Raw genomic sequence first — 72089 nt, forward strand, 5'->3', positions numbered from 1 at the left:
GAAGTTAAAAGATTTCCTCAAAGTCACATAGGTAGCTAGTATTTAAAGTGTGATTTGAACTCAGTTCTTCTGACTCTAGATGCAATGCATCAAATCTTAAGGCAAAGGAATGAAGCTCTAATAGCAGAATTTTAGGCATAGTTCTGGGAGAAAGGAAGATTTTTCTTTTTGGGGTGCAGAGCAGCTTTCCGAGAATGCCTGAAAGAGTGAATAAGTGAATAAAAAAGCATTTATTAAGGGCCTATTATTTCCCAAATATTAATCAATAGGGATACAAATATACAAAGCAAACACTGTCCTCACTGTAAAGGAGAGGGAGATATTTTAATATGGGAGATAGGAAAGAAAGGGGAGTGATGCAGGGAGGGGCACTTTGTCCTCAAGATGGTGAAGAAGTTGGAGGAGGCAAGGTAGCAGATTGATATGCCCCATCCAGGAACAACAGCAGATTTGATTTGATGATGGTTCCTAGTTTCAGAACTAGGTATAAGAGGTAGTGTGGAGGAAAAAAAAGAGTATCTGAGAATGAGAGTGAAGTGAAGCTGTGGTTTTTCCTGAAATAGTGATCTAGAGGGGTAGTCACCAATCAGGGGTCCATGAACCTCAGGACAGAAATTTATTCCAGGATAGAAGGAAGTTGGTTAGGAGGAGAAGGAGCTGGAAGAAGAAAAGACAGAAGAATTATGACTATAGCAGCTTCCACCTGAAGAGGAGTTCTCCAGCCTTTGGACTGGCCATCGGAAAATTCACACTTCCAGGTGTGGGACTGAAAGCCAATCTTTTTGCTTTTAGTCATATGAAACTGCCAGGATATTGGCAGATAGGCTGCTGAGAGCCAAGCTGGCTCCTCATGTCACCCCATCTATCAGCGGGCACTGAGCCATCAGGAGGACAAGAAAAATGCATGAGTAGGGCATGTGAGGCACTGCTTGCTTAGTACTGAGGCAATGGAAAGCCATGACCCTAGGTGGCACCAAAGGAATCAGCTGGCAGTCTGACTTTGGCAGGTTTCCAGCCAGTAAAAATGATGAATGAATAGATGGGTGGATGAATAAATGGATGGATGAACGGATGTATGGACAAATGGTTGGATGAATAAATGAATGAATGGATGGATGGACAAAAGAATGGATGGATGGATGAATAGAGGGACAAATGGATAAATGGATGAATGAATGGATGGATGGACAAAAGAATGGATAGATGAATGAATGAATGAATGAATAAGTGGATGGATGGATGGATCAATGGATGAATGAACAGATGGGTGCATGGATAAATTAATAGATGAGTATGGATAGATGAATAAATGGATGGATAAATGAATAGGTGGATGAATGAATGGATGGATGGATAGACAAATGGTTGGATGAATAAATGGATGGATGAATGAATGGATGGATAGATGAATGGACAGATGGATGCATGGATAAATTAATAGATGGATATAGATGGATGAATGCATGGACGAATAAATGGATGGATAAATGAATAGGTGGATGAATGAATGGTTGAATAGATGGACACATGAATGGATAGATAGGTGAATGGATGGGTGGAAAGATGAATGGATGAAAAAGCATCTATTAAGCACAATGACTGGGCTGCACACCTATGGGAGGAACCAGTAGCCAGGGAAGGATCTGGGGAGACAAGTGAGATTGAGAGAGAAATTAATTTGGCAGGTAAGTCATAGCTACTAAGTCTCAGTCAAGCCTTGAGGCTATGACTTCTGACATCATGTGAATTAAGTTTCTGAGAAACACTTTGAGCATCATGATGAGGGATGGGCGGGGAGGGGTTTGGTTAAGGCAACTTCTTGGGGGCCTCCAAATCAGCTTGCAAAAATGTTCTCCTCATTAGACTGACCTTGCTGGAAGGCATAACACTAAAAACTTGGGTCACCTTAAGCAAGACTTTCCAGATCTGTGGCTCAGTTTCCCCATCTGTAAAAAGGCAGGATTGGACTAGATTGTCTCTAAGGATCACCCCTGTCCCTCATCAAGCCTGGCATTCTATGAATTTGTGTACTGCAGTTCAGCTTGTGATTCGGCTGCATGAGCTCATTTTCTCAGGAAATCAACTGAGGATGAGTAAAGGAACACGGGAGAAACCCAGGATAAAAATAACGATGTTATGGATGTTCATGAGAGGAATTTACATTTATAGCAATTTACAATTATTAAAGCACTTTTGTATATATCCCCTAGTTGTTTGTGACAGGGAATCTGTGGATGGGGGGAAGTTGCACAAGTATTATAATTAGCATTTTGCAGATGAGGAAACTGAGGTTCAGTGAAAGGTAGGGGGAAGTGACTTACCCAAAGTCACACAGCTAGTCAGTGACAAAGCCTGGATTTGAACCTCCGTTGAATCCCCACCAGTAAAGCAGGTTCAGTCAGAACTGTAAAGCACACAAACCACTTTAATACAGTTTGAAGGAAGTTTTGGACACACTCAGTACATTAGAGGTGCACAGCCTTGCATTACTCTCTAGACCAGGACTCTTCCCTCTATGTTAGCTAGTGACAGATGGATCCAGAAAAAGGTCACGTTTTTCCTTCAAGACAAAGGTCTGGTTCTCACAGATGGGCAGAGGAGTTGACTATGAGTCAAACTTGCTGCTTCTCTCTGCCAAGTTCAGGGTCTGCACAGAGATATTATCCAGTGAGAGACTACTGGTAAGCCCTTTACAAACCCAAAATACTATACGTTTAAATGTATATAAATGCTGGCTATTATTGTCTGCTTAGGTTTCCTTATCTATAAAATGGGCATAATAATAGCACCTACATCCCAGGACTGTTTGAGGATATAATGAGATAATATTTGTAAATATTATAAAATTGTTTATTACATAAATGCTAGTTACTATTTTATTATTAATTATTGTTATACCAAATAAAATGAGACTCAGAGACTGCTGGATCTGGAAGGAATTCCAGACAAGTGAGTGATGAGGGATAATCCCTAACAGAAGACCCCAGGGCCTGGGTAACTTCCCACAAAAGCAAAGTAAAATGAAATAGTGCTGGACCTGGAGTCAGGAGAACTGTGGGTCTGTCCCAGTTCTGACATTTATTAGCTGTTTAACTGTGGGTGAGTAATTTCCTCTCCTTGGATTTCAGATTTCTTCTCTGTAAAATGACAGTAATAACAAAACTAAATTGCAGATCTGAACTTGCAGGATTGCTGTGAAAAACGCACTTTAACAAACCATGCCCTAAAATATGAGCTATTAATTCATTTGTTCATTTTTCTTTCCTTCCATCTATCCTTCCTTTCAACTTTCTTTCTTTTTCATTTTTTCTTTCCTCCTTTCCTTCTTTCTTCTCCCTCTTTCCCTTTCTTCCTCACTCCCCTTCCTTCCATCATTCATCTCTTTCTCTCCATCTCTGTCTCTCTGTCTTTGTGTCTCTCTTTCTCTCTCCCCCTTTCCAATCCTGACGTATGTTAGGATATTCATCCCTATATCCATTTTATCAAGAAATAGTGGTCCAGAGAGGTGGTCCATGGGCCCCAAGGCAGAAGTTTATTCAGGGATAGAAGACAATTGGTTAGACTCTCTGTCTCTCTCCTGTACCCACAGTTTCTGCTTCTGAAAACTCCCCATCCCTGTTGATAGCTTGGTTGACTTTTCTGAATTGCCTTTTCCTCCTTTTAATTTTTTTTTTCCTGTTACCAGGGATGTTTTGCTGGTTAGAGGAGAGAGGGATATATTTGGAATTAAAGGTGATGTAAAAATCAAAGATATTAACATTAAAAAAAAAAAAGCCAAAGTCTCAAATCTTTTCACCCCAAGGACCCCTCCTCTTTCCTTCCCCTGCCTACAGGTGTTGCATCAGAGCTTCCAATCTCTTGTTTTCCTCACCTGCTCCTCTTAGAATTCCCGGGTCCCCTGAGGCTTTGCTCTGAAGCTTTTCAGGCTCCCTCTCCCACCTCGGTCAATAACCTCCCACCTATTTTGTACACAGCTGTATGTACCTGGATATGGACTTGTCTGTCATTCTGCCCCTCCCTTCCAATTAGATTGGAGGCTTCCAAAAGGCAGAGAGGATGCCATCTTTTTGTCTATCTCCCTGGCACCTGGCACAGAGGAGATGCTTAATAAACTCAAGTTGTTTCTCCTTCTGGGGCTCACATTGGCCAGTTACACAATCACATTTTAAAAGTCAACATTCAGTAGTCAGGCAGCATAACAAAGTATAAAGTAGCCTCAAACGTGGACAGAGTCAGAAGCCTTGGGTTCAAATCCTGATGTGTATGTTTACAAATGACTTCTCTTTGAGCCTCAGTTTTCTCATCTGAAAAATGGGAATAATAATCACCCCCCTGTAACACGGGGGTTCTTAATCTTTTTCAATCTGTCCTGGACTCCTTTGGCAATCTATGAATCCCTCCTCAGAATAATATTTTTGAACATATAAAATAAGTTACAAAGGATTACAAAGGAAACAATACTGAAATGGTTATTAAAATGTATATTTTTTAAAAAGCAGTTTACAGATCTCAGCTTTACTCCTCAGAATAATGTCTTTTAAACATATAAATTACATAAGATTACAAAGGAAAACTATATTAGATACAGTTATTAAAATATATTTTAAGTACAGTTATTAAAATATATAAATATTTTTAAAAAGCAAGTTTAGAGACCCCAGCTTTACCCCTTCTCAGAATAACGTTTTTTAAAATATAAATTAAAAAGATTACAAAGGAAAACTATATTGAAATACAGTTATTAGAATATCTTTCAAGTATATATTAAATATATAATAATATTTATATGTTATATTTATAATATTATATTTTTAAAAAAGCAAGTTCAGAGACTCTAGCTTTATTCCTTCTCAGAATAAATTTAATAATAACTATATAAAATAAATTATATAAGATTACAAAGGAACCTATACTGAAATACAGCTATTTAAAATGTATATGTATTTGGAAAGTAAGACCCCCTTTAAGAACCTGGTCCTGAAAGGTCTCCCTCATGGATCTGTTATGAATAACAATGCTCTATGCAGGGAATGTGCTTTGTAAACCTTTGAGCCCTGCATAGGGTCAGCATGCATTATTCCGTCTACATAGCCTGCCCTCTGATGTCCCAGGGCTGCTTTCTCTTATATCATTAGCACATTCAGAAATGGCAAATGACCATCTCTATAACTCCTGCTTCGGTCTGGGGTTTCTAAATCCTCAGAGGTTTGGGGAAGGTCTTTCGTATGTTTGTTTTTGCTGTGTGGGGGAAGCTGCTTTTGCCTTCAGATATTTCCTGCACTTGGTCTATGACTGATGCCTACAATTTCTCCCTTGGTGTTGTGTTTCTTTCCCTTAAAACTAATCCTCTATTAAAGAAGAAAAGCCTCTGGGGGAGGTCATAAAAATAACCCTCATGGTGCTATCTTCCACCACCCTCCACCTCTCACCATCATCTCTACTGAAAACAGTTAAGTAAGTGCACTAAGTTTGATGCTGCATCCTGTACCCACAGCCCCTCACCTCTCTACTGAGTAAAAGGGAAGTATCCTTTATTCTTTAGAACCAAGACAGTCCACTGCAATTAGTCTGAATTCAGCTGCCTTTTAGTATTGTTGAGAAGGTTAAGTGTTACAACATAAAGAGTGCTAGATTTGGGAAGTTCTGAGTTCAAATCCTACGTCATCTGCTTATGAACTGTGTAACCCTGGGCAAGTAACTTAACCCTTACCTCTCATCCTCCATTTCCTCATTTCTAAAATAAGGATAATAATAGCACTTACATCTCAAGTCCTTGTGAAAAATCAAATGAGACAATATGCGTGAAGTATTTTGCAAATCTTAAATCAATATAGAAATGTTGGCTATTAATATTGTTTGCACAGCTAGGTAGTGCAGAGTGGATAGAGTGCTGAGGTTGGAGATTTCAAATATGGCCCCAGACACTTATTAGCTGTGTGATCTTGGGCAAATCACTAAACCCCATTTGCCTCAGTTTTCTCATCTGTAAAATGAGCTGGAGAAGGACATGGCAAACCACTCCAGTATTTTTGCCAAGAAAACCCCAAATGGGGTCATGAAGAATCAGACAGGATTGAACAACGTCATTGATGTCTATCCTTATCATTTTACAAATGAAGAAACCAAGGCTCTAAGGTGTTAACTAATTTTCTCAGGGTCACACAGCCAAGTGTCTGAGGTGGCCCAGATCTCCAATGCTCTGTGGTCCATTAGCCTTTAGTTCATTAAGCTGCTGCTAGTCACTAACTAATTAAGAGAGGCTACCGAGTCCCAACATTGTCATGGGAATTAGCTTACTAGCTCCTTTCCACCATGCAGCTAGTATGTGGGGTTCAGAGGGGGAGAAAGCCTGGATGCTTGAGGCAGGTGGGGTCCCTGCAGGGATAAATGTGCTGAGGAGAGATGAGGCAGGAGATGGCAGACAATCCATTCGACCATTGGCAATGAGGTCAGGTACTGGCCAGCCCATGCCAATGTTGGTTAAAGCCCAGTGACTCTCCTGCCCTGAGTCAGACCACCCCAGAGCTGTCAGGATAAAGATCCCCAGGCACCCACTGCCAAGAAACCACCAGAGTGGAAAGAGATGGAGGAGCCAAACAGAATGGGGGTGGGGGAATAGGAGGGAGGGCTGCTCCTCTGATGGTTCAGGAAACTGTTTAACTTGCTGCATATGTCCCAGGTTCCATATGCTTCCTGCTCCCCATATTCCCTCCCTCATGTGGGCTTGCATGATGTAAAATTCTCAGATTATATGATTGTAAGAATCATAGAATTTAGAGCTAAAAGGGACCTTTTACATCAACTAGTCCTAGACTCACTATTTTACACATCAAAGAAACTGAACTTCAGAGGAGTTGTCCTTTGTTAGTAAGGGACAAAGGTAGAATTTGAACCTAAGTGCTTGGATTTCAGTCAGTAATCTTTCCTCTATAAGAACGTTACTTTTTTCTAGGATCCTAAAATCCTAAGATTCTATGATACACTGAGTGAGCATCTCTTACCGGATCCCTGGAACCTCCAGGGAAGACACAACATTTCACCACAATCGAGTGGCTTTGCTGATTTGAAAAAAAAATGAGGCAAAACAACACAAAACAAAACTCACCAACAAATCACCAGCCTTCACACATGATTGAAGTTGTGTTGCCTCCACTTAGGGGAGCTTTAGCCCTAGGCCCCAGAGCGCTTTCTTACACCCACATTTAATGTCCCAGCAGGGCCAAGCCTAAAGTCCTAATGAATAAACAAACCCTTAGAGTTTGTACTTTTTATCTTCTATGAGTTTTTCTATTTCTTGTCTCGTTTGACCCTCAAACCCCACTCCACCCCCTGGGGGTGGGGGATGTAAGCAGGCAGAGTGGGCATCAGAGCTGTGATGAGGGCTTTATGCACCTGGGACCATTTAAAAAGGGATCATTTAATCCTAGACCTGGAAAAGACCTCAGAATCTATCGAGTCTAATCTCATTTTACAGATGAGGAAACTGGGACCCAACTCGGTTCTGACTTGATGATGTAGAGACTAAGTTATAGCATCATAAATTTAGAGCTGGGAAGGGTCTAAGAGATTATCTAGACCAACACCCCCTATTTTACAGAGGCCCAGAGAAAACAAGTCACTTGGAGGGATTTGAACCAGGGTCTTTTGACACTAGACCCAGCTGTAACAGTCCATGGTTCCATGACCACGTCACTAGCTTGAGTCATTGGGGGACCACTCCCCACCCCTACTAGTTTTCTTTCAGGGTCCCCTTTCAGTCTTCAATCCCCTGGAAGCTAGAGTGGGGAGGGGGTGGGGAGGTTGTCCTGACTACCAAAGTTTCTAAGTCAATCCAAAGTTCCTACAGCTGTGTGATGGAGAATGACATCCAAGAACCAGGGGAACTGGTTTCCATGGCAACTGGAATATTTAAGTCAAATTCCGTGGGTCTCAGATACAGAGAGATCACCCGTAGCAAGTCAAATAAACTCGATAAACTTGCCAGGTATTTCTGCTTGCTGCCAGTTCCCCAGCCACGTTTATCTGGGAGACACCCCCCTTTGGCCACCCCCGGGACTAAGTATAACCCTGTCTCATCATCTCCTGAGTAGATGGATGTGCTGCTGTTCTCTGCCATGACAAGGAAAATCTGCAGGATACATCTGGCCCTTCTCTGGGTGAAAGATTGCAGCCTGGCCCAGTGAAAAGAGCTCTGGCGTCTGGGGCCAGAGGAGCTGAGTTCAAATCCTGCCTCTGAGGCTTCATCTCTGATCAAGTCCTTTGACCTCAGGGCCTCAACATTTTCATCTGTAAAATTGGGATGAGATGGGAATCTTTGAGGTTCCTTCTGGTTCTAGGCTCTCGACATTGTCCTGGGATATTTTACCTTGTATTCCAATTATTTATGGGCATGTCAGGTCCCCTGATTATAAACTCCTCAAGAGAAGGTTTGATCACCATTTTTCACCTTTATATCCCTAGCACACAGCTCATACCATGTTTAATTAGTGTTTTTTTTAAATTACTTAATGCAGTGGGATGAGGGAAGACTTCCTAGAGAAAGTGACATATGAATTGGGTTTTATGGAAAGGGTAGGAATTCCTCTGGCCAGGGTGGAGGAATTCTTGTATTGGAAAAAACTTGGGCAAAGGCTTGGAGAATGGAAATTGCATCATGAGTATAGAACATGAGGAAAAGTGCAGTTTAGCCAAAGAGTAGACTATATGAACTGAACAGACCACCTCCATGTGACCTTGGGCAAAGAACTTAGCCTCTCTGGGGATTAGCTTCCTAAACTCTGAAGAGGAAAGACTGAATTCAGTGACTTCTGCTGTAACTGGATGAGCTATGATTTTATGAAGGGAAGAGTATGGGAAAAATTAGAAAGTGAGGGTGGTACCAGATGGCAACACAGAGACATTTAAATATGCCCTATGGGCAATAGGAGGCCACCAACATTTGAGCAAAGGGAGGATGTAACGATATCCACCAAGGTTGAATTGAATTGATATAAGGGGTGAGGGAAAGGGAGGAGTCAGTGAAAATATCAAGGTTTGGGGATTGGGTGAATGGTAGTGCCATTGGCAGAAGGTCAAGGAGGACCTGAGTTTGGGACATGTTGTATTTAGGACACCAGCAGGACAGCCAGGTAGAAATGTCTGACAGGAGACCAGAGACTGGAAGCTTGGAGGAGAAGTCCAGGCTGGAGAAATAGATTTTGGAGTTTTGAGCATGAAGGCAGGAGATGACACATGGGAACGGAGTAGAGAGAGAAGAGAGAAGAGGCCTAGGAAAAAGATTGGAGGGAACATTTCCATCTACCTACCATCTCCAGGCTTTTGTATCAGGTGTGTCCCATGCCTGGAACATTCTCCCTTCCTTCTCTACCTACTGGTTTCCTTCAAGGCTCAGTTTGATGAATAAGAGAAAGAGCAAATGGCTCACCAGAGTGAGGTCCTGGTGGATGCAGGAGGAGGTGGGATCAGGGACAAAGATATAAAGATTATTCTTCTCATACTCTTACCTTATTTCTGACTTATTGTTTTGTTCTTCATTCTTGAAGAGGACCATGGCATCAGGAAGATGATGGCATGACTTTGGAGTGAATTGGATTTAAGTGAGGAAGAACTGTGCAAGGTCACCAGCCTCACTTTCTCCTCTAGAGTCATCTAGGTCCAGTGACCAGATATAAATTAGGATGACTGGAAATGGCCGCAAGGTGCAGTGGGAGACTTGGCCTTTTTAAGTTAAGGTCTTTCCAAGTTCTCACTTTGACTGAGGCAACACCCATTCAGTGATTAAGAGTGCTTGTTGTATGTCCTTCATTCTAGAAGAGGAGTGAGTGAATTAGATTTAAGTGAAGGAAGGCTGTGCAAAGTCACCAGTCTCACTTTCTCCTTCATTTCTATGACTTAAGGGAAGAAGGACATGATGGGTGATGATCTTGGGAAGACTGGAGGAGTGTTGAAAAGGGAATTGATGCAAGTCTCATTGGATGCTCTTAACCTCTTTTGTTATGATAGGGGCTCAAAGTGGGAACTTGAGAGAAGAAAACTTTTGGGGCAGTCACTGTGGGGAATGAAATGGTAAGAGGGAAGTAGAAAGCTTTTGGAGCAGCACAGGGAGCCCAATGAAGGGTAGATATTCATTCAACAAGCATTTATTAAATGCCTACTGTGTGCCAGGCACCAGAGATACAAAGAAAAAAATGTTATTCTGTTTATTCATTGGGCATCAGTTGACATGAGTCATCCTATGTTTCTCTGAATTTCTCAAATGTGTTGATCATTTTGGCATCTTTCCTTTACATCCAGGAACCGCAATTTGTTCAGTCTTTCGCCAGTCAATGGGCATCCATTTTCTCTCTAGCTTTTTGTTGTTGTTGCTACCACAAAAAAGAACTACTAGGAATATTTTATATGGGACCTTTCAAGCTGTCTTAGACTTCCTTGGAGTATATGCCAAGTAGTGATATTGCTGGGTCAAAAGGTATGAGTGATTTTTCTCCTTCTTCTGCATCCCTCTCTGTAAAGCGAGGTGGCCAGATTAAATGATCTCTCAAGTGTCAGCCACCTTAAATATGATTCCATGATTCTTTCCCTCCCCCCCACCTATGCTTTTGCATTTTTTTCTACTCAGAAGCAGAGATGTAGCTTTAGGTATATTTAGAGATGTGATCTGAGAAGTCTGGTGTTTCCAGAACCAGCCAGTAGCTGCTTGAGTTAACTCCCCTCCACCTCAACTCCACTTCATCTATGGAGAGAGAAGGAGAGAATACCTAGAGAGACAGATCTGAAGATAAATAGCTTTACTTAACAGAAATCAGAAGACACTTGACTCGCTCTGGGATTGTCTGAGAATTCACTTGGGGTTGGATCCCTTTTCACCCAGGTGGTCCCTCAAGGGTAAGGGAGGCAAGATGGCCCCACACCAAGCTGTATTTGAGACACCCTACCCATTAGGCATTTTCATTCTCCTTTCTACCTCGCCATCCTCTTCCTATGTCCTTTGTACCAACAAAGTCCACCAAATGCATTAACCCTCCATTGTAAATCAGCCTTTGTGTGCAAAGGGAGGGAAGAGGGAAAATAATAGCTTTCTCCCACTACTTGCTCCCCCGAAGAACTGAGCCAGGACATACAGAGTACCACTTACGTCAGCATTCCAAGAGTCATGATTTCCTCCCTTACAGCTTCTTCCTCCATTAATACAGATCTCTGTGTCTTAGTGGGCAATCTATTTTTAAAAAGTAAATATTTATTGCTCTCTTTTGTTTTTACATCTCCTACGTTTTCCATTTTAAGTCTCCCAGAGAATCATCCCTTATAATACAGAGCAAAAGTTTATCAAAACCAACCAACACATCCAAAAAAAAAAAAAAAATCTGACATTCTATGCAATGTTCCACACCCATGGAAACAAGCAGGAAGAGATAGTACAATTTCCCATATCTCTTCTTTGGGTCCTAGGCTGATCATTATACTTTCACAGCACTGAGGTTTGATTGCTTGATAGAAGACATAGATTCTGCTTATCACATTCTGCCTCAGTTCATTTGTCTTCCTATACTTCTCTATATATTGTTCAGTCACTGTTTCTTGCAGCACAGGAAGATTCTGTTGGGCAGCTAGGTGGTGCCATAGTGCATAGGCCTGGAGTCAGGAAGATTCATCTTCATGAGTTCAAATTTGGTCTCAGATACTAACTGTGTGACTCTGGACAAGTCACTTAACTTTGCCTCAGTTTCCTCATCTATAAAATGAGCTGGAAAAGGAAGTGGCAAACCACTCTTATGTCTTTGCCAAGAAAACCCCCCAAATGGGGTCACAGAAAGTTGGATAATACTGAGAAACAACTGAACAACAGATTCTGTTACATTCCTGTGACACAGTTGGTTTATTCATTCCCCAATTGATGGGCATTGACTTGGGTTGCAGTTCTTTGCTTTTGTAGAAAGTTTCAAGATTTGCTTTGGCCAAAAAAGTGGTGGTGTCCCCACTCTTAATCAGGGTAGATTCCCTGACAGCGGACTCATGGTTTCCAAATGCCCAACCTCGACACCTTCACAGCTTAGTTGGACCAATCAGAGTTTGAAGGATAGCTTTTGAGAACTCAAGGTTGCTTCTGAACTATGACCAGACATTGGAGGAAGACCTTAGTAGTGGATTCATACAAATGTTGCACATATATTTTCTTTTTTAAAAAATATGCTTTTATTGATCAATTTTTTTTATTACTGTCGTTTCTCCCAGTATCCCTCTTCCCATCTCAGAGAGTCATCCCATATATCAAACAGTATTTTTAAACAAAAAAGGAAAAGAAGAGGAAAAATAATCATCTCATCTAACAAATAGCATTTTTTAAACAAAAAAGGAAAAGAGGAAAAAAGTCATTCCATATAGCAAATAGTATTTTTTAAACAAAAAGGTAAAGAAGAGGAAAAAAAAACATCCCATATAGCAAATAATATTTTTTAAATAAAAAAGGAAAAGAAGAAGCATCATTGGTCCAAACATTGGAGAGGCTGAAAATACATGCGATGTACAATGCTTGTGGACCTCCCAACTCTGCAGAAGGATGGGGTAAGGGTGTTTAATCATATCTCTTCTTTCAAGTCAAGCTTGTTCTTCATAATTTTGCAATATTTACTTTTGACTTGTCTATATGTGTCTGTTCTTTCCATTTACATAGTTGTAGTCACTGTGTAGATTGTTTTCTTGGTTCTACTTACTTCCATCTGCATCAGTTCATGCAGGTCTTTCCATGTTTCTCTGTATTCATCACAAACATGATTTCTTGTAGAACAATAATATTCCATTATATTTGTGTCCCATAGTTTATTTGTTGAGTTGTTTTTAGTCATGTTGGACTTTTCATGACCCCATTTAGTTTTTCTTGGCAGAGATACTAGGTGGTTTGCCATTTCCTTCTCCAGCTCATTTTATAGATGAGGAGACTGAGGAAAACTAGGTTAAGTGACTTGCCCAGAGTAATACAGATAGTAAGTGTCAGAGGCTGGATTTGAACTCAGGAAAAGGGGTCCAGATCACACTACCAAGATACTCTAAAGTTTGCTTAGCCATTCCTCATATTGATGGGCATATATTTTGTTTCCAGTTTTTTTCCTAAGTGGGACTTTCTGTCTCAGAATTCATTTCAATTTACCAAGTTGCTGTTCATAGACAACACATATCCAATCTGTTGTGAAATCTTGTCGTTTCTACTTTCATGACACCACTCATGGACTTCTTCTCCCCTCCACTCACACAGCCATCATCCTTAGTTCAGGGTCTTGTCACTTCTTACTTGGACAATTGCAATAGCTTTCTGATTAGTCTCATTAACTCATGCCTCTTTATACTCTAATATCTTTTCCACTTGGCTTTTTTTCTAAAGTGATTTTTCTAAAGCTTTGGGCAAATAAAATTCCAGACATGGAACCAGGAAGATCTTGCCTCTAACATTTACTAGCTATGTGATCCTTGGCAAGTCTCTTTTTTTTAAAGTAGTGTTTTTTTCCAATTACATGTAAAAGTAATTTTTAAAATTCATTTTTTAAATAAAATTTTGAGTTCCAAATTTTCTACCTCCCTTCTCCTTCAGACAGCAATCAGTTGGATAGAGGTTACATATGCTCAATCATGTAAAACATGTTTCCACACTTGTGTTCATCCTTCATTGCTGAAGAAGACCATGGCATCAGAGAAATGATGACATGACTTGCACGTGACTTGGTTTTGAGTGACACTACTTATATTGTAAAGGAAGAAACCGAACCAAAGGAAAACAACAACCAAAGAAAGTGAAAATAGTAAGCCTCAATCTGCATTGAGACTTCATCAGTTCTTTCTCTGGATGTGGATGGCATTTTCCAGCATCAGTCTTTCAGAATTGTCGTAGATCTTTGTATTGCTGAGAAGAGCTAAGTCTATCAAAGTTGGTCATCACACAATATTGCTTTTACTGTGTGCAGTCTTCTGCTTCTGTTCACTTCACTTTGCATCAGTTCTTGCAAGTCTTTCCAGGTTTTTCTGAAATCTGCTTGGCAAGTCTGTTAATCTCTGTATGCTTCAGTTTCCTCATCTATGAAATGGGGATAATCATAACTAATTCTATCTCACAGAGTTGAGTAAAGGATCTAAGGAGGTAATACATACAAAATATGATATAAATATCAGGGGTAGTGATGTTAGAACTGCAGGGTCATGCAGAAGAGATATAGGGCCATTCAGGAACTATGACCTACTCAGAGAGAAGACATACACACATAGAATCATGGAATTATTTAATCCACACTTGATTCAACCTTTTCACACATTTATTGATTAAATAATACTTATAAAGTGCTTAGCACAGTGGCTGGAACATAGTAGGCACTATATAAATGTTAGTTATTATTATTATTAATAATAATAGGGCAGCTAAATGGGGCAGGGATGCCTGGCCTGGAGTCAGGAATACCAGAGTTTAACTTCAGCCTCAGATATTTACTAGCTTTGTGACCTCAGGCAAGTCACAAACTTAACCCTGTTTGCCTCAGTTTACTCATCTGTAAAATTAGCTGGAGAAGGAAATAGCAAAGCACTCCAGTATCTTTGCCAAGAAAACCCCAAATGGAGTTACAAAGAATTGGACACAACTGAAATGACTCAACAACAGATTATATTAATAGAAATTATATTTATCCTATGTCTCTCCTCCCTTTCTCTGCAAAATTCTTTCAGAAAATCATCTATGACTATATATGGCTCTTTCTTCTCTCATTCCCTTCAAAATCTTCTGCCACGTGCCTTCAATCCTGATCATGCAACTGAAATTGCCCTTTGTAAAATTACCATTGATCTTTTGTTTGCCAAAACCAGTAGCCCTTTCTCAGTCCTCATTCTTTGTTACTTTCTTTGATGCTGTCAATGACCCTTTTCTGGATATTCTCCAGGTTCTGCCTGGTTCTCCTCTTACCCTCCTGACTCCTCCTCCATCCATGTTGTTTCCACTGACCATGGGCATCCCCTAAGGCCCAGCTCTGGATCCTCTTCTCTTCTTTCTCTATACTATTCCACATGAGAATCTCATCAGCTCCCAATCATCTCTATGCAGATGAGTCACAGGTATATCTATATCTATATAAAGAGGGATAGAGGGAGGTAAAGAGAGATAGAGAGATAGTTGGATAGAGGTACAGAGATAGAGATAGAGAGGGATGGATAGACTGATAAAGAGATAGAGGTAGAGAGATAGAGATGGGTGGATAGATAGGCAGAGAAAGAGAGATAGACCTAGACAGAGATAGGCATAGCTAGGTAGAGGCAGAGATACAGAGACAGATAAAGATAGAGATAGAGATGTATAGAGATAGAGGTACTCTTCAAGAACAAAGGACAAACAACAAGATAGGCAGATAGAAATTGAGATAGATAGAAATAGAGATGATAGATAGATAGATAGATAGATAGATAGATCGATCTAACTCATCGCTCTCTTAAGTTCCATGTTTGAATACCATCTGCTTAATGGAGGTCTTGAATTGGATTTCTCATGGCATCTCAAACTCAATATGCCCACAACTGAACTCTTCTTTCCCCCATTCTTATTTTGCTATTAATATCCTGGGCATCATCATCCTCCCAGGGACCTATGCAGGGAGGATCCTTTAAATAGGGAGTGTAAGAATTAGGATGAGTCTTCGAACAGAAAACATCTTCCTCAATTGTCCCCACCCCAGCTTTTTCCCTTTCCCCTATCTTCTATCCTCTTTTCCTTGCCTACCCCACGCTGGGTGGCCACATCTCCCTCTCCCACCTTTCCAGAAGACTTAGCCCTTGCAATTCCCAGGAACACTTATGTAAGTTCTTTCTTGGCTCAGAGTGGGGCTGGCTAGTTACGAGCTCCCAACAGTTAAATATTTACAATCCTTTGTCTCCTGGGGAACACTGGCTCTCTCTGTCAAACAAAGATGTGTCAAACAAGGAGGTGTCCCTCAATGAAAAACACTCCTTGGTGCGCTCTTCTGCTCCCTTCCACATACCCAGGCCTGGAACGTATCTTTAAAAACAGCATCTGACATTTGCATAGCACTTTAAGGTCTGCAAAGTAATTTGTGTCATTTCTTGTTTGGTCCTCACAATAACCCTGAGAGATGGGTACCAGAATAATTTTCTTATTTGCTCTTTCTTTTGTTGGCTAGACTTGCCATTTCATTGATACATGGAATGCCCTTTCCTCTTCCAATGCAGACCAGTCATTCAGTCAGTCAATAAGCATTTATTTACCAGGCACTGTGCTAAGTGCTGGGGATACAAAAAACAAAAAGCAATCCCTACCTTCAAGGAGTTTCCAGTCTAATGCCAAAGCTGACAAGCAGATACAAGATAAATAGGAAATAAGGGAGAGAAGGCACTAGAATTAAGAAGGGTAAGGAACAGCTTCTAGATCTTCCAGGACCAGCATTGCCCTTGAGAGTCTTGAGAGAATTGTCTGGGGCCTCTAAGAAGTATTTGCTCCAGTTTGTGTCAGAAGCAAGACTCGAACCCAGGTCTTCCTGACCCTAAGGTTGTTTCTTTATCTTCAACACTTCGAATAGTCTTATCCTTATTTTACAGCCAAGGAAACTGAGGTTCCAAAAGATTAAGTGACTTGCTCATAGTGATTATTGTTGTTCATCCTTTGTTTTTGAAGAGGACCAATGACTTCATGAGACAATGTCTTGACTTGGAGCCAAATTGCGCAGTTGTCAGCCTCACTCTCTCTTCCAGAGTCATTGAAGTTCAGTGGCTGGACAAAAGTCAAAACAACTGGCAATGACCTGGGATACAGTGGATGACCTTGGTGTCTTCTATGTCTGACCAAGCTATAAGCCCTCTATGGTGCCTACTTCATGGCTTTTAGAATAAACTGTTCTTATTTGTGCATTCTGGGAGGGGAGTTTTTCCTGTGCTTGGGGTAGACAGTCCCCTACCTCACCAATGAGTCTGAGGACTGTTGGTTGCCCTCACCCTGGGTTAGTCTATCTGTCAAGATGATTTTGCCAGGATGTGGACTGTGCATGTATAGCTTCTTGGAGTCACAGGCGAGAACTGGATGAGTAGACACCAAAGGTGGATGAGCAGCCCTGACAAGGCTTCAGTAGCCCTCACTCCAGAGGCATTGTCTAGTTTATTGAACTACTTTATTTTTATCTCTTTTATCCCTTTCATTCTTTGCTATGATGGCTGACTCACTCACCAGCTAGGGCTTCTAGTCCTGGAGTTGGAAGAGACCTCAGAAGCCATCTGGTCCAACTCCTCAGGTCAGGAGAAGGGGAGGGGGTCTGTTTAATGTCACCAAGGCAGTAAGTGGCAAGGGGGGCAGGGATAGGATCTCAGGCAGATTTACAATGAGATCCTTCTTCTTCTCACTTCACCACAGGGATATATATATTCAGAAATAAAATTTAGAAATACAACTCTTCATATAGAATCTACAACATTATAACTTCTATGCCTTCTGGGTCTGCTCCTACTTTACATATACTGATCACTTCTTTTCAGGTTTTTCTTCCTTCTCCTTCACCTTTAATATGGGTGTCAACCAAGGCTTTGACCTAGACCTTCTCCTCCTCCTCCTCCTCCTCCTCCTCCTCCTCCTCCTCCTCTTTCTTCTTCTCCTTCTTTTCCTTTGCCTTCTTCTTCTCCTCCACCTTCTCCTCCTTCTCCTTTTTCTCCTCCTTTGCCTTCTTCTCCTTTTCTTTCTTCTCCTCTTCCTCCTCCTCCTTCTCCTCCTCCTCCTTCCCTTTCTTTTCCTTCTCATCCTCCTTCTCTTTCTCCTTCTCTCTCTGCTCCTTCTCCTCCTTCTCCTTCTTTTCCTCCTCCTCCTCCTCCTTCTTCTTCATCTTCTCTCTCTCTCTCTGTCTCTCTCTGTGTCTCTCTCCCTCTCTCTTTCTCTCCCTCCTCTTTCCTCCTTCAATCCTATGGTCATCATTTTTTACTGTCATTTTTATTTTTTTATGATTAGCTTATTCATTTTCAGTTTTCAACAATCATTTCCATAAGTTTAAATTTTTCTCCCCCTCCCTCTCCCTCCCTCTCCAAGATGGCATGGAATATTATATGAGCTTTACACACATATTCTTATTAAACACATTTTCATGTTGTGTAGAAGAATTAAAATGAATGGGAGAAACCATGAGAAAAAATAAAACATCACAAAAGAGAAAATAGTCTGCTTCATTCTTCATTCTCACTCTATAGTTCTATCTCTGGATATGGATGGCATTTTGCATCATGAGTCCTTTAGAAATGTTTTAGGTCCTTGCATTGCTGTGAAGGGCTAAGCTAATTGGATACAGTCCCCTCACACTGCGACTCTTACTGTGCATATTGTTCTCCTGGTTCTGCTCACTTCACTCAGCATCAGTTCATATAAATCTTTCCAAGTTTTTCTGAAGTCTTCCTCTTCATTATTTCTTATGGCACAGTAGTATTCCATTACATTCAAATAACACAACTGGTTCAGCCACTCCTTAATGGATGGGGATTCCCTTGATTTCCAGTTCTTGGCCACCACAAAAAGAGCTGCTATAAATATTTTTTTAGATGTGGGCCTTTCCCCCATTTTTATGATCTCTAGAAGCAATATGGCAGGATCAAAGGTTATACACATTTTTATAACCCTTTGGGCATAGTTCCAAATTGCTCTCCTGAATGGTTGGATCAGCTCGCAGTTCTACCAACAATGCATTAGTGTTCCAACTCTCTCACATGTCATGTTAGCCAATCTGATAGATGTGATGTGGTACCTCAGAGTTGTTTTGATTTGCATCTCTCTAATCAATAGTGATTTAGATATTTTTTTCATATGACTATAGATAGCTTTAATTTCTTCCTCTGAAAACTGCCTGTTCATATCCTTTGATATGGTTACCATTTTTATCTCTATTCCAATAGCTCCTGCAGCTCCAGTCTCACATCTGCCTGCTGGACATTCCCTTGGGATGTTCCTTCAGCACCTCAAATTCAACACATCCAAAACAGTGCTTCTCTAATCCATTTTTGCACTCTTATTTCACATTGTTGTCTTTTTTGCACAATAGATTTTTAAAAACAAATTTATTGATTCAGTTGTTCAGTTGTGTCTGACCCTTTGTTTGGGGATTTTATTGGCTAAGGTGCTGGAGTGGTTTACCATTTCATTTTCTAGCTTACTTTATAGATGAGAAAGCTGAGACAAATAGGGTGAAATGACTTGCCTAGGATCACACAGCTAGTAAGTGTCTGAGGCTGGATTTGAACTCATGAAGATGAGTCTTGCTGATCCCAAGTCTGGGATCTAAGAAAAAAAGCTCCATGGTAGCAGATTATCTGTCATCTTTCATGTCTGTATCCTCAGTACCTGGAATAGTGCCTTGTATTTGGATCAGACCTATGATTTCATTTGTGATTTAGGGAGAGATCTTAGAACAAGGAATGTCAGAGCTAGGAGACAGGTTAGAACAGGGAATGTCAGCACTGAGAGGGGCCTTAGAACATGGGATGTCAGAGCTGGGAGGCACTCCCCCCCAATGGATCCTGGCCCTATTCTGCAGTTTATAGTGATGGAGAGTTTCCTGAGGCGCTGTGCAGTGAAGTCAGTCAGTCAACAAGCATTTATTAGGCACTTACCGTGTGCCAGGCACTGAGGATATGAAAATAAGCAAAAATAAAGCCAGAACCTGTCTTCAAGGACCTTACATTACAACTTGTGAAGACAGTATCTAAAAGGGCGTTTAAAACGTGGGCAGGGAATTTTGTTGACAAAATCTGGGGAATCAGAGAATGAATCAGAGAATGAAGGATGGTTGGCTTGGGCACTTTCTCAAAAGGGAGGTTTAAGAAGGAGATCACCAATAGGAGAAGCAGCCTGCAGGGAAAATGGATCTTCCCTACGGAGAAGTTGGGTAGCTGGGTCATAGTGGTAACATCCAGAGAGTCAGAAGTGGAGCCAGGAGAGGAATGGGAAACTTCTCCAGGGTCACTCAGCCAATAGGCAGGAGGAACTTGAACCCAGATTGACCCAATCCTCAAAGCAGCTCTGTTCCAATGCCTTCCTGTGTCTCTGAAGGACAGAGACTTTATGTAACCATTGCCTCTCTGGAGGCACAGTGCCTGGCCTACAGTTGATCACTATTTAATCAATGGTTATTGGATTAGATTGGATGGGTTGGGATGGGATGGGATGAATGGTCATTGAGGCCTTCACTTGGTGACTGGATAATCTGATAACCAGCATCATGCCAGGAAAGTGAATCACTTCCATTTGAATTGTCTTGGGAAGATTCTGAAGATCACCTGGCAGGATAAGGTACCAGGCATTGAGGTCCTTTCTCAAACTAAATCTGCCAAACATTCAAACTATGCTTCAGAGAGCACAACTCCAATGGGTTGGCCACGTTGTTTGAATGCCAAATATGTTGGCCTAAAAGATTATTTTACAGAGAACTCAACCAAGGCAAGGGTTCACACAAAGGTCAGAAGAAGTGATACAAGGACACTCTCAAGGTTTCTCTTAAGAACGGAGTGGATTGTGTGACGTGGAAGACACTGGCACAGGATCTCCCATCATGGCATGCTCACATCAGAGAAAGTACTGTGTTCTATAAGCAAAGCAGAATTGAAGTAGCTCAAATGAAATGCAAAATGTGCAGATTTAGAGAATCCACACCAAATGTTCATTTGGACTATTTGTGCTTGACCTATGGTAGAACATTCTGAGCTCGTATTGGTTTGATCAGCCACAGTAGGAAGCACTGTAACTTGACTCTAACATAGTGATGTCATTTTGAGCCTCTTCAAGAACAAAGGACAACCACTAACCAAGATAATCTGATACATTCCAATCCAATTCAGCAAGTAATTATTGAATGGCCATTGTGTGCCAGGTCACTGTGTTAGTTCTGGAAATATAAAGACAGAAACAAAATGCTCCCTGATCTCAATAAGTTGACATTATAGTTGGGCATACAACACGTCCTTAGAAAAGTAATTTCAGGGTAATTGGAGGAGAGAGGGAGCATAAAGGGCTTTGATGGGGAGAAGAAGGGAAGACTTTCCCATGGATATATGTGCCTGGATATTGGTGAATGAGTAAAGAGGGAGGGTATGATGGAGGTGAGTCTTGAATGAAAATGAGAGTTCTAAGACATGGGAGTGAGGAGGAAAGGCATCCCAAAGGACAGCTGGCCCACAGGTCTGCACAGAGAGGGAAGATGGCGGGCTGGACTCAGGGAACAGCTCTCAGGCAAAGCTTGCTGAAACATGGGGTTTTACCTGAAGGGTAATAATGTGAAATGAGGCTGGAAAGACCCTAAGACTGAGAACTGTAATGGACCTTAGCAGTCACTGAGTTCAGTTTCCTCATTTACAGTTGTGGAGGCTGAGAGGCAGAGAGAGGTTACTGACTTAGCCATGGTGTGTTGGAAGTAGACTATGGCGGCCTACAAGTGTTGGACTTTGGAATTTTGTTCTATATTTAATATAGAGGTAATAGTAAGGCACTGAAAATTGTTGAGCAAGGGCCAGACAAGTGCCTTAGGAAGATGATTTTGGTGATGGTGTGAGGTATAGAAGAGAATGGGGACAAGGTGGCCTGTTAGCTGCTAATACAATCAGTTGGGTGAGAGGTAATGAAAACCTGAACTTGGGTGATGGCTATGTGAGCGGGAAGACTGAGGTCCTGTGGGAGTCTTTTCCATGTCTTTCTCTAAGTCTTTCATAGAAAATCTACCCAAAACACTAGAGGCCCTTCTCTGTGTATGTTTATTTTTAAATGCATATTATACATAATTAATTTTATATATGCATATTACACATGATTAATTTTATAGATATATATTTACATTAAGTGTGATGTATTTTATATATATGTCATATATATGGTTTATTATATATGTATACACACATATGAATCAGGGATAAACTGTATAACAGACTTTCCATATGTTAGCTTTTATTCTGGCTCATCTTCTTTTCCAGTCCTATATGTCATAGAAAATGTCTCTCACACCACTTCTAGGGTACCATTTATCATGGTTAGTATGTTATAGCCCACTTACACCTACCGTGTGTCTTTCCATTGTCCTTTGGGTCACGAGCAATTTTGGTTCTTCAAAGAATCTGGGTGTTTCATGATTCACAGTCATTCAGCATTGCTGCGAAAATATCTGTGTTAAGAATGATGGGTTTTGTGTCAGGAAGCAGCCTAGGATTGTTGAAAGCAGTGGGCAGTTTCCTAAATATAGCTCAGCCTAGTCTCTTCCTCTGGTTCCATTTGGAGCCTGGTTCATCGTGTTCTTATGGCAGTGACTGACCCAAATAGGTGAGCCGATAGACTAATTCAATGGCTTCCACATCTGACTGCCTCTCACAGTCTGATCAAAGCATATCCTTCATCCACTTGGGTTTTTCTGTGTGGATGGTTTGTTCAGCTGTAGATCTTATGGAAAAGGCCCTGACATGGTCCTGGGCTTGTGGCAAACAGCACAATGCCATCTGCAAATAAAAGCATTGGGAAAGCCTATAGGGAATTGGATTCAGGCTCTCTTTAGTGCTCAGGAAGACAGAGGAACCATCTTACCACTGTGTATAATTATCTAATAGAGGTAGCATGGAGTTGTGAGTGGATAGAGTGTCGGGTTTAAAGTCAGAAAGATCTGGCTTCAAATCCCACTTTAGATGTGATTGACCTCATACTTAACCCCTTAACTGTGCCTCAGTTTCCTTGTCTGTAAAATAAATATATTAGGCTTGATGGCCTCTAAGCTTTTTCCTAACTTTAAATCTGAGATCCAATAATTTGTGAGCTGTTCCATCCCTCACTTTCTTTATCTGTAAACTGAGGTGGTTGGAATAGATGACCTCCAAGGTCCCTTCCACTTCTGTGATTCTATGGTTCTATGAAATAAAGCGAGGTGGGCTGGACAATTTGTAGAACCTTAGAGGTCACTATGGCCCAGCACAGTCAGCAAAGTTAATCCTGGCCTTGGCCCTTGTAGGATGTCTAGACTTAGGGAGGTAAGAGCAGAGTGGTCAGGCACTCTTTTGGGCCAACCTGAGGACCCGGGGAAAAGAGGAGAGAGGAAGCAGAGCTGGGGGGTCAGGAATGACGACAATGGGCATTGGGGACAAGTTAACAATTCATGAGCAGGTATTGGATGTGGGCAGACGAGACACCCAATCCCTGGTTTGAGGCTTTGCCATCAATGTGGGCGGCATGCCGTCACCTCTCCATTTTCAAGGTGGGAGCCAACAATTCTCTCCCCTGATTGCTGTGACTTCCTGAACCACACCTGCTGGAAAGCATTGACCCAGGGAGATGCAATTCAGCCTGGGCACCAGGGAGGGCTACTTCTTTCAAGGCATTTCCAACTTATTAAGAGAGCCCCCTAGACACTTAGTCAATGAATAAGATAGCAGGGGTCTGGAGAGGGAACAAAGGAAGCTCTGTAGCTAAGACTAGTTGGAACAATGCTTTTAAAAAGGCAAGGCCTGTGATTTCATCATGTGGGGACCTCTAAGTGAAGAAAACCCCCTCTCCCTCCAACCAGGGCAGCTCAACCCCTGCCCTCCAATTTATAGTCTGGGACAGTTGCTCAGGTCACTAAGAGTGACGTTGCCTGGGGTGATGCAACCAATAGGCAAAAGAGGCGGGATTCAAACCCAGGATTTTCTGACTCTGAAGTCATTTATCCATCCACTAACCCAAACCACCTTCTTTTTGTCAGTATACCTCCTAAGATGCCAAGGTCTGCTGCACAGAGTGGAGCCCTGTATGGGCAGAGGACAGTGGTGCTAACTCTCTGGCTGGGGCCAGCCAGCCTACATCAGACGTGATGACAACTTCCCTTAATGCATAGTAACACTAAATTCCTTTGCTTGAGTGCCTTGCACTCTGCTGATTCATTTTGAGCTTATCTTCCACAAAAAGCCCTAGATACTTTTCACAGAAATTTTCACAGAAATGATTGTCTACCTACATTTCCTTCTACTACAGTTTAATGGGCCAGGCTGGCTCTTTCTGCTTCTTTTCTTTTATCTGTCTCCCACAGGGCTCTCATCAGTCACTGGCATCCAGTGCTGCCTTCTGGCTCCTACATATCAATGGTCCTGCTTCCATGGTTAGACCAATTTTCCCTTCTATTTCCCCCTCCATTCTTCCCCCTCTGAACCGTGAGGCAGCATGGTAGAATAGAAAGAACATCGGGTATTTGGAGTCAGAAAACCTTGCCCTCTCACTTATTACCTGTGCGACCTTAAAATGCCTTAACTTTCTCTTGACCTCATTTCCTTCCCTATAAAACATGACCTCTTGGGCCCCTTGCAGCTCTCTCCAAATTAAATTGAGTTGGGTTGTCCACCAGGGGGAGGCATGACAAAGAACCACCATGCTCCCATGATAATGGCTCAGTCTAGCACTGAATCCATGGCTCCCAAAGCAACTCACCCAAACCTATCACCCCTTTACACTACAAATCCATCAGCTTCTAAGCAGTCACAACAAACCCTAATCATACTCCCTGTATTGTTGGACTGATGTTACAATTTGTTCTCTCTACTTAACTTCCATTCTCTCCAAGTCCTTGTTAACTGCTTCATCCCAAACACCGAAAAGCCAGATCTCATACTACAATCTCAAGCAATGGTCCCTGGCATCATCCTGAAGCTCCTTTAAAGCCCAGGGAATAGTTGCCAATTACAGGCAGTTGCGATCCACTCACCTTCCTTTCCAATGGGACAATTCTTAGCATCTAACATAGGAGAGCAATATTAACTCTAGCCCATTTCAAGACCCTTTCTAGGGTTTGTCACCTCGGAGGCATCTTCCCCTACTCAAATCACCTTAGAATTTAGCCTCCTATTGTAGGAGAGGAATCTTGTTGGAGATTTTGGGAGTGGAGTACCTTATCGGGGGAACCTCATGTAAGAGAGGTGAATGGTCCTGATCTCCAGCCAAAGGGTTCAGATACCCCTGCCTTATGCTATTATGCTAACAACACTACTGATTTTATTCATTAAAAAACTTCATCTAATAGTGGCAAAAAATTCCTTTTACAGAGTGAGGAATCAACCTGTAATTCATTTTTCTATGTAAATATGCCTCCTCATATAACTTAAAGTGTTAGGTATCACATTAGCTAGGTTGAGTGGGACACATCTCCTTCGTCTCATCTTAGACACAGACAGGGTTGGTTTACATTCATGAGCTCACTAATATTCTATTTCTGTGACCAGTAATGAATTCTGCAGTTCTGACTATTAACTCCTATCTTTCCAACTTTTCCTATGTCTCACAATTCCTGAATCTCTTTTTCAGCCTCACCATGGTCTCCAGTCCCTCTCTCCCTCCCTCAGGGCTATTGAAGTCCTCATGGATGTCTTTCACTCTCTTCTCTTCTCAGTCTTTACCTAGAATTAATCAGTTCAAGTATAAGCTATCTTCTCTTGCCTGCTTTCCCCCTTCTCCTATCCCCTCCTTCTAGAACTGCTAATTCTTCACCAGCCACATTTAGAGGTAAAAACAAGGCCGAGGTAATAAGATCTATCAAGAGGATGGCCAGCAATTGTTCAAAATTATCAGGATTTTTGTACACTCTCTTTAATAATGAGCCTCTGCTCAAGTGTATATTGTGCATTGAGATATTAGCTAATAAAGTCATCACAATTCTATCTGCTCTGCATCACATATGTGCCAAATTATATGCATGGGATCGCCTTTAATAGAGTGTAAGGTGCTTGAGGGCAGGGCTTGTTTTGATGTCTTTGTAGTCTAATACTTAACCTAGTACCAGACACTTAGTAAATGCTAAACATTTGCCAATTGATGGATTTAAAAGTCAGGCTTTTGCTGCCAAAAAGGACATTTGTCACCTTATAGAAACTCTGACATTTGCTGCCATTTTCTATTCCTTTAAGAGCACCTTTCATCTAGTCTGTATGTGTCTTCTGTGTCATCCTGGGCCATCTCCAGTTGTCCTGATCTATATCTGGCCACTGGACCCAAATGGCTCTGGAGGAGAAAGTGAGGCTGGTGACCTTGTACAGCCCTTCCTCACTTAAATCCAATTCACTTCCAAGTCATGGCATCACCCTCCTGATGTCATGGTCCTCTTCCAGAACAAAGGACAAATAACAAGTCTTGTATGTACCCATTTTTGTACATGTTGTTTCTCCATTAGACAATAAGCTCCTCCAGAACCAGGAGATCTTTGTACACAGCAACAACTAGTGTGTGAGGAATTTTTTTGGTAGACTCATTGAAATGCATGGACTTCAAAAATTTCCAATGGACTCTTGAGGCAAAATACCTTCCAGAGAAAAGAGAAAGAACTATGGAACTGGATCGCAGATAGAAATAGAACATTTTCTTTTCTATTATGTTAAGTTTTGTTTTATAGTTTCTCCCATTCATTTTAATTCTTCTATGCAACGTGCATTTAATAGGAATGTATGCGTAGAACCTATATAAGATTGTACACCGTCTCAGGGAGGGAATGAGGAGGAAATGGGAACTGAGGGGGAGGGAGTGGAAAAAAAATCTAAGATATATGGAAGTGATTGTTTAACACTGAAAACAAATGAAATAATTCAATTCAAAAAAAGAATATAAGCTCCTCAAGGAAGGGGCCATTTTATTTTTTTTTTCTTTGTAACCCTAGTACTTGGCACTTATTAAACTCTTAATAAATCCTTACTGATTAACTGATCTGTATTAAACAGAATTTTCTAACTGGTTTAAAAATCTTCCAACTGAAAAATGTTCAGTGGTTTATAAACTCATCTGTTAAAAAATATAACAATGAAATGCCTTTCCTCTAGTTTATAAGGATAACTGGTTGACATTGGGGGAGATGGAAATTTACCAGCCAAATTGCAACAAGAACCTTTGCATATTTATTGGATGGGATTGGAAAATGACTATCTTAATGAAGTGACAGCCTATAACGTACTTGTATTTGGGAGAGATGTAGCTTTCTGAAGCATGTTAGGGAGTTAACTTATTCAGCTCTAATAGCAGCTCAAACCAAATATCAGAATAAACTGAGCTTAGAATTAGCCTTCCAAATCCCTGTATGACAAAAGTTTTAAAAAGATTATCAAAATAATGAAACCTATTCAGTCACATTACTCTCACTAAAATGTCTATTATCAATTAATGGTTGATTGGTTTAATTTATTTTTAGAGGCAGTCATGGTGTTGTGGATAGAGAGCTTCCCTTGAACCCAGGAAAACCTGGGTTCGAGCCCCATCTATGATATATGTTGTCCAGGTGAGTCACATGACCTCTCAATGCCCGTTAGATCTCTAAGACTATAAATGTCAGAGAAGGTTCAACCTACATTGGTAGAGTGTGTTTCCTCACCTCGAAGTTCCCTACGCCAATGAAATCATAGGTGTAGTCTCTATCTCTACAATAGGGGTAAGTTTTTTGACTGGTTAGCAAAATATTTTTAAAATAGTGTTTAATGTTTGAAGTATCATATTAAATTTCTATATATTCTCTCTATATTTACATATATTCTATATATATTCTATATTTTTATAATTTGTACAATTTTCAGGATGTACATAACATAGGAGTAAATTTGTACATAGATTTGTTTTTATTGGACCTAGGATTTTCTCAGTGTGGGGAGCCCTGATGTATCACTTCCACCAATGCAGCAATCTAGCACCTGCTTTATTAGTCTTAGAGAGTTGTCTGGGATCACTGAGATGTTAAGTGACTTGCCTAGACTCACACAGCCTCCATGTATCAGAGACAAAATTTGAACCCAAGTCTTCCTGATTCCACACTCAAAATCTTTTTTATTGATAAGGGCAAATGGTCAAAAATACTTAGAAACCATTGCTCTAGGCCAACACACAGGCAGGGAGGTGGTAAAACTACCTCTCACTCTAAATTTCCTGCTCTTTTGTCTATACCTTATTCTTTTTTAATCTTATTTTTTTTTATTAATGCCTCTTGTTTTTATATCACCTTTATTTATTACTATATGCCTCCACCATCTTCAACCTAGGAGGCCAGTCCTGATAAGAAAGAGGAAAAAAGAAAAAAGGATTTCAGTTTAAAAAAAAAAACAAAGCCCATAAAACAAATCTGATAATAAATACACCCTCTTTGAAGAGGAGAAATTGAGGCCTATCCTCTTAACTGCTCCCCAGGGCCAAATTCTGCCATTAAAAATTTACAGGATTGTGTTTTGTTCTTACTGTAATCTCTGTGCATATTGTTTTCCTAATTCTGTTTACTTCACTTTGCATCAGTTCCTGTAAATCTTCTTATACTTCTCTGAATCTTTCATCTTCATTGTTTCTTTTGGTGCACATGGTCTGAATGAATGAATGGTCTGAGCCATTCATGTGCCATAATTCTGTAGCTAGTCTTTAGCTGATGAGCATCTAGTTTGTGTCCAGTTCTTTGCTAATGTAAAAAAAGGAAGAAAATAAAGGAAGGAAGGATATAAAATTATAATAAATGCAATAATATTATATAATAATGAACAATTATAATTATGTATGATATAATTTGTAATTATGTGTTATAATATTATATATTATAGCTACATGATATACAACATATATAATTATATTATATAAATATATACATATATTATGTATGCATACATATAAAATATAAAATTATGTAATTAATAAAGGCCTCCATATTCAGAAAATATTTATAATAGCATCTTTTCTGTTTCTTATATATTATAATAACATAATATAACAATATAATATACTGTATTAGTCAGAACTAATATTATTTAAGGAACAGAAAAGATGCTATTATAAATATTTTGTGCATTATATAAGAAATAGAAAAGATACTATCACAAATATTTGGTGAATATGGGGGGCCTTTCTCATTATATTATTACTATTACATATATTAGTATGATGTAACATATTATATTATGCTGTTGTAGTATTTATAATACAGTATATAAATAATGTAAAAGATGCTCTAATAAATATTTGGGGCATATGGGGGCCTTTCTTTGATCATTGACTTCCTGGGGATGTGTGTGTGTGTGTGTAGACTCTGAATATGGCCATTTTATTCATGTTTTTCGTATAATTCCAAGTTGCATTCCTAGACGGTTGGACTGTCGCATGATCATCCGCAGTCGATTACTGTGTCTATCATCCCACAGTCCCTCCAAGGTTGACTGTTTTCACTTTCTGGTCATGTTATTCAGTGTTTAAAGTGTGAGGTAAGCTCTCAGAGTGGTTTTCATTTGCATTCTCTTGATTGTTGGCGATTTGGAACATTCTTTCATGTTCACCATTCATTTAAACTATTGAAATCATTCATTTAATCAGAAGCATTTATTTCATGTTAATGGTTTTCAGTTTTATTGAGAACTGTTTATAGTCTGACCTCTTACCCACTGGGGAGTGGGTTGCCTGATTCTGGGCAGTGGGGTTTGGAGGGGGAAGAGATTGGGGACAGGGAGACCATTTAGAAAACTGTAAGGATAGTTTGGACTGTGAACTCCTTGAGGGCAGAGATTTTTTTTTTATTTTTGTAAAACAGGCATAGTTCACTGCACATAGTAGGTCCCTAATAAATGTTTGGTGGGATTCTTGCTTAGCTGAGACGCCAGGGGTGCAGGATGGTCTCAGCAGAGACAGGCATGTATTCTTATGGAAACCATAATCCCTACCTCCCCCTTAGCTTTCTTAGAATGTCAATTCCTTGAAGACAGGGATTATTTGTATGGCCAGTAATGAGCACAGTGCCTGGGCACATAGTAGGAACTTAATATTTGGTATTTATTGAATTACATGACCCAGATTATAGGAGGGTGAGATAGGTAATATGATTGATGCAGGATCAACTTTCATCTTAAACTAGGCTAGCTACAACTGAGAAATACGCATTAGCAGACACCACCAAGCACCTGAAATGACTACATTCCCAGCACCTTCTGCCCCCCCACCTCCCTATGGTCCATTTCTGGCACCAAGAATCGTAGGAAGTCATTATCCAAGGTCAGATGTGGTTGACTGTCCTTTGACTGCAGCTCTTTTTGAGTTGAAAGATAACAAACTTCTTAAGGGAAAGGTTATTTTGCGGCTAAATTAGCTCAAGAATATGTGGCCTTCCCCAGGGCTATGATAAGAGCTATCTGCACTAAGCCTCCTGGGCAGAGATCATGATGAACATTCATTCACTCAATAAAGGAAAAGGGGAAGGGATCAAACATTTATTAAACAGCTTCTATATACCAGGCTCTATGCTAGGCACTGGGAATATAAATCCAAGCAAAAAGAAAGATAATCACTGCTCTTAAAGAGATAATATTCTAACCGGAGAGCACCTATGAAAGGGAGCTGAAGCCTGGGGATGGGGAGAAGTTGGGAGAGTCAGGGCCTGGAGCTGGGAGAGAAGGAAAGGGATGAGGAAGCCAAAGTAGAAGCATGATGGGTCTGGACATGCATTGAAAAAAACAAAGGATGAAAGTCATAATAAAGGGTAAATAAGAGAGGGAGGGATAGAAGACTAAGAAATGAAAGTTAAATAGAGGAAATTCAGAGTACTTGATCAGGAAAGACTTGGTGATAACGGTGTAGACATCTCTTTGTGCGGCCGAAGTGGAGAGAGGTTTAGGTCATGGCATGTCAGGAGACTGAGAAGCCTGGAGGGCACATCACAGGCATTTCAAAATCCTCAAGTATAAAGATAGGGGATGTGTGAGAGAGGAAGAGGGTAAGACAGGGATGGAATTCCTTAAAAAAAGAAAAAAAGCCAGAGGGCTAGTTGGAGACTGCTCAAAGGATCTGGCTAGGGAGATGAATCTGGACCCATGAGTCTATCAGCAAACATTTATTAAACGCCCCTTCTGTATCGAGGCCCTGTGCCAAGGGAGCGATCCAGAAAGGAGAGGTTGAGAAGGGATCAGAAAAGGGGAAGGTTGGAGAGAGGCAGCAATGAGAGAGATCGGGGCTGATTCTCCAGTCGCAGAGTTAGAAGAGGGGGGGGCATGCCAAGTATTGGAGACAGTGTTTCCTGGATCTATTGCCCCAGGTGGAGGGATGCCATCAGAAAAGCCTAAAGCAATGTCAGTCTGAAAGATTTTTCTTGATGCCTTCATCATTTCACAGATTATAGATGATTGGACTTGGGAGGGACATTGGGACACAAACCTTCAGAGCTGGGATTTAGAATAATGAATATTAAAGATCGAAGAGAGTTTAGTACGTAAAATATCAGAGCTGGAAGGGGTCTGAGAACAGGGAATGTCAGGGCTAGAAGGTACGTTAGAGACCATTTCGTCCAATTCTCTCATTTTCCATATCAGAGAACTTATAGAAAGGATATGAATAGCGCCAAAGTCTCATAGTGACTTAATGGCAGAGCCAGGGCTGAACCCTAGGTCTCCTTACCCAGTTTTGCTGTGATTCCCTTCCAGCCAATCTCCCTTCCTTCTTTCTTCTCAGTGGAGCCTTGGAAATACATGTGAACTTCCTTGAGTCCTTGGCACTCCTCTTACACAAACTAGCCTACCTGAGAACAGCCACTTTTATGCGTATCGGCACCTTGTTGGAGAGTGGTGTAAGAGCTTCCTAGTGTGACCCTGGGAAAGCCACTTAACCATTTGGGCCTTTGTTCACTCATTTGTAAGACAAGGCGATTTACATTGATCTCCAAAATCTCTTCCTGCTTTAAAAGAATCAAGTAAAAGGAAAGGCTAAGTGCTTCCAAGTTTTACTAAGAGAAAACTCCCTAGTCATGAGCTCTGTCCAAAAGTAGAATGAGTTGCCTTGGGAGGCCATGAGTTCTCCATCACTGAAAAGTGTTCAAGCAGCAGCCCCATGATGACTGACTCATTGCTGAAGATGTAGAAAACATTCTTGAAAGGTCTCAGGTACGTTCCTTGCCTTTATACTTGGACAGATGTTGACGCGCTCTCAACACCCAATACTCCCAGTTCCTCGATCTCCTGACCAGACTACTTCCAGCTCTGAGATTCCTTAATTCTATGAGCCAGGGATCTAAGAGGCTGCTAAGAACTCTGTGGGTGAGAGGAGATGATTGAGAAATATATCAGGATTTAGGGCTGGAAAAGACTTTCATGGTCATCTTCCTCAATCCCCTCATTTTAATGAAGAAGAAACTGAGGCCCAGAAGTCAATAAATGGCAGAGCTGGAATTTGAACCCAGGTCCTTCCACCTGGGATCCATGGTTCTTGGCACTGCAGCACTTTGCTTTGGGAGGGACTGAAAGGCTCCGGCAGGATGAAGATAGGGCAGAATCCAAGGAGGAGAAAGGGACTGACTACAATGGAGTGAGGAGCCAGGATGGGAATGGGATAGGGTGGGGTGGGGCAGTTAGAATAACAGGGACAAGACCAAAGAAAAAGAAAACAAAGAAGAAAAACAAAGGGGGGGGGGGCAACAGGAACTGAGCCCCATTTGAACATGGAGGCTGGGAGGAGATCAAAGAGTTCAGCAGAATACAATCCTCTTCCTGGCTCCAGCCTCACCAAGGGCTTTGATGGATACTTCCGAGTCTCAAAGCACTTTCCCATCTATTAGCTAATTTTATCCTCACAACATCCCTGTGTGTGCCCTCATTTGAGAAATGGTGGACCAGATTAGTTGCTTTCTAAAGGTTCTTCTGACTCTAATGGGTTATGATTCCAGGCAAGAGCTATGTTTTTAATATATAACACAAAAGTGGAGAGAGAGAGAGAGAGAGAGAGAGAGAGAGAGATTTCAGTAGTTGAGGAAATTATGGTACAGTTTTGGGGACTTGTTCAAGGGAAACAGAAACACAGGGTTAGCAGCAAGGAAAGGTGGTAAGAATCCTAGATCTAGAGCCTGAAGACCTGGATTCTAATCCAACTTCTGACCCTTACAACCTGTGTGACCTTGGGCAAGTTAGCACAATGTCCAGGGCCTCAGTTTCCCCATCTGTAAAATGGGAGTTGGATATCCTAACCTCTGAGGTTCCTTCTAGTTCTAAATCTGCAATCCTCCATTCCTACCAGTGTTAGCTCTTGATTGCCAGAGCAAACCTGAACCTGTCCAGGACATCCATAACAAAGGAAGAAATTCTGAGATTTAGGGAATGACCCTGAGAACCTCTGATACTTGGCACTTGTATGACCTCAGCTTCCATCCTGGGCCTTGGTTTCCTCACCACTAGAATGAGAGAGTTGGTCCAGGCAACTTCTAAGGTGCATTCTAGGTCTAAATCTGATGATCTTGTCAGCCTACCTCATGCAGAAAAGCCTAAATCAAGATTTGGTTTATTGTTTTGTTGATTGCCTAGACTTAAGAAAGTGATGGAAGAAATGGTAATATACATTAAATTTATTTTTTGAGGGGTTAACAATCACTTTTATCAAGCACGTATATCATTCACCTAGTTCAGGGGAGTCAACACCCTGAACCCCAAAGTAATCAACAGACGTGGCTTCCTCTGTCTGACCATAGTTCAACAGACAGACAGTTATCTGACCATAATTACCAGAGAGGGAAGCATGACTTCTAGGTTCTTAAAGCAAAGGTGGGGATGGGGGGAGCTCCTTAGCAGCTTCCCAGAGTCCTCTTCTGGCACTCAAACCTTCTTACTAAAACTAAGACCCAAGTAATACCTTACCCTCAGAGTCTTTATACATTTTTTAGAGCCACAGGGCATCACATCCCTTGAGAATCAGTGCCTCATTAGCAAAAGACATGGACATTCTTACAAATATTCCCAGGTCTAACAATGGCTGGGGATGGGTGTGGGTGGGAGAGATCCTCCCCAGTCACATTCAAATAGAGGCAATATATTTCTTGATTATACTAAAACAAAAACAGCCAAAGGTCCTATTTTACTTGCCATTATACTCCACCCTACCAGGATCCTTGGCCTTACAAATCTAAATGGCCATGGATCCTGAAACAAATAGGTATTATACTTTGCAATCCCAAATCCAGGTGATTTAAGCAGGTTACTTGGGCAACTTGTATATGAACAGGCATTAACGTTTCTTTAGTAAATACAACATAGTTCACATTTGCAGAATACCTAACATAGCAACATAGGGTGGCCAAAATACTTTAAACAAACACAAAGGTATAGGAATAACATAACATCATTCTTTGAGGAGAGAGCAACCAGCTCCTCTTTCCTCAATCCCAAACAGAAATGTCCAAGCAAAGTCCTCTTGGAGCGGGGAGGGGGGGGGGGCGGCCTCCCCACCCTGCACTCTCAGGGTAGTCTCTTCCAAGTCCTGAAGGGCGGCTGGACAACAAAGCCATCACAGTGGGGTCCTTAGGGGTACATAGCATTTCTCCCCACTCACCATAGGCAACTCCACCCCTTGGGTCCCAAACTGTCCCAGGAGAAGGCTGCAAAAAAGCTCACTCAGTCCTTGTTGTGCAGTCCCAATCTTGGCTCAGGGCTGAACTCTGAGCTCCTGGGAACTCCTCCTCCAGCAGGAGCCAGCCTCTCCCAGCTCCCATCTGGGTCTATGTGAAAGCAGGTTGGGGCTCCCATTCCTCTCACCTCACCAAGGTCGATTGGGTCAGTACCAAGACATTGGTCAACTGGAAGACAGTGTTCCCCTCAGGTTCCAGGGCTCCATTCCAAATTTTCACTGTGCTGATCTGGTTTTTGAATACAATACACTTTAAAGACCTTCACTCCTCCAGCATAGTCTCTAGCCAGGCTAATCCACTTGAGTCCTGGCTCTGGCCACCCCCAACTCCTGGGGTTCCACAGAATCATAGCTACCACCACTGGGAAGCAACAGAAAATTATCTCAGTCCCCATATTTTCCTTTTAATTTATGCAGATCCCATCCTCGTCGCCATAATGTATCAGTAAGCACCCCAACATACAGAGGGGGGACTGCTATCACAGGTTCTTAGATCTGCATCCATAAAAGGAAAGGCAACTTTTGAGGGGTTAACAATCACTTAAATCAAGCATGCATATTATTCCTTTAAGCAAGCACATATATCATTCACCTTCTTCAGGGGAGTCAGCACCCTGGACTTCAAAGAAAATACAGAGAAATCAAAAGATCAACAGACATGACTTTCTCTGCCTGAATTCAACAGACAATTGGACCCCAACTGCCTGAATTCATAGTTACCAGAGAGGGAAGCATGACTTCTGGTTTCTCAAAACCAGGGGTCTCCTTAGCAGCTTCCCAGAGTCCTCCTCTGGCACTCAGGTCTTATTACAAAAACTAAGCCCCCTGCACATTAAATATATAAAGCATCTTTTGTGTGTACTCTTCCTGAAGAGCTGGTTGTTAAACATTTATCAGCATCTCCCTGGGGAGTGATAGGTTATTAAGGAGGTATGCAAAAGAGTCCTGAATTTAAGAGACTTCGGTTTGTGTGGGTTTGGGCAAGTCAATTGGCCTCTGAGCCTCAGTTTGCTTATCTGTAAAATGGGGATGAAAATCCTTGTTCTATCAACCTCACTGGGTAATTGCAAAAAAGTATTTTGCAAAAGGGAAAGTACTGTAAAAATACGAGTTGTTGTTATTACAGCAGACTCTGCTATCTCACTGTTTTATCCCCACACTATTCTATCCAAATGAATTAAACAACTGGGTCATTCCCAGCTCTGACCCAGTCCAGAGTAGGTCAGGAACAGTGGTCTCTAACCAAAAAACTGTCTCCTTCTTTTCCTTTCATCACTTTCTTCCCATTACAAATGCCTGGCACTAGAATTCCTTGGGGGAGGGGCTGAGGCTGAGGAAGACTCAGAATTCAGTGGTTACCTGCCTTGCGGCCTTGGACAAGTTGAGACCTCCCTGGGCCTCAGTTTCCCCATCTGTATGTAAGGAGGGAGGGGCATTACTTATGATAGGAGGGAACTAGACTGATTTGCTCCAGATGGGACCCAATATAAGCTCCCTGAGGGTCAGGCAACGTTCAGAAATAAAGTGAGACATATCGAGGCTCTCACAATCGACTCCAATTGTTCAGTTTTTTTCTTGAGGTTGAAGCGGAGTCTGCCTCCCTGCAATGTCCCTCTTGGGCTAGGCTGTAAAAGTCTTTGCCATCTTCCTTGTGAACATCCTCCAAATACTTGAAGCTAACAAGTGTCTTCTATCTCATCTTTGCATTAGGCAAAACATCCTGAGATCCTCCAACTTCACCTGAATTCCCGCATCATGCTGGTCTCCTTCCCCTTGTTATTGTCTTTTGTTTCTGTATTTGTTTCTGTCATTACAGGAATAACAATGGTTAGCACTGTGTAGCTCCTGAAGGCTTACAAAGTGATATGTGTGTGACCTCATTTGATACTCACAACAGTCCAGGGGGGTAAGTGCTATTACTGCATTATCTTTATTTCACAGAAAAAGAAACTGAGGCAGATAAGGACCTAGGGACTTGCCCAGAGTCACAGAGCTAGTAAGTTTCTGAGGTAGGATTTGAATTCAGCTTTTCCTGACTCCCAAATCCAATGCTCCATTGACCCTGTCTCCTAGCTGCCTTATTGTAAACTCATTGTGAGCAGGGATTATTTCATTCTTTATATTTGTATTATGAGTTCAAATCCAGGCTCAGACACTTACTTAGGTATATGACGCTGTTTGCCTCTGGAGAAGGAAATGGCAAATCACTCTGGTATCTTTGCCAAGAAAACCCCAAATGGGGTGATGAAGAGACTGACATGACTGAAATGACTAAACAGCAATAACAAATTTGTTTTCCTAATGCCCAGTACAGTGCCTGGCACATAGCTGATGCCTAATAAATACTTGTTGATTGACCAATTGTTTCCTTAACAAAAATGATTCCGGAACAGAGTGCATGAAGATCCCAGAAATAAAAGGACATAGAACTGGAAAGGACCTTAGAGACCATCTAGTCCATTTTACCGATGAGAATCCTGAAGCCATTGACTACCCAAAGAGATCTGGAAGGTAAAGAGCCAGCTCTACTCTTTCCTCCCTCTATGGTCCTGGGCGAGTGACTTTTCCATCTCTGAGTCTCAGTTTCCTCATCTGTCAAGCAGAGGTGGCTCTATCCACATACCGCCAATCCTGGCTGTCTTACAGCTTTGTTGTCTCAAACAAGATAATGGATGGTCCTTTGCAAAGTACAAAGCGCTGTGCACATTAAATGGGATATTGTGGGTGGAAGCTTTTGGAAAATTGTCACCATTATTTCATCTTGACGTAAGAGGAGACACAGTGCCCTAAAAATAAAAGAAACCAATCTTTCTCTCCTCTGGGGAGCTGGGGCTAGGAGAGAGGGAGGGAGGGAGGGAGGGAGGGAATGTGTTTTTTAAAAAAGCTTTGTTTCATGAGACTAAACTTCCCAAGATCCTCATCTTCCAGCCAAGACAGGTTTCTAGTGAACTTCTTAAGGAGTATTGGGCTTGCAATGTTAAGACCTGAGTTCAAAGATACTGCCAGATACTGTCTATGCAACCTTGGGTTAGTCACTTCCCTCCTCTGAGCCTCAGTTTCTTTCTGAAGGGCTGAAAACTACTAGGGCAGAATGAGATACACACTTGTCGAAAGGTCATAGATTGAGAGCCCAAAGTGAGCTCTGAGGACATCTAGTTTCAAGCCTTTGTTTAACAGATGAGGAAACAGACCCAGGGAGAAGACTAAGTGATTTACCCAGGTTCACACAGAGATCATATTTGAACCCAGAACCTCAGACTCCAAATCCAACATTCTCTCCACTATTCCATGAGGCCAGGTGGGTCAATGCAACAGTTGGTTTTCTTTTTGGTTGCTTTTTTTTTGTTAGAGTGGAAGATCTGGGGGTGAGGGAGGCATCATTTACAGAAATTGCCATGATATAAAAATAACATACATAAGTATTCCTTTAAAAAAGGAATACATAGAATTCAGGAATTGGATGACATGGTCTACTGAGGCCTCTTCCAGTACATAGCAGATCTAGGACACCATGCAGGAAAATATGGCCTGAGTTGGGGAGACCCAAAGCCAAGAGGATGATTCCCACTGAACAATATCGGGAGAACCACACAGTTGAGCTTGAAAAGATAATAATTGGCTTAAGGCAGATGCAGATGATTGGTTCAAGGCACTTTCTCATATTAGCCAACTCAATGATTTTTCCTTAGGGTAGGTGATGCAGTAGAAAAAGTGCTGGACCTGGGGGACAGAAGACCTGAGTTCAAATCCTGTCTCAAACGTTTACTAACTGGACAGTCACTTATCCTTTTGTCTGCCTCAGTTTCCTTATCTGTAAAATTGGGATTATAACAGCACCTGCCTCGAAGAGTTGTTGTGAAGACCACATGAGATAACCAACATAAACCTTTAAGTATTATAGAAATACTAGCTTTTATTATTAAGGATAATAATAATTCTCAAAGGACTTTCACATTCATCTCATCTCTGTCCATTTTGGTCCCATAGACCATGGAACTTGCTGATGATGTAAATTTTTGGCCACGGGATAGGCTCCCTGGAGAGATGATGAGCTTCTCATCACTGGAGGTATGCCAGCTGATGCTGGATGACCATCTGCCAGGAGTGCTAGAGAAAGGACCCACGAATTGGGTCAGAGGTGGAATAAATGCTGTCAATGGTCTTTTCCAGCTATGATTCAAACCATGCCATCTGTGGGGCACATTTCACTTTGGCTGAGATCCCCCATTTCAAACAAATCTCCATCCAATGGGGACTAGGCCAAGGACAGGAAGCAGCTATTTTGGGCCTCACGAAGGTTTGAGAACATCCTTTGGCCCAAGCAGCCAGCCACCTGGGAAAGAAATCACTTGGGCTGTGCCCATTACCCAGGAGAACAAGAACTGGAGGGTCTGAGGGGCAGGTGAGAGTGAGGAGCTTCTGGGGGATTAGCTAGCCTCTTCCTTTGGCTGTCTGAGATTTCCTGAGATCCATGGAGAAAACATACACATGTACACACACGTGTACACCCACATATGTATACATACATATGGAGACAGCAGATCCAGGATCTCAGCATCTCACAGCCCATTGCAAAAGCCTGTAATGAGTTACTTTTCTGGGAGACACCATGATACAGAGGAAAGAGTCCTGCATCTGGAGTCAGAGGATCTATGTTCAGATTCTGCCTCCAACAATTATCTGTGTGATTTTGAGCAAATCTTTTAACCTGCTCTGAGCCTCAGTTTCCTCAGCTGTCAGATGAAGGTTAGAGTGGATGACTTCAGAGGTTCCTTTCCTCTCTAAGTCTGTGGCCCTATGATTCTTTGCCCAGCACGGAGAATCCGTCCAGGGCAACTGGTTGTGCTGGACATTTAGTCAGCACCACGGTCTGGTACAGCAGAAACTGAATATTTATTCTTAATTCCTGACTCCTGTAAATCAATCATCCTTGTAGCTGCCAAAATAACACTCCTAAAGCACAGGTTTGACAGTCCCACTGCTTTGCTCAAAGACCTTCCATAGCTCTTGGATGGAGTCGATAAGGCCTAGGTTTAAATCCTGCCTTGGTTATTTACTTAAGCAAATTTCTTAATGTTTCTGGACCTCAGTTTCCCCATCTGTAAAACAAAAGAGTTGAACTCAATGACCTCACTTTCCCTTTTTGTCACTGATGATATAAATTTTTTTAAATTATTTTTTCAATTTCCAAGTACATTTATTTTTTTCTCCCTTCTATCTCCTTCCACTCATGGAAAAATAAAAGAAAAAGACAATCGTTGTAACACATATCATAGTCTAGCAAAACAAATTCCCATGGTGCACAGTGCCTTCTTAGGAAAGTAATAGGGTTAATCCTTGAGACAAGGCATTCTCTTTATGTGAGATTTCAGATTATTCATTCAGTCATTCATTCATCAGCCACTGGGTACCTCGTAAACATACTCTCATTTCTGCTTCTTGTTCATCTCTCCATTCTCCCAAGCCAAGATTTGAACTCACTCTCCATCACACCATCTCCTAGCATTTTGTATTCATCAATCATCTTCCAATATACATGCCTGTGTCCATTTCCAGAGCCAGGAACTAGGTGCTCCCTTAGCAATGTTTGAACATTGTGTTCTCTGTGTTGAGATCTGTCTATCTCATGCTTGAAGCCTTCATCATAACCTGTGAAATTTGAATCAATGGAAAATCTATCCCTATGGGCCACAGAGAGTGAAATTTTTAGCATTGAAATATGTGTATTTATTTTAAAAGACATTAAAAAGTGGCCATCTGAGTTGCCAACTCCTGATTCTGCTGCTGGCTATTCACCCAATAGAGTCAGCAAAAATGGTACTTAGAGCTCATTGAGACCAACCTCTTCATTGTACGGTAGGGAAAACTGAGTCAGAGAGGGTAAGTGACTTGTTCAGGGTTACACAAGTAGTCAGTAGCAGAACTGGATGGCAAACCTAGCCCTCTGATTCTAAATATAGCCCACTTTTTATGAGGACTACAGTAGCAAAGTCATTGGTTTGGAGCTCAAGAGATCCTGGGTTGTGAATCCTAGCTTCTGTGGCCTGGGTCAAGGTCGCTCACACAAATATAAAGTGAAGAAAGAAATATATACAAAGTGGTCTGGAGGGAGGGAACTAATGTTGGGGGATCAGGAAAGGCTTCTTGCAGAAGATGATGCCTGACTGCATCTTAAAGGAAGAAAGACGATAAGATAGAAGTATGTTCTAGGTGTAGGGAACAGCTGTGCCCAAGAGCAGAGAGAGAAATAGGAGAAGAAGGTTGTGTGTGAGAAACAGGGAGAAGACCACTTGGCTGGTTCACAAAATGTTGGGGGAGGGGCGATAATGTCCACTCAGGGTAGAAAGGTAGGTTGGGGGCAGTTCGCATAAGGCTTTAAAAGTCAACTAGAGAGTCACTGGAGTTGGTTGAATAGGGGAGTCTCATAGTCAGAGGTATGTTTGGTGGTCGAGTAAAGCGTAAGCTGGGGTGGTGAGATACTTGAGGAAGAGAGATCAATTAGAAAGTCAATTCAGTGATCTAGGTGAGATGTGCTGAGGGCCTGAACTGAGTTGTTACTATTGTTTTAATGACATTTTGCCACCTCTACAAGCTTCATGTGGTCAGGGATGGTGCCTCACTTATCTTTGTCTATGACCTAGCTCTCATGGGTAGCCATGATGGAAGCATTCATGGCTTAGAATTCACCAGTCTATTGGTGATGAGTTCTCTTAGTACTTAGCTAGTACTTCCATTCAGAAGCACATTGATGGATTTGGAACCTTCCAGTAGGAAGGGGTCTGTCATAGATCTGTCAAGATTGATGCAATTAAGGATGGGGTCATCCCTTCTGGGCTTCCTCCCAGCATCATGGTCCCTGATGCACCATATTTTGTGGTGGTTGTTTTGTCTAGCCTTATGATTTCATTAGTGTGCAGAGTTTCCTGGTGAAGAAACTCTGTACACTAAACTCCACTAATGCTATTCAATGCTCATTCTGGGACTTAGAGTCTTCGAGAGCTCCCCAGGGAACCAAGATAAAAAGACTTTCCCAGAGTCACAGATAGTCTATGTTAGAGGCAGAATTTGAACTCCTCTCTTCTTGCCTACATGGCTAACTTCTACCAGCTACACTACCCTGCATCTCCTAATAGTCTTCCCAGGAATTAGAAATATTTCTAAAGGAAACATAGGATGGGGAAGGTCACTGAACCAGAGAAAATATACACTGAGGAAAGCTTGTTTCTTAAGAGGACAGGGACTATGGTACAGTTGAAAGATCAGTGGCTCTGGAGATACAAGGCCATGAGTTCAAATCTTCCTTATTTGATCATCGGTATCCATATGGCCTTGAGCAAGTAACCTAACCTCCATGGGCTTTACTTTCTTGTCTGTAATGGTACTGGAAGTCCTTTCTAGGTCTATCATATTAGATTTTATGATATCTGAAAGAGGGGAGGAGATACTCAATGCTTAGGGGAAATCATGGATGTTATTACTGAGAGGACATTAGTAACTGCCAGATTCCCATGCCAACTTCCCCATCCATGAGTATAATCTACATTCTGCACACACATCCTTACTGAAGGTTGCAGGAGGGAATAGGCAGGCTTTGGTGCACAAGAGACTGCAGCAAGCCACATCTCGAGAGTCATGGAATTGACAGAGAGGTTCAGAGAGTACGATTCTTTTGGTTTGTTCATTATATTTTTTAAAAAGCTGATGATTCCATAGAGCAAAGTATCACCTCAAAGGCCTCCCTCCAACAAAGTGTCTCTCATATGGATGTCAAAACCCTACAAGATTGCTTGAAGGATGAAATGATCAGAACCTCTCTGTTCTCTGCTCCCCTCATTATCAAATGAATCATAAAACAGAGATATCTGTCTGTCAGTCAATAAGCATTTACTGGGTGCCTGCAATGTCACAGGCACTGTCCTAATCACTGAAGATACAAAGAAAGGCAAAAGCCAGGTCCTATCCAGAAGTGCCATTTTTGTGCTTGTATTAAAAGTGCTCGAAACAGTACATGACGCTTTTAAAAATTGTATTGTGATTTGATTTGAATCAAGCCTCTTGCAGTGAGGAAACTCTCTCTGCATCTTCTCTACAAATTATGGTCATAGAGAGTTACCTGGGACGTTGAAAGGGTGTGCGATTTGCTCAAGGTCAAGATTTGTCAGAGGCAAATCTTCCTGATCAAATTCATAAAACACTTAGCACAGCGCTTGGAACATGCTGAGATGTTTTTCAGTCCCGTCCCACTCTCTGTGACTCTATTTGGGGTTTTCTTGGCAAAGACATTGGCTTATTTAGGCATTTCCTACTCCAGCTCATTTTACAGATGAGGAAACTGAGGCAAACAGAGTTAAGCGATGTGCCCATGGTCACACAGTTACTAAGTGTCTGAGATCAGATTTGAACTCATGAAGATGAGGCTTGCTGATTCCAAGTCCAACGCTCTCTGCACTATGGTGTCACCTAGCTGCCAAGCTTGGAATATAATAGGTCCTTAATAGATGCTTGTTTCCTTCTCCTGCTCCTTCCCTTGCCCTTCCTGGCTCTAAGGCTAACTCTCTGTCCATTAATCCTGGCTGCCCCTCACAATAGCACTTAAATATTCATTGAGTTGAGAACGGAGAGGGAGGGCAGTCTGTGGAAGGGGTGTGATTCCCTATTAACTCTGCTTAGTGGATTTGTCCCAACCATATTGGGGAAGTTGAGCCCCTTGACTTTGAGCTGTCTTGACCTTCCCCAGACCCCCCAGGAGCATCTGCTGGCTGTGAGCCCCTGCAGCAACCATGGCCAGTTCTTTTGAACTGAGAGTCAATAATGTCTGCTCCCACCCCCAGCTTTCTCTGACCAGTGGACAAATCCATTAGAAATTCCCAAGTCCGGAGGGCAAGTGAATGCAAGAAAAGCCTACGTGCAGAATAGAACAGCTGGTAGATAGTAGGAATCTGTTGGCCCTTGGGGAGCAGAATTTCACAGAATTCTAGATATGGAACAAACTTTTGGGATCATTTAGTCTGATTCTGTCTAAAGGGGGGATCTCTCTTATGGAAACCCCAACAAGGGTTCTCATTGCTTCTGCTTCAACACTCCCAGGAACAGAGAAGTCAACTAACTTTTTTTGAAATTTTAAATCAATTTATTTATTTTTAGTTCTCAATATTCACTTCCATAAGATTTTGAGTTCTAAATTTTCTGCCCCTCCCTCCTCTCCCCACTCCTCAAGATAGTGTGTAATCTGATATAAGGTCAACTAACTCTTGAGGCAGCATGAGTTGTTCAACAGAACTCAGCTAGCAAGTTATTCCTTCTATTGAGCCAAAATCATACTTTTTGCCACTAATTAATATACTCAAAGGACGAGTGGTTTGGAGTTGGAAGGGATCTCAAGGGTCATCTAGTCTGACTGCCTCATTTTACAGATGAGGAAATTGAACCTCAGAGAGGGGAAATGACTTGTTTTTCCCTTAGGAGTCAAGCAGAATAAGTGTAATTAATCTTCAAGAAAACAGCTTTTCAATTATTTGAAAACAACTAACTACCACCTTCCCCCAACTCCTCTGTTCCCCACTATAAAAACCCTAACTTCTTTGATGAGCCCATGGTTTCCCATGATCCTTCCTTGTTTTCTTGTTTCTTTTTCTTGGTTTTTTTCTTGTAGAAGGCCTTCCTGCAATTTGACAGCTATAACTGGACGGTGGAGTCCAAATCCAGGCTGTGTCAGGACAGAGTGGCAAGTCAGCCCCCTCATTGTAGCCACTCTGAAACTATGGATGCAGTCTGAGACAGAAGATAGTAACCACATGCCCTTTCCATCTTCTCCCCATATCTTCTAGCCTTTTTGGCAAGCCACACCAAATCCTATCTCTGACTGAAATTGCAATGAAGAAAATCCTCTAAGTTTTCTTTCTTCTACTCCCCTCAATCCCACCATGACCCGCTGTGATGACAAATCTCCTTCACCCTAGATTTGGGCAAAAAATCTCTGAACTCACTGCAGGACTTTTTACTGGTCCCTATTAAATTCAATCTTAAGAGTCTTGGCATAATGGATAGAAAGCTGGATTTGAGGTCAGGCATCTCCTGTTCAAAGGTTCTAAAAAGACTGGAAAAGTAAGAGGGGGGAAGACTATGGAAGGTTTTGATATGCCCTGCAGAGGCATTTATACTTGACCTTAGAAGTAATAGGGAGCCCCCAATGTAGCAGAACTGGGGTGAGTGGTGATAGGGTCAGACCTACGCTTTAGGAAAATCACTTTAGCAGTTGGGTGAGATATGGACTATAGTAGCGAGAGACTTGGGGCAGGAAGACTAACCAAGAGGCTGCTGCAATGGTCCTTCTGGTTCCTGGATTTACTTACATGGGTATACCTTCTTGACAATTGATGCTACCTTTCTCCTAGCCTGTTTCTTTAGAATAAAATATACCCATGGGAATTCAGTCAGAGCTTTCTTCTAGGAAAGTCTCATGTGATGTACTCAAGAGATCAGGTTTTCCTTCCTGAATTTGAATCCTTGGTTTCTCTTACTTTTCACCTAAACTTGGGGGCATTTATGTGGAGCCATCTGAGGTCATAGATTTAACTATTGTCTCATTTCTTGGCTTTTTATCTCCTGTGAATTTTGGGTTGATTCAATGGCTACTCTTCTTTTGAATGGATTTTTAAAGCATAAATAGGAATTCACCTGCCAAGGGACCTCAGAGGTAATAGAGTTCAATCTTTTTCTTTTGTGGATGGGGAAACTGAGGCAAAGAGGGGGGAAAGTGATTTGCCCAAGGTCCTCTAATCCATAGAAGCAGAGCTGGGACTCAAATTTGAATAATGTTTTAAAATCTTCAGTGTAACTATGCTCAAAAGTCTACAAACCCATATGTGTCCTTTGACCCAACAATATCATCAATAGGTCTGTATCCCAAAGAAAGCAAAGAAAAAGGAAAAGGACCCATATGTACAAAAATATTTATAGTACCTCTCTTTGTGATGGCAAAGAATTGGAAACTGAGGGGATGTCCATCAACTAGCAATGGCTGAACAAGTTGTGGTAGATGATTGTGTTCTAAGAAATGATGAACAAGATGCCCTCAGAAAACCCTGGGAAGGCTCATATAAACTGATACAAAGTGAAGTGAGCAGAACCAGGAGAACACTGTACACAGTAACAGGAATTTTGTATTCTTAGCAACACAATCCAAGACAGTTCCAAAGGACTCATGATGAAAAATGCTATCCACCTCCAGAAAAAGAACTAATGGAGTCTGAATGCAGATCAAAATATACTATTTTCACTTTATTTTTTTTCATGTTTTTCTATTTTGTCTGAGTCTTCTTTTATAACACGGCCAATGAGCAAATATTTTTGCATGACTGCACATGTGTAACCTATATTAAATAGATTGCCTTCTCATCAGTCCTCCCTCACTCAAATCAAAGTCAACTGCAAGTCATGTCATCATCTTGATGCCATGGTCCTCTTTGAGAATGAAGGACAAACGCAACCACAAAGCCTTCTCAAGGAGGAGGGTGGGGAAGAAGGGGAGGAGAGAATTTGGACTTCAAAATTTAAAAAAAGAATATGTTAAAAATGTTTTTACATTTAATTGGAAAAATATATTTAAAATTTCCAGTGCTCTTTTTTCTCAAGGAGGATGTTTTTCCTGGTCTCCCTTCCTAACATTCCCCCTACATATACTCTATGCTTGAGTCTTTCCCCTCTAAGATCGCCTCCCTCTGATACTTTAAGTATCTCGTATGTGCATAATTCTTTACAAATTGTTTCTGTGAACTCCTTGAAAGCAGACTATTGTTTGCCTTTCTTTGTATCCCGAAGACTTAGCACAATGCCCACTCAGCACTTAATAAAGACTTGTTGATTGACTAACAGGAACTTTGTAAGGTGAGCGGTACAAGTATCAAAATTTCCATTTTACAGATAGGGTTACTGTGGCACAGAGAGACGATATAATTTGGCTCTTTGTTCATAAGTGGCAGAGCTGGGAATTTTCTAACTCCCAGTCAAGTGTCCTTATTACATCCACACTGACTCCTGAGTGGTATTGTTATGTCATTTTTATTTATAAACAACCATAAATTACCACCTGAGCAGTGGCACCAATAGTACGTAGGAGGCCTGGTACTCAAAGCCAGTTTTCAGATTCTAAATCTAATCTTCTTTCCATTAGACCTTGCTTCTAATTCCACTCTGTGGATTGAAGATTTAGAGTTATCTTCAGAAAACCACAGAATCACAAAGAGTATGAGAATCATAAGGGCTCTGGTTGTCATCTAATCCACTGCACTATAATGTATCCAGCAAGTGGTCAGCCAGCCTCTAACAATGGGCCATCACCAGTTGTCTTGACTTTTGTCGATATTTAATGACTCAATGGCTTTGAGTAGCTCTGTCTCACTTAAATCCAATTCAGTCACAAGTCAAGACATCACGAAGGTTCTCTTTAAGAACAAAGGACCACCAACAATGATATATTTTTATTTTTAATAATATTTTATTTTTTCCAGTTACATATAAAACAATTTTAAAATTCATTCAAAATTTTTTTAATTTAAAAATTTTATATGTGTGTATATGTAAATTACATATAAATATATTTTTATATATAAATATCATATATATTATATATACTAAATTAAGTTAAATTTTAAAATTTGAGTTCTAAATTTTCTCTCCTTCCTAAACAATTTGATATAGATTTTTATATGTACATCATGTAAAGCATATTTCCATATAAGTCATGACAACAGCAATTATAAGAATTGCTAGCATTTACAGGTTTGCAAAGTGCTTTGCATGTGCTAACTTATTTGATTCTCACAACATGCCTGAAAGGTAGGGGTTATTGTTATCCTCATTTTATAGATCGGGAAACTGAGGCAAATCAAGTTTTAATTGACTTGCCCAGGGTCAAACAGCTACCAAGTGTCTGAGGCCACATTTGAACTCAAGTTTTCCTATATCAATTTACTTAATTTCCACTAAAAATTAAATCCAGGGCTCTATGGACTATGCCACACACTGTCCTCTAAGAGCATGGTAGAATCTTGGACTCACCTGACATGCTGATTGGATATTGAGGATGAATCGCAGAATTTCAGAGTCTCAGAGTTAGAAAGAGACCTTAGAGGTCGTAGAATCTGACCTCCTTCTGGATTCAGGAGTCCCCTCTCCACCATCATTTTCAAATCCAATCCAGATAGATGACTTTTACAGTCCAGGGACTTTAGTGCTCCATCCCTTGTAAATTGAATGCAGGCTGATACCGCTGAAAGCCCATGGGTATCAATGGAGCAAGCTAGCTGTCCATTAGTTGTCCACTAGTATTAGGGATGGCTAGGTGGCTCCATAGTGGATAGAAGGCTGGGGCCAGAGCCAGGAAGACTGATTTCCCTGAGTTCAAATCTGGTCTCAGACACTTACTAGCTGTGTGACCTGAAGAAGTCACTTAACCCTGTTTCTCCCAGTTTCCTCATCTGTAAAATGAACTGGAGAAGGAAATGGCAAATCACTCCGGTATCTTTGCCAAGAAAACCTCAAATGGGGTCATAAATAGTCAGACATGACTAAAATGCATGAATGGCAACTATTATTATTATAGGATATCTATATGTGACATTATGTATCATATGCAGAACAATGGAAACAACCTGTATGTCCAACAGTCGGAGAATACCAAAACAAATTATGACATAATATGCAAAATGAGATGAAGATTAACAAATGTGCAGGGACTGAGGTTAACAGGACTGGAAAGTGGGCTGTATTTTTTAAAGGCAAGGCAAGAAAAAGGCAAAAAAAGGAGAAAAAAAGAAGAGAAAAAAGGATTAAACTAGAAGGTTTCTGGGATCCTTCCAGATCTTAAAATCAGCAATTTTGTGATTCCTTCCCTCACAAACATCGGGAGATGGAAGGGAGGCTGGGAAGCAAGGGGGAAGCTTCACAAAGTAGGGAAGGACTTTTCATGGGAACTGTTCTCTAAGATCTTTAGGGAGCTGAAACTCACTTAAAAGCACCCACAGCTACGGCGCTGATATTGATCACAGCAATCGGGAGCTGTCGTTATACAGTAGTTCCAGCATTCACGACTCTGGTGATCATAATATCACTGCCCCAGGAGTCCAGACGCTCCACATACGCTGGTGCATCATTGGATCTGAGGATGAGAATGAAAAAATAAAAGCCCAATCAGTCTGGAGCATTCTCAGCTGGAGACGCAGCGGCACTTGCAAACAGGTCACTGACGAATTCAAGCCTGCTTGCTAGTGTTGGAGGGGATGACAGCATCCAGGGTGGAGCTCTGTCGGAGGGTGAATCCAAATGCTCCTGCTCCCATCACGGGCTTGTTTCCCAAGGAACGTGGCTCCAGGAGAGGACAATCTGCTGGAGTCATTCATGGTCCAGGATTCTCCCTAATGGGCAATCTCCAGAGCTCTACAAAGCCAGTGAACGTAGGGGGTTCCACTGGGTGGGCAACAACTATAAACTTATAACTGCAAAACTTAAGGCCCTCTGGAACTGGGTGACTATTTTTGTAAGGGACATATAAAAAGAAACTAATGCTCACCAAGAGCTATCTGGGTTTGAGGGTGGTGGTATCCATTATTTTCAGTGGGTTTTTTTTATCCATGTCCAACTCTTCATGATGCTAATTGGAGTTTTCTTGGCAAAGATATTGGAGTAGTTTACCATTTCCTTCTCCAGATCATTTTCCAGTTAAGGCAACTGAGGTAAATAGAGTGAAGTGACTTGTCCAGGATCACATAACTAGTAAGTGTCTGAGGATGGATTTGAATTCAGGTTTTCCTGATTCCAGACGCAGAGCTCTATCCACTCCACTACCCAACTGCCCTGGTATCCATTATAATCTAGTTCAAATCTTGAATCCTGTCCAAGATACTTGCTGTATGGCCCCTTTTGAACCACTTACCCTCTGTGCCTCGGTTTACTCATCTGTAAAATGAAGAGGAAGAGACTTGGTCTCTCAGGTCCCTTCCAGCTTAAAATCTATGATATTATTATTCATAATGTTTCCCTATGTGCATTTGGGGGTTGGCCTCTGAGGTCCTTTATAATTCATAATCAAGTATCTCCCAAGTCCCTCTGAAAAAAATAAACAAACCAGCAAACAAACAGATCCCCCCTGGGGAATTCTAACTCTCAAGCAGCTGTGATCCTCCTGACAGCTTGCAGTTGGGCACTATGAATGCAAAGAGCTTTAGCCCAGTCATTTCATTTGATCCTCACAACCACCACTGGAAAGAAAGTGCTATCATTCCCATTTTTCAGATAAGGCTAAATGACCGCCCAAGGTCACAAAGTTTGCAAGAGACTCCAGCAGGATTCAGACTCAGATCTTCCTCACGCCAGCTCCAGTATTGTCCAGCACATCAATTAATGTGTTTCCCCCAAACTTCCCCTTATTTTCTTGGAAAGTGAACATTCAGCTCAACTTTGCTTCTGACACTACTCTAAGGAAAAATTTCTTAACAGTCAGAGCTGTCATAAAGTGGAATGGGTAGTCTTTGTGTGTATTGAAAACTCCCTCCCTGGAGGTCTTCAATCAAAGGAAGGAAGGAAGGAAGGAAGGAAAGAAGGAAGGAAGGAAGGAAGGAAGGAAGGAAGGAAGGAAGGAAGGAAGGAAGGAAGGAAGGAAGGAAATAAGCATTTATTAAGCATTTATTGTGTGCTAAGCACTTTACAAATATCTCATTTAATCCCCACAACAACCTTGTGCAATAGGTGCTATTATTATCCCCATTTTATAGTTGAGGAAATTGAGGCAAGCAGAGGTCAAATGGCTTGCCAGGATTACACAATTAGAGTCTTAGGAATGATTTGAACTCAGGTCTTTCTGACTCTGGACCCAGTGCTCTGTGCACCTAGTGGCCTGTTATGCTGTAAAGGGCATTTCTGAGTCCGGTACAGGACTCTGAGATCTCTTCCTACTCTGAGATTCTGTGATTCTTCAAGCGCTGGGCCCTGGGGAAACTGGGGCATCCTCCTCCTTAGCAAAAGTTTGAGTGCCAGAGACAGAATTCATTTCCTCTTAGCCTTTGAGGGTAGCTGACCCTCAGAAAAGACCTACTACAGGTCATAAAGAGTCAGGTCATTCATTCATGTCTTCTGCCTGCAAACCCAATATTCTTTTCCATATGCTTCCTGGCCTGGATATTGCACATCGTCCACAGCACTAAGAGAGGTTGTATGGTCTTGGTTTCAGATCCTGACTCTAGCACTTACTTAGCAAGCCTGAAATGACCTCTCTGGTCCCCAGTTGCTTTATCCTAGAAATGGAGGGTTTTAGATGGTTTGTAAGGTCTCTTCCAACTCTAGGATTCAGCTCCAGATTTTAGGACCCACAACGGGTGTAACTTTGGATGTCACTCCTTTTTCTTTTGGCCTCAGTCTCCTTCCCTGAAAAATTAAGAGGCCCAGAGTAGATGAGCTCTCCGGTCTCTTCTAAGTCTTTCTGACAATTCTTAAACATTCTCATTTCCCAGCAAGAGGCTGGGAGATCAGATCAGGGAGGAAAAACAGGCACCAAAGAGAGAGAGAGAGAGTAAAGGGGAGGGGTGGGGGGCGGGGAACGGGACAAAGTAACAACAACATTACATCTTGAAAACCAGTCTGCTCTAGACTGGCCCCCAGAGAGTGGTGGGAGCATCCTTCACTAGGGAAGATAAGGGGATAGGAGGCTAAAAAATAACTTTTATGAGTTCACGCTGACCTCTCTGTTGCCTCCTGGGGAGAGATTGATACCCACAACTCTCCTCGCTGGCCCCAGATCCCAGGGGCTGGATGAGCTGGTTCTCTGAAGTCTCAGCTGCTGATCATAAAAAGGCTATCATCTCCCCCAGCCTGGGCAGGTTCAAGCATCAGAAAATAAAAAGGGTGAGGGCTTCACACAATAGGTCCTCCTACCATTTCTCAGGCTGGACACTGGCCTCCAAAGACACCATGCGGGTTTTTATTTAACTGTCTTTTGGAAGTCTCACATGCAGAAGAACAACATCCAGCTAAGGGCAAGGAATGTCTGTGTCTTTTTAAAATCTCTCTCTCTCTGCTTCCTTCTTTCACCTCCTCCCTTTTTCTTTCTCCCTACATCTCTTCTTTCTCTTTTACCCGTTTCTGTCTCTCCCTCCTCTTTCTCTCCACTGTCTCTTCTTGTCTCTCTTCTCTTTCCTTCTCTCCCTCTTTGTTTTTTCTCCTCTTACAGTCTCTCTTCTCTCTCTTCTCTTTCTGTCTCTCTCTGTGACTTTGTGTTCTTTCTCTCTCCCTCTGTCTTTCTCTGTCTCTCTGTCACACACACACACACACACACACACATGCACGCACACACGCACACACCACTGGGACTTTTGGCTCAGGACTTGTATAAGCAGGAAAGGAAATGAAATGGAATCCATCATGACAAAACCTCTGGGTCTGGAGACTATGAGTCTATTCTGGCTCTGGAGACCATAACAAGAAAGACAGATGAGAATCCTGGGGGCAGAAAGGACTGTGGTGGAGGCTAGAGAGTAAGGATTCCCCAGAGCATTTTGGTTTGACCTCCATGCTGTGGTTGTCCATCCACTGATCCTTTGAAGAAAAGGTGAAAATGACCTCGATGACCAGAAGTGATTGTCAAAGGACTGTGGTTCATTGAATCGTGACTCAATCAGCCAATCAACAGACTTCCACTTCTTATGCCATGGGTGTAGTGACAAGAAGGTTAGCTTGCCCTCTGAAGCCCTGGGTTCAAATTCTGACCCTGCAAGTCAGAAAATTACTTGGGAAGTAATTCTCCCCAGCCTCAGCTGACTCCTTTCTGTGGTGTCTACGGGATAGCAGAGCTGGACCTGGATTCAGGAAGACCTGAGTTCTAATCCAGCCTCAGACGTTTACTAGATGGGTGCCCCTGGGCAAGTCACTTCATTCTGTTTGCCTGTGTTCTCAACTGTAATATGGAGATCATAATAGCACCTACCTCCCAGGGTGGGTTTGAGGATCAAGTGAGGTACTATTTGTAAAGTGCTTAACAAAGTGCCTGGCACATAATAAGTGATATAAAAATGCCAGCTATCATCATCATTATTAATTGTTATCACTTCTGGACTGATTCCTCTGAGGAGAGCTGAGTCCTGTTTTTCTGCCACTCGCTGTGTGACTGTGGGAAAGTCATTTCTCTCGAAACCCTTCTAAGACTTTACAATTTGGAATCTCTAGGGATCATTCAGTCAGTCAACAAGCATTTATTAAACACCTACTAAGTTCCAAGCACCGTGCTAAAGGCTAGGGATACAAAGAATGGCAAAAAACCAGTCCCCTCCATCTTCACCTCCTATCACTGTTTTGTCTAGAAAGCTAAAGACTGACACCAGAATTAACTAAAGTCATTCAGAACCTTGAGAGATCACCTAGTTTAACCCCATAATTTTACAGAAGGGGGAACCTGGGGTCAGAGAGGGAAAGTAATTGCACAAGGTGGTTAGTTGGTTGTCCTTTGTTCTCAAAGAGGACCAAAATGACATCACCATGATAAGGTGAAATTTCAGTGTGTCTGACTGTGGCTGATCAGACCAATAGGAGCTGGGAATGCCCTACCACAGGTTGGGCACAGATAGTCCAGGTGAATATTTGGGTGGATACTCCAAATTTGCACATCCTACATGTACTTTGTACTGCCTCAATTCTGCTTTGCTCATAGAGCACAGCACCCTTTCTGATGTGAGCACACCATGCTGAGTAGTCCTGTGCCAGTGTCTCTCATGTTGCACAGTCAAATCCAAAGTTCTTGAGACAGACTTTGAGCGTGTCCATGTATCTCTTCCACTATGTGATTGCCTGCCCCACGTGAGTACTCCATAAAAGTCTTTTTGGCAAGCGTCCATTTTGCTTTTGAACAACATGACCAGCCATCGTAGTTGTGCTCTCTGAAGCATAGTTTGAATACCTGGCAGTTCAGCTTGAGCAAGGACTTCAGGGTCTGGTACCTTATCCTGCCAGGTGATCTTCAGAATCTTCCTAAGACATCTCTGGAAAGAACACTACCAAGATAAGTGAACTTATCCATAGCATTCAAAACTTTTGTTGTAACCAATGGTTCCACATATGGAGGGTGTGGTGGTGGCTAATGGAGCACCTGTGTTTTCTTGGTGTTAATTATTAGGGCAAAATTAGCACAGGCAGCAGAGAACTGATCCATACTTTGTTGCATCTCAGCTTCAGAGGCTGCATTGAGTGCACAATCATCTGCAAACGGAAAATCATGCACCAACACTCCCTCCACTTTGGTCTTGGCTTGTAGCCTTTTCAAATTGAAGAACTTACCATCAGTAGAGTGGTTGACCTTGATGCTGTGTTCATCCTCACTGAAAGCATTTGACAACATGACTGAAAATATCATACTAAAAAACATGGGAGCAAGCACACAGCCCTGTTTCATTCCATTGGTGACTGGGAAGGCACAAGAGCATTGTCCACTATCCAGAACCCAGGCAAACATGCCATCATGAAACTGACATACAATGCTGATGAACTTCTCTGGGCAACGAAATTTTGACATAATTTCCCATAAACCCTCATAACTAACAGAGTCAAAGGCCTTGGTCAGATCTACGAACATTGTGTACAGACTTCTGCTCTGCTCCTGGCATTTCTCCTGGAGTTGTCAGGCAGCAAACACCATATTGACTGTTCCTCAGCCCTTTCTGAAGCCATACTAGCTCTCAGGTAGATGACCATCTTCCAGGTAAAGGATCAGCCTATTAAGGACTCTAGCAAGAACTTTGCCAGCAATGACAAGACAGAGATCCCCCTGTGATTGTTGCAGGATAATCTATCCCCTTTACCCTTATAGAGATGCACAATTAGAGGCATCCTTAAACTCCTGGGGAATTACCTTTTCTTGCCATATAACCTGGAAAATTTCAGTCAGTTTTTGTATGAGCAATGGTCCCCCTATGTTGTAAATCTCAGCTGGAATAGAATCAGCACCAGCCACATGAAAGGAGCCTAATGGCCCTCAAAACCTCTTCCTCAGTTGGAAGTTCAGCTAAGGAGGGATTGACTTCAATCTGAGGTAAACTGTTAATGGCCTCAGCATTGATTGATAATTGTCTATTGAGAACACTATGGAAGTGTTCAGCCCATCTCTCTAGGATCATGTCCTTATCACTAATCAATGTGGCTCCATCAGCACTGAGTAGTTGTGACACACCATAGGTTTTTGGTCCATAAATAGCTTTCAGAGAATCATAAAAGTGCTTTGGATTGGTACTATTATCATAAAACTGAATTTCATCTGCCTTCTTAGCTTTGATTGATGAAATTAATTGCTGTCTTCTTAAAGGTGGATGGTATATCCTGTGGAGTTCTTGTTTTTCTTTTAGCACCTTCTGAATTTCCCCATCATTTTCATCAAACTAGTCTTGGTGTTTGTGAATGTTCTGACCCAAATGTTCTGAGCAAATGCAGTGCTCTACACCAAATCTCTGAAAGCTGCTCACTCCTTTTCTGCTCCACTGTTGCCAACTGTATGTTGGCTCAACTTTCCCTCCGAGTTAGCAACAAACTGTTCATGCTCAAAGAAGAGCTCTAATTTGTTGGCATAATTCTTCTGGTAGTCATTTTGCCTTGGGGGCAGTGCTTTTGATGTATGCAAATATTTAGCTTGGAAAGGATAAGTCTATGATCAGTCCAGCACTCTGCCCCTCACATTGCCTTTCTCACTCACATCTTGTCTGTCTCTTCTCCTTACAATCACATAGTATATTAGATGCCAGTGTTTGCTTCAAGGGTGCATCCATGAAGTTTTATTTCATTTAGGTAAATGATGAGAAGGTCATGTGATGCACAAACCTTCAGTAGTAAATGACCATTGCTGTTGCTGTTTCCAACTCCATTCCTCCCTAGGACTCCCTAACAAGTCTGGTAGTCTGAGCCTACTCTAGCATTAAAGTCACCCAGAATTGTAAGCTTGTCCTCTTTTAGCACATCGATGATAAGGGTCTCTAGGTCTTCGTAAAATTTTTCTTTGACTTCATCAGGGTTTGTCATGGTGGGAGCATAGGCACTGATGATGGTGGCATGGCGTTTTCCTGTGAGTGGCAATTGCATTGTCATGAGCCTGTCATTCACGCCTTTTGACAGGCATACCAGTTTGCTGACTAGATTAGTTTTGATTGCAAAACCCACCCCAGCTTCATACTCCCCTTCACTGCACCCACTCCAGAGAAATGTGCATCCAGCTCCAACTTCAGTAAGCTAGCCTTCATTTGCCAACCTTGTTTCACTCAGGGCTGCTATTTAGATGTGATAACCTGTTGTGTTCTCTTGCAACAAGAGCAGTTCGTCTTTCAGGTCTACTGGATTTTGTGTTGTCTACAAGCATGTGCACAATCCATGTGTCGATGGTGAGTGTAATCATCTTTGCAGATGTTTTTGCACATTTAGTACATGTTTTTGTGTTTTGACCATAGAGTGGGATTCCCTGCCTTCCACGGTAATCAGGCCAGGGTTGGGTAAGCAGACAATGTTTAGGGCACCTTTTCTAGTCCTCTTCCTCACACCAGGAGGTGAGCAGTGCAATCCTTAAAAGGCTGCTCAGACACCCAGGGGGCTACCGAGTCCCATTGCTGCTTCCAGTGAGAAATGACCCTCTGGCCTGAGCCATCTGTGTGCAGAGTTGTGACTACAGCTCCCAGTGTAGCTGCACCTGCTGCTTCATCACTTGTTTGTTGCCATAGGACTTTGAGGCATGATAGTTAAATGGTATGGGAGATGTCTTTTGATTAGTGTGTAAATTGGATTTAAGTGAGGCAGAGTTGCATGAAGTTGTCAGCCTCACTCTCTCCTCCAGAGTCATCATAGTCCAGTGGCAGGACAGAGTCAAGACAGCTGGCAATGGCTCAGGATGCAGTGGATGATCTTGGCGTCTTGATGTCTAGCCAAGCCCTAAGCACTCTACATCACCTGCTTCATCTGCCTTCATGGCTGTTGGAACAAATGGTTCTCATCCGCCCATTCCACCAAAGGAAGTCTTCACATACTTGGGTTAGACACCCCCCTAACTCACCAATGGGTGTGAGAACCCTTGGTTACCCTCAACCTGGTTTGGCCCGTCTGTCCAAACAGTTTACTGGGGTGTGGCCACTGCACATGCTGCAGCTTCTTGGAGCCGCAGGTCAGAGTTAGGTGGAACAGATGGACCCCAAAGGTGGAGAAAGCCCCCAAAAGGGCTTGACAGCCTCCTTGAACACACCCTACAAGGTGATAAAGCTAGTAGGGAAGGGAGAGGGGAAGGACTAAACATTTCCATAGCACCTCCTATGTGCTGGGCATTTTGCTAATCAAATATCAACTGATTTACAAATTCTATTTCATCTGATAAGTAAATACCTCATTTTCAAATATTCTCTCATCTCATTCTCAAAACAAACCTGGGAGTGGATGCTGCTATTACCCCCATCTTACAGCTGGGGAAACAGAGGCAGACAGAGGTAAAGTGACTTACCCAGGGTCACACAGCTAGCAAGTGTCTGAGGATGGATTTGAACTCAAGTCTTTCTGACTCTAGGACTAGCACCACCTTGCTCCTTATTTGAATGCAGGTCCCTTTGCTTCCAAACACTGTCTTGGCCATCAGATCCTAGAAGAGTAGACCAGAGGATGCTCTCTTACAGCTCAAAGGAGGCCTTACATGATCATTTGTTCATAGCTCTAGGGCTGGGATGGGTTTCAGAGGCCTTATTTTTCAAAGGAGGAAACTGAGACCCAGAGAGATTAAGTGATTTGCCTGTAGCCACACAGCTACTAAGAGTCAGATCCTGGATTCATAATATCAGTATGTTCAAAGAATCATAGATCTAGGGCTGGAAGGGACCTTAGAAGTCATGGAGTTTGACCACCTCATTTTACAGATGAGGAAACTGATGCACAGAAAGGTTGAATGACTTAATGTCACACAGTCAATAAATGTTACAGAAGTGATTCAAACTCAGCTCCTAGGACCTTGAATCCAGACCGCTTTCCACAATGCCTGCCATTGTAGGTGACTTGAGAGAAGATTGAAAGCATGCAGTCACCTCTGCTTTTCAGTATGTGGTGATGGAATGGAATGGAATACCCCAAGACATTCTTTAAGCTGAAAATAGATGTTTCAAGACCAGTTTAGACATATTCATGGATAACTGATCCCTACTTAGTTATTTAGAGGAAATCAGAGATTCAATTCAGTCCCACAAACGTTTCTCCACTGGCTATTATCTGCAAAGCTCTAATGCAAAGGAGTAAAATGCCTGCTTGGGCCATGTCTGGAATCTTGCCTTCAGTCCTAGACACGGCTTTTTAGGAAGGACAGTGACAAACTGGAGTAGGGTCAGAGGATGGAGGCAAGGGCAGGAAGTGGCCCCAAGACTATGCTATACAAGGCAAAAAAGGGAATGCAATGGGCATGTTCACTGTTCAAAGTGTCTGAAAGGGAAGGAAGGATTCAATGTGTGCGGCTCTATTCCAGAGAGCAGAACAAGGAGCATGGGGGGGGGGGGGGGGGGGAATGTTCCAAAAGACACAGTGTTTGTAGAAGGAAAGGTATGGGGACAGGATCTTTGATTTTATTAATAGAGGGAACTCCCAGGAGAGGAAATCCTCTCTACCAACGCAGGTCAGCACCTTTTCCGGAAGTCTCAAAGTCTCAGAAACCACCCAGTCAAGAGGTGTTGGAGATGAGAATAGGTACCAAGATCCTTGTGGTGTTGCACTGTCTTTGTGGAAAAGAACAGAGTCCTGTATTTAAAAACAAAAGCAAACAGCTACTCCGCAGTGGAGTAGGCTGCCTTGGGAGAGAGTGGTTTCCATGATCACTGGAGGTCTTTGATCTGAGATTAAATAATCATTTATCTGAGATGTGGAAAAGGGAAGGAAGGAAGGAAGGAAGGAAAGAAGGAAGGAAGGAAGGAAGGAAGGAAAGAAGAAAGGAAAGAAAAAAGGAGGAAGGAAGAAAGAAAAGAAGGAAGGAAGGGGGGGAAAACCCATTTATGAATCACTTCTTACGAGCCAGGCACAGTGCTAAGAACTGGAGACACAAATACAAACAAAAAGATAGTGCCCTTCTGGAGTTTACAACTAAATGAAGGCTGATAACACAGAAATCTGAAAAGCAGAGGTGGGTGGGAGGGACATGATTTTGAAGGAAGGCACCCTACAGCAGAACATGGTTTTCAATCTGCAAAGTCAAAAGCACAGCCAAGAGAGGAATGCAGATTAGCCAGCCTGGGCTCCTCCACAAAATGAAGGGCCCCACGGGAGGAATCTGCCCCACACCTCAACCATGTGAGGGGCCAGCCTTGTGGATGAATATCCCATGGTGTGGTCCAGTTGCAGGTGGGACTAGGTGAGTTTAGGTGCCTTCCCAAGCTAAGATTCTGTAGGATTCTGTGATCCATTCAGCTGCTGTTCTTTCTCTATCCTCGTCAAGATAAATGTCTTTTTAAAAAAGTTTGTTTACACTTAATGCTTCTATTCCCTCACTACTTATTGTCTCAGTGGTCCTTAATACTTGGAATACAGCTATCATCCCTCCTCCCTGACCCCCTACCCCCCACCTCCTGTTTTTTCCTTCTCTAGGCTAACCAGTCCCACCTTCTTCAAATGATCCTCCTCTATGTTGGTCTCAAGATCCTTCACCATCCTCATTGTTACTATAGTCCTTTATAAAATGGGATTGTAATGAATTCATTGTTTGCCTGCTCAGGTATGTTGGAACATTGATGATTTTCTGGCATGTTAATCATGCCTTCCCCTTCCCCCTTACTTGCCCACTTTCACATTTGATTAACCATCTCTGCCTCCATTCAAGTCATTGATAAAAATATTGAATGAAAAAGAGTACAATCTAGATCCCTGTTGCACTCTATGAGACACCTCACTCCATGTTAATCATGGTGAATAATGATTTTACTCTGGGTCATCTGACCAGGTTTATATTCCCTTTGCTGAATTTTCGCCTTAGCTTTTACATCTCTTCATCATGTCCATGAAGATAGCACAAGAAGTTTATTGAATGCTTTGTTGAAAGTTAGGTCATCCATTGCATCCTGGAACTCCAGTCAGTCATCCTGACTTGTGCCCTGCCACTAGACTTCTATGACTCTGGAACAGAGACTGATGACCCCTGAGATGCCATTGGTCTTTGAGAATGAAGGATGAACAACAAATATGTGATGACCACAGCAAGTATGTAATGTAAAAACTGTAAATGTACTGTAAAAAGACTTGAAGACTCTCATGCTATAGCTGTTTGTCCTTCATTTTTGAAAAGCACCAGTGACATCACCAAGTGAAGTCTTGACTTCCCCAGGAATTAGATTGAAGTGAGGCAGAGTTGCACAAAGTCATCAGCCTCACTCTCTTCCAGAGTCATTGAAGTCTAGTGGCAAGATGATAACTGGTGATGGCCTGGGACCTAGTGAATGACCTTAGAATTTTCTATGTCTGACCAAGTGCCTGCTTCAGCTGCTGTTGGAACAAATGGTTCTCATCTGTCTATTTTTCTAGGGGAAGTCTTCACATGCTTGGGGTAGACACTCCCTTAACTCACCAATAGGTTTGAAACCCCTAGGTTACTCTCAAGCTGATTTGGCCCATCTGCTGAAACGGTTTACAGGACTGTATCTGCTGTGCATGCTACAGCATTTCGGAGTCACTGGTGAGAGTTGAGTGACCAACCGGACACCAAAGGTGGATGAGCAACTCTGAAAAGAACTTGGTGAGCCTTTACCTCTAGTCTTCCTCAACACCCCATACATCTCTCACACTATAGTAGTTGTATTACTAATATCCCATGATTAAAACCTTAACCAAATATCCAATGATTAAAACAATCAAATCTTAAATACTCCTAGTATATATATACATATATAGCTATTATATATACACATTATATATAATATATATTCTTATATTATGTAGTTATAATAAATAATAATTCTTTTTTCTATCTTTCTGAGTACCACTCAAAAGTGGTACTCAAAATAAGAGTTATGCAGTTTTACCTTCACCTTAACATCCATTATTATCATCTTATCCACCCTCAGTAGCAAGTTTCTTTGTTCTCTCTTCTTACCAAAGAACTATTTCCATTGCCTTTAGGGTTTGCTCCCAACTTCAGCTCATACTGAGCTTTAGCGCTCGATGCTGTTCTTACAAAACCATAACATTCTTTTGTGTTCATTCATCACTACGTGCCCTTCCTTCTATATCTTGTACATGTTTTTTAAAAACTAAACTAAACTATACTTGGTCAATGAGTTCCCTGTGGATTCACACCACTCTTTAGACTGTGCCATCTTTTCTTCTCAACACAATCATTTGTGTTTGTATCACTAAAATTTTGTTCTTGAGAAACTCCCATATCTCCTACCTAGAAGTGTTGAACAAGGCTTTCTTTTTAAATTGAGGATATCTGAATATGTTTTTAAGTAGGTGGGATGGAACCAGAAGAGGAGAGATTAAAGGTTCATGAGATAAAGAGGAGCCCAGGCTGGATAGGATCAAAGATGGTTGGGCATAGTCTTAGAAAAAGACTAAGAATCCTTCTTTTGTGAGCCCAGCATAGTGCAGAGGGGAATACAGAGAAGTTCTGAGGAGTGGAGGATGATGGGAACTGAGGCCAGGATTGTCACATTGTCTCAGACTTCTCTGTGAGGTCTGCTGTGAGTCATGGTGGGGAGTGGGAGTTAGTGGTGGAGAAAAAAGAAAAGCAGTCACTCTGAGGAAAGTGATCAGTAGGGCATTAATAAGGCTAGGATAGGAGGACTGGTCATTATCCTTGGAGGAGAAAATAGAAGCAAAATAGAAATTGAGTAATTTTACCTTTATTTTCATCATTTGTTGTTATCATCTGACTCATTCTCACCAGCCTTCCTATCCCTCCTTTGATCTTTCTTCTTTCCTCAACATAGATTTCTAAAAAAAAAAAAAAATCTTTGTCGTTGTTGTCCTGAGTGTTCATCCTGAGTTTTGGGGACATTTTTTTGGTACTCACGTTGGTATCTGCTCTTGTTTATGTCCTTTAGTAAAATATGAGACTCTGTTAAGACCCTTTCCAGGTACATGTACTTAGCTTAGGATTCTGTAGAATCCTCCCTCCGTCTTCTTTTTGCCTATCAGAATCATAGGAGCCTAGTTCTAGAGACTTCCAAATCCATCAAGACCAGTCCCCTTCACTTTACAGATGGGGAAACTGAGACCCAGAGAAAGTAAGTGACTTTCCTGGGATCACACAGCTAGTGAGTATCTGAGGTGGGATTCAAGTTCAGGTTTTCCTGATTAAAAGACCCTCAGGACTCGACCTACTCCACCATGGACGCCCACTGTATCTGTCATTAGACTCTCATTGCCCTTGCAGTTAAGAAGCTGAATCTGGTCTTACTTATTGAACTGACCCTTTCCATCTGTATGACCTGGAGTAAATTGGTGACTTGGAGTTCCTGGTCCCCAGTTTTCTGACCTGAGGTTGGGGAGCTAGTGAGGCTTGATAGCTTCTGAGCACCATGCCAACTCTGGATCTGTGATGTATTAAAAAACTCAAAGCACAAGGTGATTAAGGGGTTTCCTAGAAGTTAAGGAGATCAGGAAGGACCTTATGTAAAAGGCATTGCTGAGAGAGGGAAGAAGAGAGAGCTCCTCCCAAGGAGGGGAGAGGAGGGGCTGATCTGCGCTTTACTTTCTCTAATAGATATTCTCTCCAATAGAAGTTCCCAAAACACGCATCCCACCCTATTTCAGCTCTGTGGTTTCTATCAGGGTCTTGGTCACTAGCTGGGTGGGAAGTCTGGAGTATACTTCTACCATTAAGTCACCTCAGAAAGGTAATTTAGCAGATGGGGAGACTGAGGCCTGGGAAGGGGAAGTGACTTGCTGAAAGTCACACATATGGTTAGGGGTTAGGGGCAGAGTCAGGATTTGGTCTTCTCACTCCAAACTCAGTAGCCTTTCCATTCCACCATGCACTTTAATATTGATAAACCTTTTTTTCCCCATAACAACTATGGAAGATAGGTATTACAGGCTCCTATATTATAGTCTTTCTACTAACCATGCTGCCTTTTTAGGTCCAATGCCACCAGCCAGCAACTAAGAGAGAAGGAATAGGCAATTCCAAAGGCTAGCGTTTGAGCATCAGCAGAAGGGACCAGGATTGATATGGAAGAGGCAGCTGCTTCATTGGCTGTGATGCCTTCATATTCTTCTCCCCCGGGTGAAACCTATACCCCAGTAGACCTGGCCTGAAGCCTGGCTGGTCCTTGGAACTAAAGAGTTGACTGGAAGGGAGTGTCTGGGCAAGGTGTGGAGCCAGCTCCTTGACGGGATACAGTCAACAGGAACTGAGGTGAGGGATATAGAAGGTTGGAATGCAATGGCTCAACCAAGTCCTAGAACACTGGGGTTAGTTACAAGGTGCCAGGGGAAGATCCTAGCATCAGGCTCAAAGAGCACTCAGTGAGATTACTAGGAGGTAAGAAAGTGCCTGAGAATCATCCATCCCTAGCTATACTTGGCACTGTATTCCTGGGCTAGCAGGTCAGCTAAGCCTTCTGTGACATGTCCGGGCTCATCTCACCACTTCTCACCAAATAGCTTTGTTTCATCTATCTGGGAGTGGGCTGAAAGTGGGGAAACTTGAAGGGGAAGGGAGGAGAGAGAGAGTGAAAAGAGGAAAGGAAAGGAAAAGTGAAGGAAGGAGGGAAAGAAAAGGGTGGGGTTGGAAGAAGAAAAGGGGATGGAGGAGATGATGGAGAAGAGGGAGAAGGAAAAGAGGGAGGAGAAGGGGTAGGGGGAAGAAAGGTAGAAGGAGTAGAAAAGATGGTGGAGGGATGATAAAAGGAGAAGGGCAAGGGAGTGGAGTGGAAAAGGAAGAAGGAGGAACAGAAAATGTGAAGGAAGAAGCGAGAAGGAACATTTATTAAATGCCTACTATGTGCCAGGCACTTTATGAAGTACTTCACAAATATTATCTCACTTGACAAAGATGGGTAAGGGAAGAAGGAGGGAGGAGAAAAGGAAAGGAGAGGTTAAATGTTCCCAGACTTGTCTAAGCTAATTGATCACGTGAATAGCAAAAACAACAAAAGCCATATGATTATAAAGAATAAAAAGGAGAGTAAAAGGGAAGGAGGGGAAAAGGGAAAATATATTAATGTTTTATATATGTACTTGAGTAAAGGGAGTTCTGGTTTCAGAGTTACTATCCTCACTCAAATGTCCCCTCTGTGGTCATGGGAAAGAACCTTTGGGGCCCCAATTTCCTCCTCTATAAATGAGGTGGAGCCCTGCCAGCTCTTAATCTCTGACTCTCTGTTCCTAAATAGTTGTTCTGTGGGATTATTGCATAGAATGTTGCTCATGAAAGACAATATAAATGTTTGTGGAATGGGGACTTACCTCCACTTTGGATCTCCAGGTTGATTTACATGAACTTTTCTCACTTTTTCTTACTCTCTTTCCCTTCTGGCATAGAAGGGAAAGTGTGCTCTTTATTTCTATTAATTGACCTGGCTTCTAAACTCACTGCCGTGCTCCACCCCAAGAATTCCGCAGCTTAATATCTAAGGTCTCTTAGAGACCCTAGGGGTGTGCTCCCAGCTAGCCCGAGCTGATTGTTAAATTTTCAGTGTGAGCGTTTACACCTCAGAAATTGGCAAGCAAAGTAAACCAGGGCTTGATTGATTATTCTGATGCTTATCTAAGCTTAAGAAAGTGATGGAGAAAATAGTCATCTTAAAAGTCTTTTCAAGGAACCAGTTGCTAAATGTTTACCAGCACACTTTTACCTCTTGGTTTAAATCTTTGTTTTTTAAATAATTTATTTATTTTTCAGTTCTCAACATTCACTTCAACAAGAATTTGAATTCAAAATCTTCTCCCCATCTCTCCCCACCCCCACCCCAGGACAGCATGCACCCCCATACACTCCTTCCTCCAGTCTGTCCCCCCTTCCACCACCCACCCACCTTTCTTCCATTCCCCTTCCCCTCTCTTTTCCTGTAGGGCAAAACAGATTTCTATACTCCATTGCCCATATATCAATTTCCAGTTGCGTGCTAAAACAGTTTTTAACATTCATTAACAAAGCTCCATATTTTTTCCCTCCCTCCCCACCCACCCCTACTGAGAAAATAAGCAATTCAATATAGGTTATACATGTGTAACAATGCAAAGCACTTTTGTAACAGTCATGTTATAAAAAATTAACCACATTTCCCTCTGTCCTATCCTGCTCTCAATCTATTCCATTCTCTCCCCTGACCTGTCCTCCCACAGTAGTGCTTGCTTCTGCTTATCCCCTTCCCCAATTTACTGTCCCTTCTATTATGTTCCCTCTCCTATCCCTTTCCCCCCTTCCTTCCAGCAGGGTAAAATAGATTTTCATATCCAATTGAGTGTGTTATTCTTCCTTAAGCCAAATCCCATGACAGCAAGGCTAACTCATTTCCTTTCATCTCCCCCCTCTTCCCCTCCACTGTAAAAGTTCTTTCTTCCCTCCTCCATGTGAAATGATTCACTACATTCCACCTCTCCCTTTCTTCTGCTCCCGGTGCATTCCATTCAACAGTAAATTTGATTATTTTTAGATATTCTCCCTTCACATTCAGCTCACCCTGTGCCCTCTGTCTATGTATATACATACATGCACATACATACATATGTATGTACACATATGCATACATGCACACATACACCCATGTACATATTCATACCTATGCATATATAATATATACATACATACATACCCATACATGCCTACATATATATTACTGCTAACTACCCTAAAAGGTCTCATGAATTACAAATAGTATCTTTCCATGTAGGAATGTAAACAGTTCAACTTTAATGAGTTCCTTAAGGCTTCTCTTTCCTGTTTACCTTTTCATGTTACTCTTGATTCTTGTATTTGAAAGTCAAATTTTCTATTCAGCTCTGGTCTTTTCAACAAGAATGCTTGGAAGTCCTCTATTTCATTGAATGACCATTTTTTTCCCCTGTAGTATTATGCTCAGTAAGGTAGGTAATTCTTGGTTGTAATCCTATCTCTTTTGACCTCTGGAATATCATATTCCAAGCCCTTCAATCCCTTAGTGTGGAAGCTGCTAAATCTTGTGTTATCCTGATTGTATTTCCATGGTACCTGAGTTGTTTCTTTCTGGCTGTTTGTAATATTTTCTCCTTGATCTGGGAACTCTGAAATTTTGCGAAATTTTGCTCTTTCAGGAGATAATCAGTGAATTCTTTCCATTTCTACTTTACCCTCTGGTTCTAGAATATCAGGGCAGTTTTCCTTGATAATTTCTTGGAAGATAATGTCTAGGCTCTTTTTTTGATCCTGGTTTTCAGGTAGGAAAATAATTTTTAAATTATCTCTCCTAGATCTATTTTCCAGGTCAGTTATGTTGCCAATGAGATATGTCACATTGTCTTCTATTTTTTCATTCTTTTGGTTTTGTTTTATAATTTATTGGTTTCTCATAAAGTCATTATCTGCTATCTACTCCATTCTAATTTTTAAAGAACTGTTTTCTTCAGTGAGCTTTTGAACCTCCTTTTCCATTTGACCAATTCTGTTTTTTAAAGCTTTCTTCTCCTCATTGACTTTTTGCACTTCTTTTTCCATTTGGGTTAGTCTATTTTTAAAAGTGTTGTTTTCTTCAGCATTTCTTTGGGTCTCCTTTAGCAAGCCGTTGACTAGCTTGTCATGATTTTCTTTTTTTTTTTAATTTAATTTAATTTTTTTTTTAGTGTTTTACAATCATTACCATAAAATTAAGATTTTATCCCCCCCACACCTACCCCTCACTACCCCCCTCCTTCCCACGACAGCATACAATTCTGTATAGGTTCTACATATACTTTCCTATTGAGCACATTTTCACTATAGTCATGCTATGTGGTCGAACTAAAATAAATGGAAGAAATCATATAACAAATCAAAACATGAAACACAAAAACACACACACACACACAAACATGATCTGCTACATTCTGTGAATTTGTCATGATTTTCTTGCTTTGCTCTCATTTCTCTTCCCATTTTTTCCTCCACCTCTCTTACTTGATTTTCAAATTCCTTTTTGAGCTCTTCCATGATCTGAGACCATTGCACACATTTTTGGGGGAGGTTTTAGATGTAGAAGCCTGGACTTTGATGTCTTCTTCTGATGGTATGCATTGTTCTTCCTTATCCAAAAAGATGGAAGAAAATACCTGTTCACCAAGAAAGTAATCTTCTATAGTCTTATTTTTTTCCCTTTTGGGGGCATTTTCCCAGTCAGTCACTTGGCTTTTGAGTCCTTTGTCAAATGGAGGGTATACTCTGTGGAACTATAAGTTCTCAGTTCCTCCAAGGTAGCACAATCAAGGCAGATGAGTTTACTCCTCTCCTGGCCTGCGAGCATCCACAAGCACTCTTTTCTGCCCTGGAACTGTGAGTAGGATTCCCTCTCCCCAGCCACCACCAGCTCCTCCATGCCAGCACTCCTCCTTATCCCAGAACTGCCACTCAGGGCTGAGATTTAGATCAGCTTCTCAATTCCCCCAGGGTCTTTAGGCCAAGGGCTCCAAAAGTGGACACTGTTGCCACAGTGGCTGCTGCCTACCTGGGGCTGGGGTTGGGGATGGGGCCAGACTGAGTTCCCCTCTCAACCAGATGAAAGAGCTTTCTAACTGACCTTTGGATCTGTCCTGAGTGTTTGTGAGCTGAGAAATCTGGGAACTGCAGCTGCTACCTATGAATCTACGCCCTGAAGCCTGCTCCTGTCCTGTCCATTCCATGTGGCCCAGGTTGACTTGTGCTCCACTCTGAGCCCAGTGTGATAGACCTTTCCTGCCAACTTTCCAGGCTGTCTGTTTCACTCTATCATTTTGTGGTTTCTGCTGCTCTAGAAGTTGTTTACAGTCATTTTTTAACAGGTATTTTATGATCTATGGGGGGAGAGCTAGAGGAGGTCTGTCCTTCCCCTCTGCCATCTTGGTTCCACCCCTTCTCGGTTTAAATCTAAAAGCCCATGGGGTACCAGAACTCAAAAAGAAGAGGAAGGGGGGATGGGAAGAAGGAAAGGATGGAGAGGGCATAGAAATGGGAAAGGGGAAGAAGGCAAAAGAGAGAGGACAGACCAGTGAACCCTGGAATGCAAGTATCATTTGGTTTGAAGTGAAAGGACAGATGAATGCCTTCATCCACCTTCTGGGGAGCTGGGGAGGAATCCATCAGCAGGAGAAAGGTTAATTTGCTTGCTTAGAGAGCAGCTGAGGGAGAAGGGGATATTCAATCCTGGATCACGCAATAAATGAGGCCCATTGATGTGGAAAATATTTGCCTTTGAATCACTGTTGGCCTTTGGCTTTATCATAGGTAGTTGGAGGAATTTAGGTATTAATTACATTTGGCAAAAGCCTCATGTGTTCACGGTTGGGTTTTTTGGGGTTTTTTTTTTTTTTTTGGTTCTATGGTAGGTAGTTGGAGGAATTTAGGTGTTAATTATATTTGGCAAAAGCCTCATGTGTTTACTGGTTGGGAGCTTATGTGTGGGTTCAGGCACGTGTGCAGGAGTGTTGATCTCCACCGCCTTCAGAGTGTGGAGTACTCATGTGCCGTGTGTGTGAGTGTGTGTGTGTGTGTGTGTGTGTGTGTGCCTTGCATTTCTCCATGTTTCTCCTTTGTGTGTTTCTGTCAATATGTGTGTTCTAAAACATTAGCTCTGGTCTACTGAGGTGGCTGCTCTATTACTTAACCACAGAGGAAAGGAAATCATTTTAATTGGCTAAGGATTTCTTGTGGCACAGTGGAAAGTACACTGGGTAGGAACATTGGAGCAGAGCTGCAAGGAACCATAGGGGCTGAGGACAACTGCCCTTGATTTTATGGAGGGGGAAAATGAGGCATGGACTAAACCACAACCAAGGGCGGACCCCTCCTCCTCTCTGCACCATACTTTGAGAACTACTGAGCTAGGGGAATCAGGCAGAGGTGCCATATGATCTGAGATGTGAAGGGAAATAGGGCTTCTTCAAGTCAGTGGGAGCAAGGACTGCGCCCTAGGGAGGGGGTTCATCCAGCCTGTATGAAGGCAGACATGGGTGATGGGGTGTCATGTATGCGAGCAGAGACAATCACAGAGAAGGCAAGCAACAGCGTAAAATCAATGAATAATTTATTTGCCCTATGCTGGTTTACCAGGGAAGGACAAGGTTTTCCAAAATACCCCTGGGGTAAGGATGAAGATGTACTCTGCCTGGCAAACAGGAGGTATTTAATAAATATTAATCATATCGGAGGTAGGGGCTATTAGTATCCCCATTTTACAGATGAGGAAATTAAAGAGATTAAGGTACTTGCCCAGGATCACACAACTAGGGAATGTAGGGAAAGATGCAAACTTGGATCTTAATTTCAATTCTATCACACTGTGCTGCTGAGCTGAGCTACATTTAATTCTTATTGGTCCTAGGAAGCAGTTCTCTCCTGTCTATCCTATTGGAGAATAAGAATTCCTTCCTGGATATGAGGTTTGTCTTCCTCATCAGCATCTAGGCTCTGTGTGGGCAGTAAGGTTGGATTGCCCAGTAGGCATAGAAGGCTAGGGATGCCCAAGGTGAATAGAAGAGTAAAGGATAGTCTGGCTCATTTTTGTCTAATCCAAGACCCCAAAGCCCTAAGGGTGACAACTGAAGGGGTAGCTTCCTCCTTTGCCTTCCTCTTCCCTTGTCCAAAGCCTGTGCATTGTCAGAAGGGACCCCACGGGGAAGTAAACTGAGTCCCAGAGAAATGAACAGACTTACCTGAGACACTTTCCTAGATCTAGGGCAAGAAGGAATATTCTCTTCATTTCCCTGGGCCTAATTTTCCTCATCTGTAAAATGAAAGAGCTAGATTTGAGGACCTCTAGGGGATATGGGGGATAGAAGGCTGGACTCAGAGTGCGGAAAATCTAAGTTGAAATCCTACCTCATACATATGCTAGCTCTGTGATGCTAGGCAAGTCCAACGACCTCTCTAGGCTTGATTTTCTTAATCTGTAAAGTGAGGATTTAGACTTGATGGCTTCTAAAGATCCTTCTAACTCTAAATTTAGAAACCTAGAATATTCCAAACATGCCTTCTGCCTCTTTTGTGTTTTGTTACCCCCCGTTAGATTGTATGGACCATCTTTCTTTTTTCCTATGTGTATCCCCAGTATTTAGAATAATATCTAACACATAGAAGGCATTCATTAAATATTTACTGACTGATTCCTATTGACTTATTGACTGGCTAGAGAGGTAATGGGCTACAGAGATGGAACAAGTCTATATTTTTGGATGTGACCAATGTGTTGATTTACTTTGCTTAACTTTATTTCTTTGTTCCAAAGGGGAGCTCTGGTGGGAAATAATAATGCTTAATTAAGCACATGTTTAAAAACACTTATTGAATTGTATCAAATTGAATAACGGATAAATTGTACTGAACTTGAAATCATGATCTGTGGTCAAATTTTGATGCTAGTGTTCCTGGCTCTCTGATACAAAGAAGAGGGTCAGTCGTAAAGACTCAGATGGTGTTTTCAAAGACATAGTTGCTTTTAATTAGCCTGATAGCACAGAATCATTGCTCAGACCTTTGGTGTTTTCCGGGCTAGAGATCTCAGGCATCTCTCAGCATAGTCTAACAAAAAGACTTCCCCAGTATAATAGAAATGCAAGGGGAAAGATACCCAGGAAAAACAGACCCACCCACCCCTCCCTCTCACCCAGCTATCCTACTCAGCTGCAAAGAAATCCCTGGCTTTCTTTACTTCCCCTTGTATATAGCATTCTAAGATTCTAGATGTTCTGGTCTTGTCTCTAGTATTCCAGGATTTTGTGGTCCTATTTCCAGCAATCTACAAGTTTCAGGGTCATGGGCCAAATGTCATGGGCCTAAAATGCCCCCCAGAGGGTCTATTTCTGCCTGCATCGACTTGCTATACTCAGGCAGCCCTGGAACGTGAGGGAGGCTGGTGACTTCTGTCTTCCCACCCCCATAACTCAGCTGCTCTGGCTTCCTTAAAAGCCATGTGATGGAGAATAAGTCCCTTCCCCTTAACTGCGTCTTAGCTTTCTCTCCGATACATGGGGATGATTGTACTGCCAACTTCCCAGGGTTACTGTAAGGATTCAGTGAGATAAGGAATGAATGTAAAGTGCCATATGAACCTATCCTGGGGTAGACTTGATGGGTAAGGATGGAAGAGGAATAGAAGACCCAAAGGGCCTGCCTTTGAGGATGGGAGTTGGAAGGACCCTTAGACATCATCTTGTCTTGCTCCCTCCTTGTACTGCAGAGCGATTTGCTCAGTAACACAGAGGTAATAAGAGACGGGTTGGGGGCTCGGATCCTGGTCTTCTGAGCCCCTCTGACGCAGGACACCTCTGGTCCCCAGCTGCCACAGGATGACTTTCTGTCTATATCTTGTACATGTACTAGTTACTGACATATTGTCCCCCTTATGCTGTGAGCTCCTTGAGGGGAATGACTGTTTTTATCTTCCCTTGGATCACCATTAGGGCTTAATAAATCTCTCCTGCCTTTATGAAGACCAGGGAACTGAATAACAGAGTGGAATGGCTTCCTAGTACAAGACTTCCTTCATGACAGTTGGAGGTGGTAGGGTAGAGAAGGGACATAGATGGAGGTGTTTCTTCATCCAGTTTCAGCAGGTGGCCAACACCCCCTATTTAGTGGAGCCAAACGTAGCACCATGACATCTCACCATGCTGGACAGAGGCTGGTATAGTAACCATGGTGTTAAGAATTTAGATGTTGTTTAAATCATGGCTCTTCCACTTACTGCCCTTGGGACCTTGGCCCTATCTGAGCCTCAGTTTCCTCATTTGAAAAATGAGGCAGGTGGACTATGTAACCAGATTTAAATTTATGATCTAATGATCCCCAAACCTGTCACTTAGAAATGTTCTATACAGAGACAGACTGACCAATTGTCAGGGAGGGGTTGCTGAATTGGTGAAATGATGACCTCTCAAGTCTCTTCCAAGGCTGTTTCTCAAGACTGTTGGAATGTAGGATGTTCAGATTCTAGGATTTCATAGCTATATAGCTGGACTTCTAAGATTCCACGAATCTAGGATTTTTAAGATTTCAGCATTCCATTATTTCTATTCTAAGATTCCAGGATTTTATGAATTTGTTTCTAAGATTCAACAAATCTGGAATCCTGGGATCCCAAGATTCCTTTGTTCCTGTTCTAAGACAGGATTCTATGGTGTTTCTAAGATTCTAGGTTTGTATGGTCTTTTCTGAACACTGTGTGATGGAAAGAGTATTGGAATCCACGTCAGTAGATTTGAATACAAGTCCAGGTTGGACCATTGACTAGCCGTGGGATCTTGGGCAAGCCTCTGAGATCACCATTTTAGTTTGCTTTTAAAATAATAGTAAGCATAACACTCTTGGCTTGCTTGCTTATGTGTTTGTTTCTTTTAGAGAAAATGCACTTTAAATATATATTTTTTCTTCCTGTGTAACTCAAAACAGACTTCCAGGAATTTCATGACAGCAGCAACGTGGGAGTTGGGTCCCATGATGGCCCAGGACCAAGCCTGCCTCAGCTCAGTTTCCAGAGCAGCTGCTGCAGGGGGAGGAGGGAGATGACTCCATCACTGTCACTCCAAACAGGCTGTGATTGATGGGCACCTATTTTTC

The 72089-nt window shown here is 42.0% G+C and overlaps 1 long non-coding RNA gene across 1 annotated transcript; it reads left to right on the forward strand.

Annotated features, from left to right (window-relative positions):
* Positions 1-20930: 20930 nt before the first annotated feature.
* On the forward strand, positions 20931-37192 carry LOC140534640 (uncharacterized). The gene is made up of 3 exons (XR_011977406.1): positions 20931-21067; positions 27168-27254; positions 36183-37192. It is a non-coding gene; the product is annotated as an uncharacterized lncRNA (long non-coding RNA).
* Positions 37193-72089: the final 34897 nt, after the last annotated feature.

Source organism: Notamacropus eugenii, chromosome 3 (assembly GCF_028372415.1).
Source record: "Notamacropus eugenii isolate mMacEug1 chromosome 3, mMacEug1.pri_v2, whole genome shotgun sequence".
Classification (NCBI taxonomy): Eukaryota; Metazoa; Chordata; class Mammalia; order Diprotodontia; family Macropodidae; genus Notamacropus; species Notamacropus eugenii.